At 44.0% G+C, this 72,089-nt stretch overlaps 1 long non-coding RNA gene across 1 annotated transcript; it reads left to right on the top strand.

Moving 5' to 3' along the window:
* Positions 1 to 25,758: 25,758 nt before the first annotated feature.
* Positions 25,759 to 50,792, top strand: LOC119945727. Its single transcript, XR_005456327.1, has 4 exons — positions 25,759 to 25,829; positions 45,615 to 45,691; positions 48,288 to 48,326; positions 50,658 to 50,792. It is a non-coding gene; the product is annotated as an uncharacterized LOC119945727 (long non-coding RNA).
* The last annotated feature ends 21,297 nt before the right edge of the window (positions 50,793 to 72,089 follow it).

The raw sequence follows: 72,089 nt of genomic DNA, 5'->3' as shown, positions 1-72,089 counted from the left end.
AAGTAAACCAAAACAGCCATGGTAATTTGGACTCCGGGATCAAGGAGGGAGAGAAATCAATATTTACTTAATGGAAAAGGACAACGTTGATAGGGAAGGAAGTTTTATTCTCGAGCTTTTAATAGGGTGTTACATGCACTGCAAAGAAGAAAACCTCACTTAAAAAAAAATTTGCGGCCGCGTTCCTCTATTAAAAAATTTAGCCAACTAAAAATAGTCACCCAAAGAAAAGCAGACTGAAACTTATTGGCTTTGGATCCAGTTAGGCTACAGATACTGTGAGCCAAAACTCCACAGAAAAAAAGCTAGTTGTCTTTTATCTTTTCCCCAAAGTACTATCTGACAGGAGGGAATTTTCCCCCATCGTTCCCACACTTTTCTTCCAGCTTTGTCAAAGACATTAAGAACTGAGATGACTTTCTCAGAGTGGAGCTGATCTATTTGATTTTTAAAGCTGAAAGTGGAGTGGGGCAAAGTGACCACACTTCAGGACAATGCAGTTTGGCTAACCAAGGAATAGGTTTGCTTCGTATTTCCCACGTATTCTTTTTCTTCCCCAAACCATGGAGTCCACTGGTGGCTTCTTGACCTTGACTCTGGTCTGACCCTGATATTCAGCGTCTCGTCCTGCCTAATTTCAAAGGACATGTGCAATGTTTTAAAAAATTCCTTTCACTTCAAACCTGAAGCTCAAAAAGAAAAGCAAGAATGGAAGAAATTGCGCAAAAACCTGCAGGACAGAGAGGATGATGTAGATTTGATGAAAAAAATCTCATGTTCAGTTCCCAAAAAATTCTCCCCTCAGAAAGCAGCTTGCAGGCCAGGAACAGGCTTGCCAACTCTGTTATATTGTACTCTTCCAAGCGTTTAGAGCAGTGCTCTGCACACAGTAAGCTCTCAATAAACAGCATTGATTGATTGATAACTCCTAGTGCATGCTACTTGAAAAGGGTGGCAAAGAGGTGCTCATCATGATTGCTAAGTGACTAATTTTCCTAACATACGTGGGACAAAAGTGAGTATCTTTCCCAACACAAATCCCCTGTGGGGAGGGCTTTACTTTCATTTTTAATTTTATTCTCACCTATCATCATCATCATCAATCGTATTTATTGAGCGCTTACTGTGTGCAGAGCACTGTACTAAGCGCTTGGGAAGTACAAGTTGGTAACATATAGAGACAGTCCCTACCCAGCAGTGGGCTCACAGTCTAAAAGGGGGAGGCAGAGAACAAAACCAAACATACTAACAAAATAAAATAAATAGAATAGATATGTGCAAGTAAAATAAATAAATAAATAAATAGAGTAATAAATATGTACAAACATATATACATATATACAGGTATTTGGTATACCTATGGTATTTCATCAATGGTATTTACTGAATGCTTGCTATGTGGAATGCACTGTGCTAATCTTCAACCACTGTAGCAAGTCAGCTTCAACTATGGCAATATTGGAATTGCATATGAATGGAATATGTTGACGACATTGCTGACACCATAAAATGTGATACTTTATGTAGGGTCTCATGTATCTTCTGTATCAATCTAATTTCTAATGTGGTCAAGTAAGTACTAAATGACTGTATATATGTATGTATGTTTGTACATATTTATTACTCTATTTATTCATTTATCTTACTTGTACATATCTATTCTATTTATTTTATTTTGTTAATATGTTTGGTTTTGTTCTCTGTCTCCCCCTTCTAGACTGTGAGCCCACTATTGGGTAGGGACCGTCTCTATATGTTGCCAACTTGTACTTCCCAAGCGCTTATTACAGTGCTCTGCACACAGTAAGCGCTCAATAAATATGATTGATTGACAACATTCATTTTATTTTGTATTATTCACCTAATTGTGTGGCCCTTAATTTTCAGCAGCAATATGTCCCACAAAATATAAAAGGCATCATACTTGCCTGGAAAGTTTAGGCTCTGAATATTTCTTTTTTCTTTTTTCAATGGCATTTATGGCCTTATAATGTGGCAGGCACTATTCTAAGTGCTGGGGTAGATACAAAGTAATCATGCTGGACACAGTCCCTGTCCCACATGGGGCTCACAGTCTTAATCCCCATTTTTACAGGTGAGGTAACTGAGGCACGGAGAAGCGAAGTGACTTGCCCAAGGTCACACAGCAGCAAGTGGTAGACTCAGAATTGGAACCCAGGTCCCCGAATCCCTGAATATGGGGATTTTTCTTAAGTTCCAATTAATCATCTGCAGAAAACAATCCTGCTGAGGCCCACATATTATCCGGGGCCGTTAGGATGTCAGAGGGCCACTGTGGGAGTAAATTATGGAATCTTGCTCTCGTAACAAAGAGCAACGCTTTCTCGCTTCTTAGTGCCTGGGTCAGGGGTTCAGAAATGTCTTACGATCCATGAAAAATGCCTTCCCTGAATCCAAAGAATGAGAAGAATGGGGATATTCTATCGTGACTTTGGGAAAACCTTGGCTCAATTATGACCACGTGGTTTGTCTTCTACTTAGATATATTCGGGAGGGGAATCATCCAATTAAAGGAGCCGCCGCTCCAGCATATGCTGCCGGATGGATGTAGACTTTGTAAAAAAAATCATGACTTTTGTTGGTGAAACATTCATATTTTGCAAGGATTTGGCAGCTGTTTTCCTTTCATTATGTTGGTTTCCCTGGCAGGTGGTGGCCAACGTTTTAATTTCCTTAAACCGACGTAGGTATTATTGTTATTGAACGTGCCCCTAGTACATAAAAGATACTTCTTAGGCTAGACATCCCTGAAAGCAAAAAAAAGAGAAAAAGATGGCCTTAAGTAGTCTCCCAGAGAAGCAGTATGGCTCAGTGGAAAGAGCACGGGCTTTGGAGTCAGAGTTCCTGGGTTCAAATCCTGGCTCCGCCAACTGTCAGCTGTGTGACTTTGGGCAAGTCGCTTCACTTCTCTGTGCCTCAGTTCCCTCACCTGTAAAATGGGGATGAAGACTGTGAGCCCCCCTTGGGACAACTTGATCACCTTGTAACATCCCCAGCACTTAGAACAGTGCTTTGCACATAGTAAGCGCTTAATAAATGCCATTATTATTATTATTATTATTATTGTTATTACCACTTAACAGCATTGACTTGAGTAGGAAAGACCTAGGTTTTGTCATCCAACATGAATCCTCGGTAGCATCCTTGATTAGGACCGCAAAGGGCGACCTTCTAGCCTTCAGTGCTGTGGTTTAGAGCTAATTCAATCAATCAATCAATCAATTGTATTTATTGAGTGCTTACTGTGTGCAGAGCACTGTACTAAGCACTTGGGAAGTACAAGTTGGCAACATATAGAGACAGTGGGCTCACAGTCTAGAAGATTGTGAATTCCTGAATTCCTTAGGGTGTTTTCAGTGAGGCTGGGAGGAAATAGGAAGGGCAGCCTGCACCTCTGAGGAAGACAGCAGTGGGGTCTAATAGATAGACCAAGGGGCTGGGAGTCAGAGGACCTGGGTTCTAATCCTGACTCGGCCACTTGTCAGCAGACAAGTGGCAGAGTGGAGTTCAGAAGGAATTCATGCTGAGGGGGTCCATCAATGTTGCCCAGTCTGCACCACCCTCTTCTTAAACATCTTACGGAGATAAGTAAGCTCGCTGCGGGCAGGCAACGTGTCTATCCAACTCTGTTATATCATACTTTTCCCAGAGCTTAGTACAATGCTCTGTCCATAAAGAATTAGTGTGGCCTAGTGGATAGACCTTGGAGTCAGAAGGAGAAGGGTTCTAATCCCCGCTCTCCCACTTGTCTGCTGTATTCAATCAATCAATCGTATTTATTGAGCGCTTACTGTGTGCAGAGCACTGGACTAAGCGCTTGGGAAGTCCAAGTCGGCAACATATAGAGACGGTCCCTACCCAACAGTGGGCTCACAGTCTAGAAGGGGGAGACGGGGAACAAAACCAAACATATTAACAAAATAAATAGAATAAATGTGTACAAATAAAAGAGTAATAAATGCGTACAAACATATATACATATTCATTCATTCAATCAATCGTATTTATTGAGCGCTTACTGTGTGCAGAGCACTGGACTAAGCGCTTGGGAAGTCCAAGTCGGCAACATATAGAGACGGTCCCTACCCAACAGTGGGCTCACAGTCTAGAAGGGGGAGACAGACAACGAAACAAAACACATCAACCAAATAAAATGAATAGAATAGTAAATATGTACAAGTAAAACAAATAGAGTAATAAATCTGTACAAACATATATCCAGGTGCTGTGGGGAGGGGAAGGAGGTAAGGTGGGGGGGTGGAAGGGGAGGAGGGGGAGAGGAAGGAGGGGGCTCAGTCTACCCATGGAGCGGGCACTTATTCATTCATTCTTTCAGTCGTATTTATTGAGTGCTAACTGTATAACTGTATAACCTTGGGCAAGTCACTTCACTTCTCTGTGCCTCAAATATCTCAACTGTAAAATGGAGTTTAAGACTGTGAGCCCCCCTGAGGGACATGGACTGCCGAATTGTACTTTTCAAGAGCTTAGTACAGTGCTCTGCACACAGTAAGCGCTCAATAAATACGACTGAATGAATTAATGAATGAATACTTTATATCTCCCCCAGCACTTAGAGCAGTGCCTAGCACATAGTAAGAGCTTAACAAATATCATTAAAAAATGCAATTGATTAATTGTTTGAAGCTGAAGGCTAGATAATAATAATAATAATAATAATAATAATGGTATTTGTTAAGCGCTTACTATGTGCAAAGCACTGTTCTAAGCACTGGGGAGGCCACAAGGTGATCAGGTTGTCCCACGGGGGGCTCACAGTCAATCCCCATTTTACAGATGAGGTAACTGAGGCACAGAGAAGTGAAGTGACTTGCCCAAAGTCACACAGCCGACAGTTGGCGGAGCCGGGATTTCCTTACAGGTTCAGGTTGGACATAGAAAAGAAATGGGGAATTTTTCTCGGGGAAACCTTTTCCCCAGATATGCTTTGCTCCGGTTGCTGATACGGAAATGGGAAAGCCATGTAGCGTTCTTTTAAACTACAATTTGTTCATTCCGAGCTTTTAAGGAATATAATCGGGATAGAAAATAAAGTGAAGTAACGCTGTACTGATATAGTCACAGCTTTATCTGTTCGGCATCGCTGCCCTTTATTGACTGCCTGGTAAACTTTTCCATGTTAAAAGCATAAGCCTGCTAGCTTTTCATAGATAAGTCTGCCCTCTTTAGACTACTTCACACTTTATAACGATTCTAGAATCAATGAAGACCGACTCCTTTTCTTTCAGTGACTTCTCATTTTTCTCTCTGGACAACTGCCCCTTTAATAGGAACGGTGACCTCACAGAAAGGGGAATTTTGAGGGTGGCAAATAGTTCTCAGAAGTACATTTTTCTACGGCATTTGTAAAGCACTTACTATACCTCAAACACTGTTCTAAGCACTGGGGTAGGTACAAGTTAATTAGGTTGAACCCAGTCCATGTCCCCCATGGGGCTCACAGTCTCAGTAGAACGGAGAATAGGTATTTAATCCCCATTTTACAATTGTGGAAACTGAGGCCCTGAGAAGTGAAATGACTTGTCCAAGGCCTCACATCAAGCAATTGGCAGAGATTAGGGAAGCAGCGTGGCTCAGTGGAAAGAGCCCGGGCTTTAGAGTCAGAGGTCATGGGTTCAAATCCTGGCTCCGCCAACTGTCAGCTGTGTGACTTTGGGCAAGTCACTTCACTTCTCTGGGCCTCAGTTACCTCATCTGTAAAATGGGGATGAAGACTGTGAGCCCTCCATGGGACAACCTGATCACCTTGTAACCTCCCCAGTGCTTAGAACAGTGCTTGGCACATAGTAAGTGCTTAATAAATGTCATTATTATTATTATTACTATAAAATGGGGATTAAGACTGTGAGCCCCACGTGGGACAACCTGATCACCTTATATCCTTCCCAGTGCTTAGAACAGTGCTTTGCATTTAGTGAGCGCTTAACAAATGCCATTATTATTATTATTATTATTATTAGAACACAGGTCCTTCTGACTCCCAAGCCCAAATGATCTGGGTTATAATTCTGGCTCTGTCAAACATAACCAACTGGGAAATGCATACATAATTTCAGGGCAAAAATATTTCAGGCTCCTAGTCTTTGAAAAGGGTCACCTAAAATGTTGGTTCTTAGGTTCTCAGGAGAAGCGATACGGTAAAGTGACAGAGCACTGGTCTAAAACCTGGAAGACCCGGGTTCGAGTCCTAGATATGCCTCTACCCTGCCATTTGACCAGGGGCAAATCACTTAACTTCTCTGTACCTCAGTTTCATCACCTGCAAAATGGGGATAATAATGCCTGCCTCTCCCCACTACCTCACAGAGTTATTGGGAGGGCCAAAAAAAAACCTAATTAATGTGAGCATGTGCTGGGAATAAAAGCACAATAGAAGATCGAGGTAATTCTAGACTATAAACTTGTTGTGGGCAGGGAATGTGCTTACCAATTCTGTTGTATCATCCTCTTCCAAGTGCTTAGAATAGTGCTATGTGCTCTGCACGTAGTAAGTTTTCAGTAAACGGCATTGACTGATGAGGGGCTCCGATTTGAACTGATAGTCAATTGACACAATCACTCCACCTACCCTGCCTGGATTACTGCATCAGCCTCTTTGCTGACCTCTCAGCCTCCTGTCTCTCCCCACTCCAGTCCATACTTCATTCGGCTGCCCGGATCATTTTTCTACAGAAACATTCAGGGTATGTCACCCAGCTCCTCAAGAAAACTCCAGTGGTTACCCATCCACCTTCGCATCAAACAAAAACTCCTCACCATTGGCTTTAAAGCATTCCACCACTTTGCCCCCCTCCTACCTCACCTCATTACTCTCCTTCTACAACCCAGCCCTCACATTTCGCTCCTCTGGTACTAATCTCACTGTGCCTCGATCTCCCCGCCGACCCCTAGCCCATATTCTGCCTTTAGCCTGCAATGCCCTCCCTTTTCAAATCCGGAGACAATTACTCTCTCCACCTTCAAAGCCTTATTGAAGACACACCTCCTCCAAGAGGCCTTCCCCCATTAACCCCCACTTTCCTCTTCTCCTACTCCCTTCTGCATCACCTTGACTTGCTCCCTTTGTTCTTTTCCCCTCCCAGCCCCACAGCACTTATGCACATATCTGTAATTTCTTTATTTATATTGATGTCTGTCTCCCCACCTAGTCTGCAAGCTCATTGTGGGCAGGGTGTGTGTCTATTTATTGTTGAACTGTACTCTCCCAAGAGTGCTCTGTACACAGGGCCTTGGGAGAGTACAATATAACAATAAACAGACATATTCCCTGCCCATAATTCATTCAATCGTATTTATTGAGCGCTTACTGTGTGCAGAGCACTGTACTAATCATCATCAATCGTATTTATTGAGCGCTTACTGTGTGCAGAGCACTGTACTAATGAGCTCCCATGGTAGCCCAGGCTCACCTGTCACAATCATAATGTTAATGATGTGCATCTAGCTTTATCTCTATTTATTCTGATGACTTCACACCTGTCCACATGTTTTGTTTTGTTGTCTGTCTCCCCCTTCTAGACTGTGAGCCCGTTGTTGGGTAGGGACCGTCTCTATATGTTGCCAACTTGTACTTCCCAAGCGCTTAGTACAGTGCTCTGCACACAGTAAGCGTTCAGTAAACACAACTGAATGAATGAATAATAAGAAGAATTATGGTATTTGTTAAGTGCTTACTGTCTGCCAGGCACCGTACTAAGCACTGAGGTGGATACAAGCAAATTAGGGTTGTTTTTTTTAATGGTATTTGTTAAGCACTTACTCTGTGCCAGGCACCATACTAAGCACTGAGGTGGATACAAGCAAATCAGGTTGGACACAGTCCCTGTCCCATGTGGGGTTCACAGTCTCGACCTCCTCTTGCAGATGAGGTAACTGAGGCACAAAGAAGTGAAGTGACTCGTCCAAGGTCACACAGCAGACGAGTGGTGGAGCCAGGATTAGAACCCATGACCTTCTGTCTCCCAGGCCCATGCTCTAACCACTACGCCATGTTCCAATCAATCAATCAATCAGTGGTATTGATTGAGCGCTTGGGAGCGTACAGTATAACCAAACTGGTTGACTCATTTCTTGCCTACCAGCAACTTACAGAGAAGCAGCGTGGCTCAGTGGAAAGAGTACGGACTTTGGAGTCAGAGGTCATGGGTTCAAATCCCGGCTCTGCCAATTGTCAGCTGTGTGACCTTGGGCAAGTCACTTCACTTCTCTGGGCCTCAGTTCCCTCATCTGTAAAATGGGGATTAAGACTGTGAGCCCTACATGGGACAACCTGATCACCTTGTACCCCCCCCCCCCCCCCCCCCCCCCCCCGGTGCTTAGAACAGTGCTTTGCACATAGTAAGCGCTTAACAAATACCATCATTATTATTATTATTATTACAGGCCACGACTAAAGATTCTGCTTCCCGTTTCCTGACTGGGGAATCATATGGATCCACATTTATCCGCTATGGTTGGATTGTTGAGTCATACTAATAACGATTATCCCTTCCCCAGGAATAGCATTTTCACCCTCTCTTTATTAACTATGGGAAGAGGTTTCAACCCCGTGACCCATCACGTTCCAGGATTATTCATGAAGATGTACAGCAATTGTCCATTACAGTTTATGATTTAGATACCCTCATTTCCCAAGACTCATTTCTCTGAGGCTTAAGGCCTGCAAAGCGGACCCAAATGGTTTCAAAAGGAGATCTGAGGAGCAAAGAGCTCAGGAAGATTATCTGTTGGATGAGATTATCTATTTACCTCTCTGCGCTGGGTTTTTAATGGGATATTCTTTATCATTTCAAGAAAACTTTAGAAAGCGGGACAAAAATTCCAATGATGTCCAAAATCAATTAGAGAGTGCCGTTTCATTGTTGGCATTTCCAAAGGCACACTGCTCAAAATCCAGAGAGAAATATTTCATTCAGGACAAAATTCCGCAAGAGACTCAAGGTCAAAGTCACAGGCGCCGCGACATAAAGGGAAAATGTGCTTACCAAAAACAATTCTCTGACAGCCCATGATAAAGAAAGGCTTTGCAGAATTCTTTCTAGAATCAACACACGAAAATGGAAAAGTCTCTGAACTTCTGTTCCCACGACAATATTAACTACATTTTATCAGATTTAGTGTTTATAAACGCCAGTAACTCTCAACCGGAGTGATAGTGCCCTGACAGCGCAAGTGGTTGAGGGAATGGCAAGCGATCGCCCAACTAGATTTGGGTGCGTAGAGTCGGTTCCATTTGAGGATGAGTGAGGTTGCTTTATAGCTAAACACGGGGCCGTTCGCGAGTTAGGGCCAAACTCGCCCCTTCGTTGCATCAGAAGGTCACTCCGACGCCGGGGGGATATTGAGAAGCCTCGACTCGACTCTTCCCACTTGGAATAAGGAATGTTGTAGAGGAATGTGTGTGGTTGGAGCGAAAATGACTTCTCAACTTTGTGGCAGACGGAAAAGTCTTGCTCTTCCAGGCAGGGGAGCCCTCAATAAAGTGTTCATCCGTCAATCAGTCGATAAATCAATTTATCAACCCTCAATGTGTACATAGCACTCTGTACTAAGCGCTTGGGAGAGTACAATAGAATAGAGTCGGTAGACATGATCCCAGCCCACAGTCTACGGGGGAGATAGATATTAGAATAAATTACAGATAGGGGAAATAGTAAAGTGTAAGGATGTGCCACTCGTCACTCGTCACTCCGCCACTCGTCAGCTGTGTGACTTTGGGCAAGTCACTTCACTTCTCTGAGCCTCAGTTCCCTCATCTGTAAAATGGGGATTGACTGTGAGCCCCACGTGGGACAACCTGATCAGCTTGTATCCCCCCCAGCGCTTAGAACAGTGCTTTGCACATAGTAAGCGCTTAATAAATGCCATTATTCCAGCGCTTAGAACAGTGCTTTGCACATAGTAAGCACTTAATAAATGCCATTATTATTATTATTATGTGATATATGTTTGTACAGATTTATTACTGTATTTTACTTGTACGTATTTACTATTCTATTTATTTTCTTAATAATGTGCTTTTAGCTTTAATTCTATTTGTTCTGACGACTTGACACCTGTCCACATGTTTTGTTTTGTCGTCTGTCTCCCCCTTCTAGACTGTGAGCCCGTTGTTGGGTAGGGGCCGTCTCTATATGTTGCCGACTTGTACTTCCCAAGCACTTAGTACAGTGTTCTGCACACAGTAAGCGCTCAATAAATATGATTGAATGAATGAATGACATTCTTGGAAAACAGCCACAGTCAGCACGCTTGCAGGAAGGCTAGCGTTGCCTTCCCAACACTATCAGAGTAATAATGCCAATAATAATAATGATTAGTCGATTAATTTGAATCTACCCCAGCGCTCAGATAGTGCTTGGCACACAGTAAGTGCTTCAAAAATACCATAGAAATGTATTTATTAAGTGCTTACCGTGTGCCAAGCACTGTGCTTGTCGTGGGCAGGGACTGTATCCGTTTGTCATTGCATTGTACTCTCCCAAGCGCTTAGTACTATGTTCTGGATACAGTAAGGACTCAATAAATAGGACTGAATAAACATGAGGTAATAAATGGGTTCAGAATGGTTCCATTTCTTTACCTCAGTTTAAGGGGGAAGGAGATCATGTATCGTGTTCAAATTCCTTGAGGGCAGAGATTGTATCTATTACACTCTATTGTATTGTATTGTACTGTATTGTAGCAAGTAGAGTGTTTTGTATAAAGTAATCAATAAATGCTATTGATTGATTGATACTGCCATTGGCCATTTGTCATTCAACAGCACCCTTGTGGTCTTAGTAGCCTGTTTTTTGTGTGTGTGTGTTCTTAATGGTGTTTGTTAAGTGCTCACTGTGTACCAAGCAGTGTTCTAAATTCTGGGATAGATACAAGCTAATCAGGTTGGACATCATCATCATCATCAATCGTATTTATTGAGCGCTTACTATGTGCAGAGCACTGTACTAAGCGCTTGGGAAGTACAAATTGGCAACATATAGAGACAGTCCCTACCCAACAGTGGGCTCACAGTCTAAAAGGGGGAGACAGAGAACAAAACCAAACATACTAACAAAATAAAATAAATAGAATAGATATGTACAAATAAATTAAATAAATAAATAGAGTAAAAAAATATGTACAAACATATATACATATATACAGGTGCTGTGGGGAAGGGAGGGAGGTAAGATGGGGGGATGGAGAGGGGGACGAGGGGGAGAGGAAGGAAGGGGCTCAGTCTGGGAAGGCCTCCTGGAGGAGGTGAGCTCTCAGCAGGGCCTTGAAGGGAGGAAGACAGTCCACACCTCACGTGGGGGCTCACAGTCTTACAGATGAGGAAACTGAGGCACAGAGAAATGAAGTGACTTGCCCAAATTATAAAAAAAGCGGTGGTCAGGATTAGAACCCAGTTCCTCCAGACTCTCACGCCTCGCTCTGTCCACTAGATCACACTGCCTCTTAATGAAGAATGTGATAATAATAATTGCGGTATTTGTTAAGCGCAATGACATCTGATGAGCAAATTTGCCCTACTGCCATTTCGGGGGTACAGAGAGGAAGTTTGTCTCTCAGTGATACACACACAGAAGCAATTTCGCCACGTCTTCTTCCAACAGAAAGGAGTGCCATATTTATTTATCCAAGCATAGCTGTCTTTAGTGTTTGAAAATGCTGCCGCTGACAGGGAGATGCAATTCTTGGGAGACTGAAAAGACTGAAGCTCAAATAACACCCCATTCCACATCGTGTGCCTAACTAGGTGTCAACTTTTCATTTTAAGCGCGGAAGGGAAAAGGAGGTGGGGATTTTAAAAGAGATGGGGACATAGAGGGAGATACTTCGGAGGGCTAACGGGTCAGAGACACCCTTATGCTTCTTTCCAACCCTGACTGGAAACAGCGTGGCCTAGCAGACGAGCACAGACTTGGGAAGCTTGGGACCTGGGTTCTAAACCTGGTTACACCAAGTCGCCTCGCTTCTCTTTGCCTCAGTCACCTCATTTGGAAAATGGGGATGATGACTGTGAGCCGCAGATGGGATAATGATAATTGTGGATTTGTTAAGCAGTTATGTTGCCAACTTGTACTTCCCAAGCGCTTAGTACACTGCTCTGCACACAGTAAGTGCTCAATAAATACGATTGATTGATTGATTAAGCATTGGCTATGTGCCAAGCACCGTTTTAAGCGCTAGGGTAAATACAGGGTAAGCACGTTGTCCCTTGGGACAACCTGATGGCCTTGTATCTCCCCTGGTGCTTGGAACAGTGGTTGGCACATAGTAAGCGCTTACCAAATACCATCATCATCATGGATGATGTATATGTATATATGTTTGTACATATTTATTACTTTATTTATTTATTTATCTTGTACATATCTATTCTATTTATTTTATTTTGTTAGTATGTTTGGTTTTGTTCTCTGTCTCCCCCTTCTAGACTGTGAGCCCACTGTTGGGTAGGGACTGTCTCTATGTGTTGCTGACTTGTACTTCCCAAGCGCTTAGTACAGTGCTCTGCACGCAGTAAGTGCTCAATAAATACAATTGATTGATTGATTGCCTGCAGTGTGATCTTGGACAAGACACTTAACATCTTGGTGATTCAGTTTCCTCATCTGTACGGTGGAGATTCAATACCCGTTCTCACCCTCCCTTTGGCCAAGCACCCGAAGTTGGACAGAAATGTGTCCAACTTGATTATCTTGTATCTGCTCCAGAGTACATAGAACTTTTTATGGAATTTTCTAAGGGATTACTATGCGCCAGGCACCGTATGTCTTTATCTGTAATTATTTTAATGGTATTTGTTACACGTTTACTATGTGCCAGGCACTGTTCTAAGTGCTAGGGTAGATACAAGCTAATCAGGTTGGACACAGTCCCTGTTCCACATGAGGCTCACAGTCTTAATCCCCATTTTAAAGGTGAGGGAACTGAGGCAAAGAGAAGTGAAGTGACTTGTTCGTGGTCACCCAGCAGGTGAAAAAAAACCCATGCTTTCAGTGGAGGGATTTGGCATCTCTTGTTAACTATAATAATAATAATAATAATAATTATTATTATTATTATTTTGGTATTTCTTAAGTGCTAACTATGTACCCAGTGCTGCTCTAACAGCTGGGGTGGATACAAGTTAATCAGGTTGGACACAGTCTGTGTCCCACATGAGGCTCACACTCTTAATCCCCATTTTACAGATGAGGGAACTGAGGTGCAGAGAAGTTAAGTGACTTACCCATGGTTACACGGCAGACACATGGCGGAGCAGGGATTAGAACCCAGGTGCTTCCCCGTTTTTCAATTTTCAATTTCCCCAACTATCAGGTCTTGAGTCCAGCCTGATTATTTGAGACTGTGAGCCCCATGTGGGATGGTGACTGTGTCCACACTGATTTGCTTGTTTCCACCCCAGCACTTAGTAGAGTGCGTTGCACATAGTAAATGCTTAACAAATTCCATTCATCATCATCATCATCATCATCATCATCATCATCATCATCCTGACATACAGAAGAACAAAGCTGGGCCTTGTGGTTATTCCTGAAATTGAAAATTTCCAGGTGAAAAGAGGTCATTTCACAAATAATAGTTTAACCCAGCTGAAGAGTGTATTCAAATATTTTGTTTCTAAATTCTGATTGAAAATGAAAGAGCTATAAAATAGTAAGTTTTTGTGTACCGCTAAACAATCGTATTCAGAGAAGATTGAATTCCATAGCATAGGTTTAAAAAAAAAAAAACGAGCTTGGTGCTTTTCTGCCAGAAATACTAAAGAAGCTCCGTAAGTGAATTGTGCCGTTTATGCCATATAGCCTATGCCGGGAGAAGACGGAACAGATGTCTCTGAACTGCTTATCATCATCAATCATATTTACTGAGCGCTTACTGTGTGCAGAGCACTGTACTAAGCGCTTAACTAACTGCTTAGCTAGTGAGGCACACTTAGGATGTGTAGCCAAGATTGCCGCCTTCAAGCATTCACCTTTTTTCATTCCACAGGCTAAAGATGTTCTATTTGAGGTTTTCATTCAAAGATCAAAACACCAAACGATTTCATTACACCAGGCGGATTCCATTTCTGCCTTTGGCACTTCCTTGCTAAGCGATTTCAGCGTATCTCCTCTACTGCCCCAGCCTCAGTTTCCTCATCCGCAAAAAGAGACCAAACACATCTATGCTTTTCCCTTTCTTGTAAACGTGGCGATAAATAGTCCTTTCAAGTACTTGGAGTTTCTGGGAGAGAAGCGCCCGGTGAAATCCTTTTACTTTTCGGACGAATCCGGTTTTTCACATTATAACAATGCAGATTTGGGTCCCTCGGCTGAAGATAATACAACAGCGCTTCCTGTCTGAACCATCCTGATTGGAATGCGATGCTCTCTTGGGTTGGACGAGGAGTTAGAAAGTGTGCGTGCCTATATTTTTGTGGGGCCAACAGCATCCTTTTCAAGCAGGCAGATAGAAGGATAAATATGGGCACATCTAATTGTGATGCATAAACTCATCTCTCCATCTTTCCCCTGGGGTGGACGAGAACGGGCTGTCTTGAGTTTGTCCAAGGATGATAAATACGATTGATGATGATGATGACAATTAAACTTCCCTGAGTGGGGAGAAAATGGAGATATTTTGCATTGTTTCTTGATCCTTTCATTTCTCATGAGCTCCTCCCTCCCCACTTTCACGGGGAAAGGTCCTACTTAAACGGTAAGATACACTGGACAGGGAGCGCATCCGTCAACTGAGATGGGTTCTATTCTTTATTCTATTCTCCCGATCAATCAATCAATCAATCAATCGTATTTATTGAGCGCTTACTGTGTGCAGAGCACTGTACTAAGCACTTGGGAGGTACAGTGCTCTACACATAGTAAGTGCTCAAAAAATACCATTGATGATGACGTTGTATTGTAATAATAATCATTATTATCATTATGGCATTTGTTAAGCAATTACCATGTGCCAAGCATTGTTCTGCGCGCTGGGGGAGATACAAGGTAATCAGGCTGTCCCACGTGGGGCTTCCAGTCATAATCCCCATTCTACAGATGAGGTCACTGAGTCACAGAGAGGTGAAGTCACTGGCCCAAAGTCACACAGCGGGCAAGTGGGATTAGAACCCACGTCCTCCGACTCCACTTCAAGTGCTTTGCATGGGGAAAATGCTCAAAAAATGCCATTGATGGCATCGTACCGTACTTTCCCAAATGCTTAATACGCTGCTCTGCCCAGAGTAAATAAATACCAATGATCGATCGATTGATTAGACAGTCCTCCTATAAGCAGCGTGACATTCAGGTTGATGCTCAGAGTAGAATCTGGTGTGGGGCAGCTGGCCTGTGTGGTCACTGATTCTGCATCGCTCTTTTTGCTGCTGCTTCATTGTTCTGTGCCGTAAACTCCTTTTCCTTCAATCGTATTTATTGAACGCTTACGGGAAGATCCTTGTAGGCAGGGATAGTGTCCACCAAGTCTGGTGGGTTTATTATTATTAGTGGGGAGGAATAGTATGTTTCTGAAGCTGTGTGACCTTGGAAAAGTCATTCACTTCTCTGTGCCTCAGTTACCTGATCTGGAAAATGGGGATTGAGGCTGTGAGCCTCACATGAGGCAGGGACTGTTTGCTTGTATCCACCCCAGTGATGATGACGGTATTTGTTAAGCGCTTACTATGTGCCAGGCATTGTACTAAGCGCTGGGGTGGATACAAGCCCTGTCCCCGTCCCACATAGGGCTCACAGTCTTATTCCCCATTTTACAGATGAGGGAACTGAGGCACACGGAAGCGACGTGACTTTCCTAAGTTCACAGAGCAGACAAATGGAAGAGCTGGAATTAGAAATCATGACTTTCTGACTCCCAGCACCTTTCTCTGTCCACGATGTCATGCAGCTTCCTACAGTGCTTGGCACATAGTAAGCGCTTAACAGCGTGGCTCAATGGAAAGAGCACGGGCTTGGGAGTCAGAGGTCATGGGTTCAAATCCCAGCTCTGCCAATTGTCAGCTGTGTGACTTTGGGCAAGTCACTTAATAATAATAATAATAATTGTGGTATCTGTTAAGCACTTACTATGTGCAAAGCACTGTTCTAAGCTCTGGGGAGGATACAAGGTGATCAGGTTGTCCCAGGTGGGGCTCACAATCTTAATCCCCATTTGACAGATGAGGTAACTGAGGCACAGAGAAGTGAAGTGCCACACAGCTGACAAGCGGCGGAGCCGGGATTTGAACCCATGACCTCTGACTCCCAAGCCTGTACTCTTTCCACTGAGCCACGCTGCTTGACTTCTCTGTGCCTCAGTTACCTCAACTATAAAATGGGGATTAAGACTGTGAGCCCCACGTGGGACAACCTGATCACCTTGTATCATTCCCAGCACTTCGAACAGTGCTTTGCACATAGTAAGTGCTTAACAAATGTCATTATTATTATTATTATTTCCATATAATACCGTTACCATATAATACCATATAATACCATACCATACAAATACCATTCTTATTATCGTGATTACTTATTATCATGATTACATTATCATGATTGTGGCTCAGTGGAAAAGAGCACGGGCTTTGGAGTCAGAGGTTGTGGGTTCAAATCCCTGCTCCGCCACTTGTCAGCTGTGTGACTTTGGGCAAGTCATTTCACTTCTCTGGGCCTCAGTTCCCTCATCTGTAAAATGGGGATGAAGACTGTAAACCCCATGTGGGACAACCTGATTACCTTGTATCTACCCCAGCGCTTAGAACAGTGCTTTGCACATAGTAAGCGCTTAACAAATACCAACATTATTATTATTATTATTATTTCCTAGGCTCTTACCACAGTGTCCCGCACCCCGTAAATGCTCAACAAATAGCAGGTATTGATTAACTGATCTCTTCAAAGGGGCTTCAGGAGTCACACTGGGCAGGAATGGAGCTGGTTCCTAGTTCATTTTGAAGCAGTTGTCCTCCCAACCTGGAGATTGCATCCCCTGCTTTACTTTATTCCCACCTTTATTCCTTACATGAAATTCCATACCGCTCACTAATTAATCAATCCAACAATCATTCACATTTATTGAGTGCTTGCAGAGCACTGTACTAAGAGCTTGGGAGAGCCTAATGGAGCTAGTACAAACTGTCAACGCTGCGGCGTTTCCAGCGACAGTGTATGGATCCGAAAGCCGAAAAAACAGGATAGAAAGAACGTCGCTTCTTTTGAATCGTGGTGTTGGAGAAGGCTTTCGCGAATACCCCGGACGGCCCGAAAAACAAACAAATGGATTCCGGAGCAAATTAAACCAAAGTGGTCCTCGGAAGGCCAAATGACTCGATTTAGATTAGCATATTTTGGACACATAATCAGGAGGACTAATGCTCTGGAGAAGACTCTAATGCTAGGAAAAGTCCAGGGAAAATGTGGAAGAGGCAAACCAGTGGCTAGGTGGATAGAGACCATAACAACGATAACGGAAGAACCGTTAGAAAGGTTGCAGATTACGGCCAAGGACAGGATGTTCTGGAGAAAGTGTATCCATGGGGTCGCTATGAATCAGAAACGACTCGACAGCACTTAATAATAATAATAATAATTATGAGACACAGCCCCCACCCTCAGAAATCTTACATTCTAGAAGGGGAGGCTGTCATTAAAAATTGGGGGATTGGAACAGAGTTTTAGACATGTCCTAAGCACTTAGGTGCTGAAATAGAGGTAGTTGGGGAAATAGGGTGGGGAGATAAGGCATTAATCAGGGAAGGCCTCCTGGAGACCATAACAACGATAACGGAAGAACCGTTAGAAAGGTTGCAGATTACGGCAGAGGACAGGGTGTTCTGGAGAAAGTGTATCCATGGAGTCTCTATGAATCGGACACGACTCGACGGCATTTAATAATAATAATAATGAGACACAGCCCCCACCCTCAGAAATCTTACATTCTAGAAGGGGAGGCTGTCATTAAAAATTGGGGGATTGGAACAGAGTTTTAGACATGTCCTAAGCACTTAGGTGCTGAAGTAGAGGTAGTTGGGGAAATAGGGTGGGGAGATGAGGCATCCATCAGGGAAGGCCTCCTGGAGACCATAACAACGATAACGGAAGAACCGTTAGAAAGGTTGCAGATTACGGCAGAGGACAGCATGTTCTGGAGAAAGTGTATCCATGGAGTCGCTATGTATCGGAAACAAATCGACGGCACTTAATAATGAGACACGGCCCCCACCCTCAGAAATCTTACATTCTAGAAGGGGAGGCTGTCATTAAAAATAGGGGGATTGGAACAGGGTTTATGACATGTTCTAAGCACTTAGGTGTTGAAGAAGAGGTAGCCGGGGAAATAGGGTGGGGAGATGAGGCATTAATCAGGGAAGGCCTCCTGGAGACCATAACAACGATAACGGAAGAACCGTTAGAAAGGTTGCAGATTACGGCAGAGGACAGGGTGTTCTGGAGAAAGTGTATCCACGGAGGTCGCTATGAATTGGAAACGAATCGACAGCACTTAATAATAATAATAATAATAATGAGACACGGCCCCCACCCTCAGAAATCTTACATTCTAGAAGGGGAGGCCGTCATTAAAAATAGGGGGATGGGAACAGGGTTTAAGACATGTTCTAAGCACTTAGGTGCTGAAGAAGAGGTAGCCGGGGAAATAGGGTGGGGAGATGAGGCATTAATCAGGGAAGGCCTCCTGGAGACCATAACAACGATAACGGAAGAACCGTTAGAAAGGGTGCAGATTATGGCCGAGGACAGGGTGTTCTGGAGAAAGTGTATCCATGGAGGTTGCTATGAATTGGAAACGAATCGACAGCACTTAATAATAATAATAATAATAATAATAATGAGACACGGCCCCCACCCTCAGAAATCTTACATTCTAGAAGGGGAGGCCGTCATTAAAAATAGGGGGATGGGAACAGGGTTTAAGACATGTTCTAAGCACTTAGGTGCTGAAGAAGAGGTAGTTGGGGAAATAGGGTGGGGAGATGAGGCATTAATCAGGGAAGGCCTCCTGGAGACCATAACAACGATAACGGAAGAACCGTTAGAAAGGTTGCAGATTACGGCAGAGGACAGGGTGCTCTGGAGAAAGTGTATCCATGGAGTCGCTATGTATTGGAAACAAATCGACGGCACATAATAATAATAATAATAATAATAATAATAATAATAATAATAATAATAATGAGAAACGGCCCCCACCCTCAGAAATCTTACATTCTAGAGGGGTAGGCCATCATTAAAAATAGGGGAATTGGAATAGAGGTTAGACATGTTCTAAGCACTTAGGTGCTGAAGTAGAGGTAGTTGGGGAAATGGGGTGGGGAGATGAGGGAAGGCCTCCTGGAGACGATAACAACAATAATGGAAGAACCATTAGAAAGGTTGCAGGTCATGGCAGAGGACAGGATGTTCTGGAGAAAGTGTATCCATGGAGGTCGCTATGAATCGGAAACGACTCAACGGCACTTAATAATAATAATAATAATAATAATAATGAGACATGGCCCCCACGCTCGGAAATCTTACATTCTAGAAGGGGAGGCCGTCATTAAAAATAGGGGGATTGGAACAGAGTTTTAGACATGTTCTAAGCACTTAGGTGCTGAAGTAGAGGTAGTTGGGGAAATAGGGTGGGGAGATGAAGTATTAATCAGGGAAGGCCTCCTGGAGACCATAACAACAATAACGGAAGAACCGTTAGAAAGGTTGCAGATTACGGCAGAGGACAGGGTGTTCTGGAGAAAGTGTATCCATGGAGTCGCTATGTATCGGAAACGAATCGACGGCACTTAATAATGAGACACGGCCCCCACCCTCAGAAATCTTACATTCTAGAAGGGGAGGCCGTCATTAAAAATAGGGGGATTGGACCAGGGTTTAAGACATGTTCTAAGCACTTAGGTGCTGAAGTAGAGGTAGCCGGGGAAATAGGGTGGGGAGATGAGGCATTAATCAGGGAAGGCCTCCTGGAGACCATAACAATGATAATGGAAGAACCGTTAGAAAGGTTGCAGATTACGGCAGAGGACAGGGTGTTCTGGAGAAAGTGTATCCATGGAGGTCGCTATGAATCGGAAACGACTCGACGGCACTTAATAATAATAATAATAATGAGACATGGCCCCCACTCTCAGAAACCTTACATTCTAGAAGAGGAGGCCGTCATTAAAAATAGGGGGATTGGAACAGAGTTTTAGACATGTTCTAAGCACTTAGGTGCTGAGGTAGAGGTAGTTGGGGAAATAAGGTGGGGAGATGAGGCATTAATCAGGGAAGGCCTCCTGGAGACCATAGACCATAATAACGATAACGGAAGAACCGTTAGAAAGGTTGCAGATTATAGCAGAAGACAGGATGTTCTGGAGAAAGTGTATCCATGGATCCATGCCCCCTTCTAGACTGTGAGCCCACTGTTGGGTAGGGACCGTCTCTATATGTTGCCAACTTGTACTTCCCAAGCACTTAGTACAGTGCTCTGCACACAGTAAGCGCTCCATAAATACGATTAATTGATTGATTGATTGAATTCGAAATGAATCGACGGCACTTAATAATAATAATAATAATGAGACATGGCCCCCACTCTCAGAAATCTTACATTCTAGAAGGGGAAGCCATCATTAAAAATAGGGGGATTGGAACAGAGTTTTAGACATGTTCTAAGCACTTAGGTGCTGAAGTAGAGGTAGTTGGGGAAATAGGGTGGGGAGATGAGGCATCCATCAGGGAAGGCCTCCTGGAGACCATAACAACGATAACGGAAGAACCGTTAGAAAGGTTGCAGATTACGGCAGAGGACAGCGTGTTCTGGAGAAAGTGTATCCATGGAGTCGCTATGTATCGGAAACGAATCGACGGCACTTAATAATGAGACACGGCCCCCACCCTCAGAAATCTTACATTCTAGAAGGGGAGGCCGTCATTAAAAATAGGGGGATTGGAACAGGGTCTAAGACATGTTCTAAGCATTTAGGTGCTGAAGTAGAGGTAGCCGGGGAAATAGGGTGGGGAGATGAGGCATTAATCAGGGAAGGCCTCCTGGAGACCATAACAACGATAACGGAAGAACCGTTAGAAAGGTTGCAGATTATGGCCGAGGACAGGGTGTTCTGGAGAAAGTGTATCCATGGAGGTTGCTATGAATTGGAAACGAATCGACAGCACTTAATAATAATAATAATAATAATAATAATGAGACACGGCCCCCACCCTCAGAAATCTTACATTCTAGAAGGGGAGGCCGTCATTAAAAATAGGGGGATGGGAACAGGGTTTAAGACATGTTCTAAGCACTTAGGTGCTGAAGAAGAGGTAGTTGGGGAAATGGGGTGGGGAGATGAGGGAAGGCCTCCTGGAGACCATAACAACAATAATGGAAGAACCATTAGAATGGTTGCAGGTTATGGCAGAGGACAGGATGTTCTGGAGAAAGTGTATCCATGGAGGTCGCTATGAATTGGAAACGACTCAACGGCACTTAATAATAATAATAATGAGACACGGCCCCCACCCTCAGAAATCTTACATTCTAGAAGGGGAGGCCGTCATTAAAAATACGGGGATTGGAATAGAGTTTTAGACACGTTCTAAGCACTTAGGCGCTGAAGTAGAGGTAGCTGGGGAAATAGGGTGGGGAGATGAGGCATTAATCAGGGAAGGCCTCCTGGAGACAGTGGGATTTCAGAAGGGCTTTGAAGATGGGGAGAGCAGTGGTCTGGAGGACAGAAATTTCTAACTGTCATTCATTCAGTTGTATTTACTGAGCGCTTACTGTGTGCAAAGCACTGTACTAAGCACTTGGGAAAGTACAATATACCAACAAACATACACATTCCTGCCCACAACGAGCTCACACACAAGCTTCTCCCAGTTCTTCCTCAGCCATGGCACACGTACCTTTTCCTGAGCATTCATTGATATCACTGCTCCCTATAATAAAGAAGAGAGAGGCACGGTTATTTTTATGGCGTTTGTTGGTGCTTACTATGTGTCAGGCACTGTACTAAGCGCTGGGGTAGATACAAGCTAATCAGGTTGGACACAGTCTCTGTCCCAGGTGGTCCTAGTACAGTGCTCAGCACACAGTGAGCGCTCCATAAACACAATTGAACGGGTGAAATGACTTGTCCAAGGTCACCCAACAGACCAGTGGCAGAGCCAAATGTAGAGTACAGTGCTCTGCACACAGTGAGCGCTCCATAAACACAATTGAACGAGTGAAATGACTTGTCCAAGGTCACCCAGCAGATCAGTAGCAGAGCCAAGCGCCTAGTACAGTGCTCTGCACACAGTGAGCGCTCCACAAACACAATTGAACGAGTGAAATGACTTGTCCAAGGTCACCCGGCAGATCAGTAGCAGAGCCAAGGGCAGAGTACAGTGCTCTGCACACAATGAGCACTCCATAAATACGACTGAATGAATGCAATGACTTGTCCAAGGTCACCCAGCAGACCAGTGGCAGAGCCAAGTGCAGAGTACAGCGCTCTGCACACAGTGAGCGCTCCATAAATATAATTGAAGTGACTTGCCCAAGAACACCCAGCAGATCAGTGGCAGAGACAAGCGCAGAGTACAGCGCTCTGCACACAGTGAGAACTCCATAAATATGATTGAACGAGTGAAATGACTTGTCCAAGATCACCCAGCAGATCAGTGGCAGAGCCAAGCGCAGAGTACAGCGCTCTGCACACAGTGAGCACTCCATTAATATGATTGAAAGAATGAAATGACTTGCCCAAGGTCACCCAGCAGACCAGTGGCAAAGCGAAGCAGCTAGTACTGAGCCTGCTGTTGGGTAGGGACCATCCCTATATGTTGCCAACTTGCACTTCCTAAGCGCTTCGTACAGTGCTCTGCACACAGTAAGCACTCAATAAATACGATTGAATGAATGAATGAATAGCACAGTGTTCTGAGCACAGTCAGCGCTCAATAAATACGGTTGAATGAATGAATAGTACAGTGCTCTGCGCACAGTCAGCGCTCAGTAAATACAGTTGAATGAATGAATGAATAGTACTGTGCTCTGCTCACAGTAAGCGCCCAATAAATACGGATGGATGAATGAATGAATAGTACAGTGCTCTGTGCGCAGTCAGCTCTTAATAAATACAACTGAATGAATGAATAGTATAGTGCTCTGCGCACAGTCAGCGCTCAATAAATACGGTTGAATGAATGAATGAATAGTACAGTGCTCTGCGCACAGTAAGCTCCCAATAAATACGGTTGAATGAATGAATAGGACAGTGCTCTGCGCAGTCAGCGCTCAATACATACGGTTGAATGGATGAATGAATAGTATAGTGCTCTGCGCACAGTAAGCTCCCAATAAATATGGTTGAATGAATGAATGAATGAATGAATGAATAGGACAGTGCTCTGTGCACTGTAAGCGCTCAATAAATACGGTTGAATGAATGAATGAATAGTGCAGTGCTCTGCGCACAGTCAGCGCTCAATACATACGGTTGAATGAATGAATGAATAGGACAGTGCTCTGCGCACTGTAAGCGCTCAGTACATACGGTTGAATGAATGAATGAATAGGACAGTGCTCAGCGCACAGTCAGGGCTCAGTAAATACGGTTGAATGAATGAATGAGTAGTCCAGTGCTCTGCACACAGTCAGCGCTCAATAAATACGGTTGAATGAATGAATGAATAGTACAGTGCTCTGCGCACAGTCAGCGCTCAATACATACGGTTGAATGGATGAATGAATGAATAGGACAGTGCTCTGCGCACAGTAAGCTCCCAATAAATACGGTTGAATGAATGAATGAATAGGACAGTGCTCAGCGCACTGTTAGCACTCAGTACATACAGTTGAATGAATGAACGAATAGGACAGTGCTCTGTGCACAGTCAGGGCTCAGTAAATACGGTTGAATGAATGAATGAGTAGTCCAGTGCTCTGCACACAGTCAGCGCTCAATAAATACGCTTGAATGAATGAATGAATAGTACAGTGCTCTGCGCACAGTCAGCGCTCAATACATACGGTTGAATGGATGAATGAATGAATAGGACAGCGCTCTGCGCACAGTAAGCTCCCAATAAATACGGTTGAATGAATGAATGAATAGGACAGTGCTCAGCGCACTGTTAGCGCTCAGTACATACGGTTGAATGAATGAATGAATAGGACAGTGCTCTGTGCACAGTCAGGGCTCAGTAAATACGGTTGAATGAATGAATGAGTAGTCCAGTGCTCTGCACACAGTCAGCGCTCAATAAATACGGTTGAATGAATGAATGAATAGTACAGTGCTCTGCGCGCAGTCAGCGCTCAATACATACGGTTGAATGGATGAATGAATGAATAGGACAGCGCTCTGCGCACAGTAAGCTCCCAATAAATACGGTTGAATGAATGAATGAATAGGACAGTGCTCAGCGCACTGTTAGCGCTCAGTACATACGGTTGAATGAATGAATGAATAGGACAGTGCTCTGTGCACAGTCAGGGCTCAGTAAATACGGTTGAATGAATGAATGAATAGTCCAGTGCTCTGCACACAGTCAGCGCTCAATAAACACGGTTGAATGAATGAATGAATAGTACAGTGCTCTGCGCACAGTCAGCGCTCAATACATACGGTTGAATGGATGAATGAATGAATAGGACAGCGCTCTGCGCACAGTAAGCTCCCAATAAATACGGTTGAATGAATGAATGAATAGGACAGTGCTCAGCGCACTGTTAGCGCTCAGTACATACGGTTGAATGAATGAATGAATAGGACAGTGCTTTACGCACAGTCAGCGCCCAATAAATACAGTTGAATGAATGAATAGGACAGTGCTCTGCGCACAGTCAGCGCTCAGTAAATGAGGTTGAATGAATGAATGAATAGTACAGTGCTCTGCGCACAGTAAGCGCCCAATAAATATGGTTGGATGAATTAATGAATAGTACAGTGCTCTGTGCGCAGCAAGCTCTCAATAAATACAACTGAATGAATGAATAGTATAGTGCTCTGCGCAGTCAGCAATCAATAAATACGACTGGATGAATGAATGAATAGTACAGTGCTCTGCACACAGTCAGCGCTCAATAAATACGGTTGAATGAATGAATGAACAGTACAGTGCTCTACGCACAGTAAGCGCCCAATAAATACGGATAAATGAATGAATAGGACAGTGCTCTGCCAAAGTCAGCGCTCAATACATACGGTTGAATGAATGAATGAATAGTACAATGCTCTGCGCAAAGTCAGCGCTCAATACATACGGTTGAATGAATGGATGAATAGTACAGTGCTCCGTGCACAGTAAGCTCCCAATAAATACGGTTGAATGAATGAATGAATGAATGAATAGGACAGTGCTCTGCTCACAGTCAGCGCTCAATAAATACGGTTGAATGAATGAATGAATGAATGAATAGGACAGTGCTCTGCGCACTGTAAGCGCTCAGTAAATACGGTTGAATGAATGAATGAATAGGACAGTGCTCTGCGCACAGTAAGCTCCCAATAAATACGGTTGAATGAATGAATGAATGAATAGGACAGTGCTCTGCGCACAGTCAGCGCTCAATAAATACGGCTGAATGAATGAAAGGGCGTGGGAGCCTGGGCCGAAACTACAATTCCCGGCAGCACCCGCGGCCGCTCCCGGCCCCTGCGCACGCGCGGTGTCACGTGACGGTTCTCGCGAGGCTCACGTAGCGGGAGGTCGCCATTCCCATATCACGCGACCGCAGCGGTCGCGCGTCACGCGACGGGGGTGTCCGCGTTTCCCGGGTCACGTGACGGGGGTCCGGGCTCCACCATGGCGGAAGCGGCGGCGCAGGTGCGTACTGAGCGCTCCCCCGGGGGGCTGGGCACCGTGCGAGGCGCCCCCTGCCGAACGGGCGGGTGGGGGAGGCGGCGGCGGTCCTGGGTTCTAATCCCGCCCGCCTCTGCTTTGGGTCGTCTGTAGTGAGCGCTCCCTGGGTGCGCGGCAGTGTACTGAGCGCTTGGCTCTGCTGCGTGACCCTGGGCGGGTCACTGCATTCATTCATTCAATCAATCGTTTTTACTGAGCGCTCACTGTGTGCAGAGCACTGTGCTAAGCGCTTGGGAAGGCCAAGTTGGCAACATAGAGAGACGGTCAATCAATTAATCGTATTTCTTGAGCGCTTACTGTGTGCAGAGCACTGTACTAAGCGCTTGGGAAGTACAGGTTGGCAACATTTAGAGACGGTCCCTACCCAACATTTATTCATTCATTCAAAAGTATTTATTGAGCAATTACTGTGTGCAGAGCACTGGACTAAGCGCTTGGGAAGGACAAGTTGGCAACATTTAGAGACGGTCAGTCAATCAATCGTATTTATTGAGCGCTTACTGTGTGCAGAGCACTGTACTAAGCGCTTGGGAAGTACAAGTTGGCAACATAGAGAGACGGTCAATCAATCAATCGTATTTATTGAGCGCTTACTGTGTGCAGAGCACTGTGCTAAGCGCTTGGGAAGTACAGGTTGGCAACATTTAGAGACGGTCCCTACCCAACATTTATTCATTCATTCAAAAGTATTTATTGAGCAATTACTGTGTGCAGAGCACTGTACTAAGCGCTTGGGAAGGACAAGTTGGCAACATTTAGAGACAGTCCCTACCCAACATTTATTCATTCATTCAAAAGTATTTATTGAGCAATTACTGTGTGCAGAGCACTGTACTAAGCGCTTGGGAAGGACAAGTTGGCAACATTTAGAGACGGTCAGTCAATCAATCGTATTTATTGAGCGCTTACTGTGTGCAGAGCACTGGACTAAGCGCTTGGGAAGGACAAGTTGGCAACATTTAGAGACAGTCCCTACCCAACAGTCATTCATTCATTCAGTTGTGTTTATTGAGCGCTTACTGTGTGCAGAGCACTGTCCTAAGCGCCTGGGAAGTACAAGTTGGCAACGTTTAGAGACGGTCCCTACCCAACATTTATTCATTCATTCAAAAGTATTTATTGAGCACTTACTGTGTGCAGAGCACTGGACTAAGCGCTTGGGAAGTCCAAGTTGGCAATATCTAGAGACGGTCCCTACCCAACATTCATTCATTCAATCGTAATTCATTCATTCAATCGTATTTATTGAGCACTTACTGTGTGCAGAGCACTGGACTAAGCGCTTGGGAAGTCCAGGTTGGCAACATCTAGAGACGGTCCCTACCCAACAGCGGGCTCACAGTCTAGAAGGGGGAGACAGACAAGAAACAAAACATATTAACAAAATAAAATAAATAGAATAAATACATACAAATAAAATAAATAAATTCATTCATTCAGTCGTATTTATTGAGCGCTTACTATGTGCAGAGCACGGAACGAAGCACTTGGGAAGTCCAAGTTGGCAACATATAGAGTCGGTCTAGAAGGGGGAGACAGACAAAACAAAACATATTAACAAAGTAAAATAAATACAATAAATTTGTACAAATAAAATAAATAAATGCATTCATTCATTGTCATATTTATTGAGCGCTTACTGTGTGCAGAGCACTGTACTAAGCTCTTGGGAAGTCCAAGTTGGCAACATATAGAGACGGTCCCTACCCAACAGTCTCTTCCCCCAGCGCCTAGAACAGTGCTTTGCACACGGTAAGCGCTTAATAAATGCCACTCTTATTATGATTGTTATTAATAAGTGCCACTATTATGATAATTATTGTGGTTTCAAAGGGTTGGGGAGCGAGAGGCGGCGCCGGGGAGTCTCACCTTTCCCACCGGGTAGTTATTGAGCGCTTACTGGGTGCAGAGCACTGTACTAAGCGCTTGGGAAGTACAGGTTGGCAACATTTAGAGACGGTCCCTACCCAACATTTATTCATTCATTCAAAAGTATTTATTGAGCAATTACTGTGTGCAGAGCACTGTACTAAGCGCTTGGGAAGGACAAGTTGGCAACATTTAGAGACGGTCAGTCAATCAATCGTATTTATTGAGCGCTTACTGTGTGCAGAGCACTGTGCTAAGCGCTTGGGAAGGACAAGTTGGCAACATCTAGAGACGGTCCCTACCCAACATTTATTCATTCATTCAAAAGTATTTATTGAGCACTTACTGAGTGCAGAGCACTGGACTAAGCGCTTGGGAAGTACAAGTTGGCAACATTTAGAGACGGTCCCTACCCAACAGTCATTCATTCAATCGTATTTATTGAGCGCTTACTGTGTGCAGAGCACTGTACTAAGCGCTTGGGAAGGACAAGTCGGCAACATTTAGAGACGGTCAGTCAATCAATCGTATTTATTGAGCGCTTACTGTGTGCAGAGCACTGGACTAAGCGCTTGGGAAGGACAAGTTGGCAACATTTAGAGACAGTCCCTACCCAACAGTCATTCATTCATTCAGTTGTGTTTATTGAGCGCTTACTGTGTGCAGAGCACTGTACTAAGCGCTTGGGAAGTACAAGTTGGCAACGTATAGAGACGCTTCCTACCCAACATTCATTCATTCATTCAATCGTATTTATTGAGCGCTTACTGCGTGCAGAGCACTGTACTAAACGCTTGGGAAGTACAAGCTGGCGATATCTAGAGACTGTCCCTACCCAACAGTCATTCATTCATTCAATCGTATTTATTGAGCGCTTGCTGTGTGCAGAGCACTGTACTAAGCACTTGGGAAGTCCAAGTTGGCAACATTTAGAGACGGGCCCTACCCAACATTCATTCATTCAATCAATCGTATTTACTGAGCGCTTACTGCGTGCAGAGCACTGTACTAAGCGCTTGGGAAGTCCAAGTTGGCAACATCTAGAGACGGTCCCTACCCAACAGTCATTCATTAATTCAGTCGTGTTTATTGAGCACTTACTGTGTGCAGAGCACTGTACTAAGCGCTTGGGAAGTCCAAGTTGGCAACATACAGAGACGGTCCCTACCCAACATTCATTCATTCATTCAATCGTATTGAGCGCTTACTGTGTGCAGAGCACTGTACTAAGCGCTTGGGAAGTCCAAGTTGGCAACATCTAGAGATGATCCCTACCCAACAGCGGGCTCACAGTCTAGAAGGGGGAGACAGAGAACAAAACCAAACATATTAACAAAATAAAATAAATAGAATAAATATGTACAAATAAAATAAATAAATGCAGTCATTCATTCAGTCGTATTTAGTGAGCGCTTACTGTGTGCTGAGCACTGGACTGAGCGCTGGGGAAGTCCAAGTTGGCCACATCTAGAGACGGTGCCTACCCAACAGCGGACTCACAGTCTAGAAGGGGAAGACAGACAAGAAACAAAGCGTATTAACAAAACAAAATAAATAGAATAAATACATACAAATAAAATAAATAAATTCATTCATTCAGTCGTATTTATTGAGCGCTTACTGTGTGCAGAGCACTGGACTAAGCGCTTGGGAAGTCCAAGTTGGCAACGTGTAGAGTTGGTCTAGAAGGGGGAGACAGACAAAGCATATTAACAAAGTAAAATAAATAGAATAAATATGTACAAATAAAATAAATAAATGCATTCATTAATTCAATCATATTTATTGAGCGCTTACTGTGTGCAGAGCACTGGACTAAGCGCCTGGGAAGTCCAAGTTAGCAACATCTAGAGACGGTCCCTACCCAACAGTGGGCTCACAGTCTAGAATTATTATTGAGAAATAGTGTGGTTTAGAGGAAAGAGCCCGGGCTTGGGAGTCAGAGGTCATGGGTTCTAATCCCGGCTCTGCCAGTTGTCTGCTGGGTGACTTTGGGCAAGCCACTTCACTTCTCTGGGCCTCAGTTCCCTCATCTGGAAAATGGGGATGAAGACTGTGAGCCCCGCGTGGGACAACCTGATCACCTTGTATCCCCCCCAGCGCTTAGAACAGTGCTTGGCACATAGTAAGCGTAGGCTGTGAGTCCGTTGTTGGGCAGGGACCATCTCTATATTGTAAATAATAATAAATAATAATGATGGCATTTATTAAGCGCTTACTATGTGCAAAGCAAAGGACAGTATGACTGGCGATTCTAGCAAGGTGAGATTATAAATTCCTGGAGAGCAGGGATCGAATCTACCAGAGGTTCAGCGGGGCTCAGTGGAAAGAGCCCGGGCTTGGGAGTCAGAGGTCATGGGTTCGAATCCCGCTCCGCCGCTTGTCGGCTGTGTGACTTTGGACAAGTCACTTGTCCAAATGAGAAGCAGTGTGGTCTAATGGATAGAGCCTGGCCTGGGATTCGGAAGGACCTGGGTTCTAGTCCTGGCTTTGCCAGCGTGGCTCAGTGGAAAGAGCACAGGCTTTGGAGTCAGAGGTCGTGGGTTCGAATCCTGCCTCCCCTACATGTCTGCTGTGTGACTTTGGGCAAGTCACTTCACTTCTCTGGGCCTCAGTTCCCTCATCTGTCAAATGGGGGTTAAATAATAATAATAATAATAATAATGATGGCATTTGTTAAGTGCTTACTATGCGCAAAGCACTGCTCTAAGCGCTGGGGAGGTTACGAGGTGATCAGGTTGTCCCACGGGGGGCTCACAGGTCATGGGAGTCAGAGGTCATGGGTTCTAATCCCGGCTCCGCCCAAAGTCACACAGCGGACAGGTGGCGGAGCCGGGATTCGAACCCATGACCTCTGACTCCCAAGCCCGGGCTCTTTCTACTGAGCCATTCTGAATCTCTGGTAGATTCGATCCCTGCTCTCCAGGAGATAATAATAATAATAATAATGACATTTATTAAGCGCTTACTATGTGCAAAGCACTGTTCTAAGCGCTGGGGAGGTTACAGAGGGATCAGGTTGTCCCTTGGGGGGCTCACAGTCTTAATCCCCATTTTACAGATGAGGGAACTGAGGCACAGAGAAGTTAAGTGACTTCCCCAAAGTCACGCAGCTGACAATTGGCAGAGCCGGGACTTGAACCCATGACCTCTGACTCCAAAGCCAGGGCTCTTTCCACTGTGCCACGCTGATTACAATCAATAATAATGATAGTATTTGGTAAGCGCTTACCATGTGTAAAGCACTGTTCTAAGCGCTGGGGAGGTTACAAGGTGATCAGTTTGTCAATCAGTCAATCGTGTTTATTGAGTGCTTACTGTGTGCAGAGCACTGTACTAAGTGCTTGGGAAGTACAAGTTGGCAACATATAGAGACGGTCCCTACCCAACAGTGGGCTCACAGTCCCACGGGGGGCTCACAGTCTTAATCCCCATTTTCCAGATGAGGGAACTGAGGCACAGAGAAGTGAAGTGACTTGCCCAAAGTCACACAGCGGACAGTTGGCGGAGCCGGGATTTGAACCCATGACCTCTGACTCCAAAGCCCGGGCTCTTTCCTCCTCCAGGAGGCCTTCCCAGACTGAGCCCCCTCCTTCCTCTCCCCCTCGCCCCCCTCTCCATCCCCCCCATTTTACCTCCTTCCCTTCCCCACAGCACCTGTATATTTGTATATATGTTTGTACATATTTATTACTCTATTTATTTTACTTGTACCTATCTATTCTATTTATTTTATTTTGTTAATATGTTTGGTTGTGTTCTCTGTCTCCCCCTTCTAGACTGTGAGCACACTGTTGGGTAGGGACTGTTTATATGTTGCCAGCTTGTACTTCCCAAGCACTCAGTACAGTGCTCTGCACACAGTAAGCCCTCAATAAATACGATTGATTGATTGATTTCCACTGAGCCACGCTGCACAAGGAATTTACGTTTGAGAGGAGGAGTTTATGGAGCTGCTACCATGATGGACGTCCTTTAATGGAAGCAGCCCCTTTACTGTTATACCCCCTTCTCTTGGGTTGCTTTTCTCCCTTATCACTCACCTTAATTTTCCTAGATTAAATTCCTTAAAGTGGCAAAAACAATCCCGGCCAGTAGGACCGAGGCAGGGAATGGGAGTCAACAAACGTTTCTTCCCAAACTAAATCAATTATGCCAACTTTTGAATTTTGGCCTCACAAAAGGAGCACAGGCCTGAAAACCTGGGTTCTGTTCCTGGCTCTGCCACTTGTCTGCTATGTGACCTTGGGCTAAACAGTTAAGTTTGCCGTGCCTCAGTTTCCTCATCTGTAAGATGGGGATTCAATGCCCATTTTCCCTCCGACTTAGACTGTGAGCCCTGAGGTGGAGGAATTGCCTCTGCCTTGATTATCTTGTTTCTGTCCTTGGTGGTGAGGGTGGCACCTGTCACGTAGTAAGCACTCAGTAGGTTCCATTATTTTTATACCCAAAACATATATATGTTGCCATCTTGTACTTCCCAAGCGCTTAGTACAGTGCTCTGCACACAGTAAGCGCTCAATAAATACGATTGATTGATTGATTTCCACTGAGCCACGCTGCACAAGGAATTTACGTTTGAGAGGAGGAGTTTATGGAGCTGCTACTATGATGGACGCCCTTCAATGGAAGCAGCCCGTTTACTTGGGTTGTTTTTCTCCCTTATCATTCACCTTAATTTTCCTAGATTAAATTCCTTAAAGTGGCAAAAACAATCCCGGCCAGTAGGACCAAGGCAGGGAATGGGAGTCAACAAACGTTTCTTCCCAAACTAAATCAACTTATGCCAAATTTTGAATTTTGGCCTCACGAAAGGAGCACAGGCCTGACAACCTGGGTCCTGTTCCTGGCTCTGCCACTTGTCTGCTATGTGACCTTGGGCTAAACAGTTAAGTTCGCCGTGCCTCAGTTTCCTCATCTGTAAGATGGGGATTCAATGCCCATTTTCCCTCCGACGTAGACTGTGAGCCCCGAGGTGGAGGAATTGCCTCTGCCTTGATCATCTTGTTTCTGTCCTTGGTGGTGAGGGTGGCACCTGTCACGTAGTAAGCACTCAGTAGGTTCCATTATTTTTATACCCAAAACATATATATGTTGCCATCTTGTACTTCCCAAGTGCTTAGTACAGTGCTCTGCCCACAGTAAGCGCTCAATAAATATCATTGATTGATTGATTTCCACTGAGCCACGCTGCACAAGGAATTTACGTTTGAGAGGAGGAGTTTATGGAGCTGCTACCATCATCATCATCAATCGTATTTATTGAGCGCTTACTGTGGGCAGAGCACTGTACTAAGCGCTTGGGAAGTACAAGTTGGCAACATATAGAGACGGTCCCTACCCAACAGTGGGCTCACAGTCTAAAAGGCACCTGTCACGTAGTAGGCACTCAGTAGGTTCCATTATTTTTATACCCAAAACATCTATATGTTGCCATCTTGTACTTCCCAAGCGCTTAGTACAGTGCTCTGCACACAGTAAGTGCCCAATAAATATGATTGATTGAAAGAATGTTCCCTAATTCTTCTGTTGCATTGAAAATTAGGTAATGAAAAACCACATTATAGCAAGAATGAGAAGCAGTGTGGTCTAATGGATAGGGCATGGCCTGGGATTCAGAAGGACCTGGGTTCTAATCCTGGCTTTGCCAGCGTGGCTCAGTGGAAAGAGCCCGGGCCTTGGAGTCAGAGGTCGTGGGTTTGAATCCCGCCTCCCCTGCATGTCTGCTGTGTGACCTTGGGCAAGTCATTTAACTTCTCAGGGCCTCAGTTCCCTCATCTGTAAAATGGGGATTAAGACTGTGAGCCCCCCTGTGGGACAACCTGATCACCTTGTAGCCTCCCCAGTGCTTAGAACAGTGCTTTGCACATAGTAAGCGCTTAACAAATACCATTATTATTATTATTATTATGAGTCACTTCACTTAATAATAATGATGGCATTTATTAAGCGCTTACCAAGTGCAGAGCACTGTTCTAAGCGCTGGGGAGGTTACAAGGTGATCAGGTTGTCCCCCGGGGGGCTCACAGTCTTAATCCCCATTTTACAGATGAGGTAACCGAGGCCCAGAGAAGTGAAGTATATATGTATATTTGTTTGTACATATTTATTACTCTATTTATTTTACCTGTACATATCCTATTTATTTTATTTTGTTAGTATGTTTGGTTTTGTTCTCTGTCTCCCCCTTTTAGACTGTGAGCCCACTGTTGGGTAGGGACTGTCTCTATATGTTGCCAACTTGTACTTCCCAAGCGCTTAGTACAGTGCTCTGCACACATTAAGCGCTCAATAAATACGATTGATTGAAGTGACTTGCCCAAAGTCACACAGCTGACAATTGGCGGAGCCGGGATTTGAACCCATGACCTCCGACTCCCAAGCCCGGGCTCTTTCCACTGAGCCACGCTGCTCCACTTCTCTCTGACTCAGTTCCCTCATCTGTAAAGTGGGGATTAAGACTGTGAGCCCCATGTGGGACAGGGACTATGTCCAACCTGATTACTCTGTATCTACCCCAGCCGCTTAATACAGTGTCTGGCACATAGTAAGCATTTAACGGAGAGAGAAGCAGCGTGGCTCAGTGGAAAAGAGCCCGGGCTTTGGAGTCAGAGGTCATGGGTTCGAACCCCGGCTCCACCAATTGTCAGCCGTGTGACTTTGGGCAAATCACTTGACTTCTGTGTGCCTCAGTTACCTCATCTGTAAAATGGGGATTAAGACTGTGAGCCCCACGTGGGATACCTGATCACCTTGTAACCTCCCCAGCGCTTAGAACAGTGCTCTGCACATAGTAAGCGCTTAATAAATGCCCTCATTATTATTATTATTATTATTATTAAATGGCATAAAAAGAAAAAAAAATGACCATTCCTTCTGGGTCATCGTTTCCCTTCCCCTACTATCCATAAAAAATCCAGATAATCCTGAAAACTAAATCAAATTGGGAAACAGAGACGCAGATTTATTCCATCCGAGGCTCTCTGTCTGCCCTGGTGCCTGTCTGTCTCTGACTTCTCAGGCGTTTCTGCAGCTTTTTATTACAGGGCGCAGCGATGCGTTATTTCATCATCATCATCATCAATCGTATTTATTGAGCGCTTACTATGTGCAGAGCACTGTACTAAGCGCTTGGGAAGTACAAATTGGCAACATATAGAGACAGGCCCTACCCAACAGTGGGCTCACAGTCTAAGAGGGGGAGACAGAGAACAAAACCAAACATACTAACAAAATAAAATAGAATAGATATGTCAAGTAAAATAAATAAATAAATACATAGAGTAATAAATATGTACAAACATATATACATATATACAATTTCCATCTGTCCTCACCTTCCGAATAGAAAATAATCTGTGAAGAAATACTCGGGCATCGTTCGATGCCATCCCGGGGTCCATCCGTTCCCTTCCCCTACTACAGGGCGCAGCGATACGTTATTTCATCATCATCATCAACAATCGTATTTATTACAGGGCCCAGCGATGCGTTATTTCATCATCATCATCATCATCATCAACAATTGTATTTATTGAGCACTTACTATGTGCAGAGCACTGTACTAAGCGCTTGGGAAGTACAAATTGGCAACATATAGAGACAGTCCCTACCCAACAGTGGGCTCACAGTCTAAAAGGGGGAGACAGAGAACAAAACCAAACATACTAACGAAATAAAATAAATAGAATAGATATGTACAAGTAAAATAAATAAATAAATAGAGTAATAAATATGTACGAACACATATACATATATACAATTTCCATCTGTCCTCACCTTCCGAATAGAAAATAATCTGTGAAAAAATAGTCGGGCATCGTTCGATGCCATCCCGGGGTCCATCCGTTCCCTTCCCCTACTATCCATAAAAAAATCCAGATAATCCTGAAAACTAAATCAAATTGGGAAACAGAGACGCAGATTTATTCCATCCGAGGCTCTCTGTCTGCCCTGGTGTCTGTCTGTCTCTGACTTCTCAGACGTTTCTGCGGCTTTTTATTACAGGGCGCAGCGATAGGTTATTTCATCATCATCATCATCAATCGTATTTATTGAGCGCTTACTATGTGCAGAGCACTGTACTAAGCGCTTGGGAAGTACAAATTGGCAACACATAGAGACGGTCCCTACCCAACAGTGGGCTCACAGTCTAAGAGGGGGAGACAGAGAACAAAACCAAACATACTAACAAAATAAAATAAATAGAATAGATATGTACAAGTAAAATAAATAAATAAATAAATAGAGTAATAAATATGTACAAACATATATACATATATACAATTTCCATCTGTCCTCACCTTCCGAATAGAAAATAATCTGTGAAAAAATACTCGGGCATCGTTCGATGCCATCCCGGGGTCCATCCGTTCCCTTCCCCTACTACAGGGCGCAGCGATACGTTATTTCATCATCATCATCATCATCAACAATTGTATTTATTACAGGGCGCAGCGATGCGTTATTTCATCATCATCATCAACAACAATCGTATTTATTGAGCGCTTACTATGTGCAGAGCACTGTACTAAGCGCTTGGGAAGTACAAATTGGCAACATACAGAGAAAGGCCCTACCCAACAGTGGGCTCACAGTCTAAGAGGGGGAGACAGAGAACAAAACCAAACATACTAACAAAATAAAATAGAATAGATATGTACAAGTAAAATAAATAAATAAATAGAGTAATAAATATGTACAAACATATATACATATATACAATTTCCATCTGTCCTCACCTTCCGAATAGAAAATAATCTGTGAAGAAATACTCGGGCATCGTTCGATGCCATCCCGGGGTCCATCCATTCCCTTCCCCTACTATCCATAAAAAAATCCAGATAATCCTGAAAACTAAATCAAATTGGGAAACAGAGATGCAGATTTATTCCCTCCGAGGCTCTCTGTCTGCCCTGGTGTCTGTCTGTCTCTGACTTCTCAGGCGTTTCTGCAGCTTTTTATTACAGGGCGCAGCGATGCGTTATTTCATCATCATCATCATCAATCGTATTTATTGAGCGCTTACTATGTGCAGAGCACTGTACTAAGCGCTTGGGAAGTACAAATTGGCAACATATAGAGACAGGCCCTACCCAACAGTGGGCTCACAGTCTAAGAGGGGGAGACAGAGAACAAAACCAAACATACTAACAAAATAAAATAGAATAGATATGTCAAGTAAAATAAATAAATAAATACATAGAGTAATAAATATGTACAAACATATATACATATATACAATTTCCATCTGTCCTCACCTTCCGAATAGAAAATAATCTGTGAAGAAATACTCGGGCATCGTTCGATGCCATCCCGGGGTCCATCCGTTCCCTTCCCCTACTACAGGGCGCAGCGATACGTTATTTCATCATCATCATCAACAATCGTATTTATTACAGGGCCCAGCGATGCGTTATTTCATCATCATCATCATCATCATCAACAATTGTATTTATTGAGCACTTACTATGTGCAGAGCACTGTACTAAGCGCTTGGGAAGTACAAATTGGCAACATATAGAGACAGTCCCTACCCAACAGTGGGCTCACAGTCTAAAAGGGGGAGACAGAGAACAAAACCAAACATACTAACGAAATAAAATAAATAGAATAGATATGTACAAGTAAAATAAATAAATAAATAGAGTAATAAATATGTACGAACACATATACATATATACAATTTCCATCTGTCCTCACCTTCCGAATAGAAAATAATCTGTGAAAAAATAGTCGGGCATCGTTCGATGCCATCCCGGGGTCCATCCGTTCCCTTCCCCTACTATCCATAAAAAAATCCAGATAATCCTGAAAACTAAATCAAATTGGGAAACAGAGACGCAGATTTATTCCATCCGAGGCTCTCTGTCTGCCCTGGTGTCTGTCTGTCTCTGACTTCTCAGACGTTTCTGCGGCTTTTTATTACAGGGCGCAGCGATAGGTTATTTCATCATCATCATCATCAATCGTATTTATTGAGCGCTTACTATGTGCAGAGCACTGTACTAAGCGCTTGGGAAGTACAAATTGGCAACACATAGAGACGGTCCCTACCAAACAGTGGGCTCACAGTCTAAGAGGAGGAGACAGAGAACAAAACCAAACATACTAACGAAATAAAATAGAATAGATATGTACAAGTAAAATAAATAAATAAATAAATAGAGTAATAAATATGTACAAACATATATACATATATACAATTTCCATCTGTCCTCACCTTCCGAATAGAAAATAATCTGTGAAAAAATACTCAGGCATCGTTCGATGCCATCCCGGGGTCCATCCGTTCCCTTCCCCTACTACAGGGCGCAGCGATACGTTATTTCATCATCATCATCATCATCATCAACAATCGTATTTATTACAGGGCGCAGCGATGCGTTATTTCATCATCATCATCATCAACAATTGTATTTATTGAGCACTTACTATGTGCAGAGCACTGTACTAAGCACTTGGGAAGTACAAATTGGCAACACAAAGAGACGGTCCCTACCCAACAGTGGGCTCACAGTCTAAGAGGGGGAGACAGAGAACAAAACCAAACATACTAACAAAATAGAATAGATATGTACAAGTAAAATAAATAGAGTAATAAATATGTACAAACATATATACATATATACAATTTCCATCTGTCCTCACCTTCCGAATAGAAAATAATCTGTGAAAAAATACTCGGGCATCGTTCGATGCCATCCCGGGGTCCATCCCGGGAAGGGCACTGGGATTTTTTTTGGAAGATGGGTTCGAAGGTCTCCATCTTTTATTGCTTTTGTGGTGAATTTTTGAGTTTTTTTTTTTTTACAGAGCACTTAGCCCATTGTCTTGTGCGTCCTCCTGGTGCTGGGCCGCATGGGTCCACGGCAATATGGGCGTCAATCAATCAATCATCAATCATACTTATTGAGCGCTTACTGTGTGCACAGCACTGTACTAAGCGCTTGGGAAGTACAATAATAATAATGGCATTTATTAAGCGCTTACTATGTGCAAAGCACTGTTCTAAGCGCCTCCCCAGCGCTTAGAACAGTGCTTTGCACATAGTAAGCGCTTAATAAATGCCATTATTATTATTACAAGTTGGCAACGTATAGAGGCAGTCCCTACCCACCAGTGGGCTCACAGTCTAAAAGGGGGAGACAGGGAAAACCAAACATACTAACAAAATAAAATAAATAGAATAGATAGGTACAAGTAAAATGAATAAATAAATAGAGTAATAAATATGTACAAACATATATACAGACAGCGTCCTGTCTTCCCCCACACCGCCCCCGAACGCAAAACTCACAACCTCACAACCTCTGGGCTGGCGTGTGTTGGGGCCAAGGCCACACACCTGTGAGGGGGAAAAAAAGTCTCCCACATTAGACCTTAAGCTCTAGATTTTAAGCCTGTTGCGGGCAGGGAATGTGTTTGCTGTTATATTGTAGTCTCCCAAGCGCTTTGTATTGTGTCTGCACACGGTAAGTGCTCAATAAATATGATCGAATGAATGAATAAACTCCTTGAAGCCAGGGATAAATAATAATAATAATAATAATGGTGGCATTTATTAAGCCATTACTATGTGCAAAGCACTGATTATATCTACTAACTCGTGTTGTGCTCTCCCAACTGCTTTGTACGGTGCTCTGCACGCAGTAAGCGCTCAATAAATACGATTGATTGATTGTACTCTCCCAAGTGCTTTGGACAGTGCTCTGCTCACAGTGAGTGCTTAATAAATATAATTGAACGAATGAATAAACTCCTTGAAGCCAGGGATAATAATAATAATAATAATGGTGCCATTTATTAAGCGCTTACTGTGTGCAAAGCGCTGATTATATCTACTAACTCTGTTGTGTTGTACTCTCCCAACTGCTTTGTATAGTGCTCTGCACACAGTAAGCGCTCAATAAATATGATCGATTGATTGATTGATTGTACTCTCCCAAGTGCTTTGGACAGTGCTCTGCTCAGAGTGAGTGCTTAATAAATATGATTGAATGAATGCATAAACTCCTTGAAGCCAGGGATTATAATAATAATAATAATAATGGTGGCATTTATTAAGCGCTTACTATGTGCAAAGCACTGATTACATCTAACGCTGTTGTGTTGTACTCTCCCAACTGCTTTGTATAGTGCTCTGCACGCAGTAAGCGCTCAATAAATATGATTGGTTGATTGATTGTACTCTCCCAAGTGCTTTGGACAGTGCTCTGCTCACACTCATAAATATGATTGAATGAATGAATAAACTCCTTGAAGCCAGAGATAATAATAATAATAGTAATGGCATTTATTAAGTGCTTACTGCTTCAGGGATAATAATAATAATGGTGGCATTTATTAAGTGCTTACTATGTGCAAAACACTGATTATATCTACTAACTCTGTTGTACTCTCCCAAGTGCTTTGTACAGTGCTCTGCACGCAGTAAGTGCTCAATAAGTGTGACTGAATGAATGAATAAACACCTGGAGGCCGGGGATCATATGTACTAAACTCTGTTGTGTTGTACTCTCCCAAGTGCTTTGTACAGTGCTCTGCTCACAGTGAGTGCTTAATAAATATGATTGAATGAATGAATAAACTCCTTGAAGCCAGGGATAATAATAATAATAATAATGGTGGCATTTATTAAGCACTTACTATGTGCAAAGCACTGATTATATCTACTAACTCTGTTGTGTTGTACTCTCCCAACTGCTTTGTATACTGCTCTGCCCACAGTAAGCGCTCAATAAATACGATTGATTGTACTCTCCCAAGTGCTTTGGACAGTGCTCTGCTCACAGTGAGTGCTTAATAAATATGATTGAATGAATGAATAAACTCCTTGAAGCCAGAGATAAATAATAATAATAATAATGGTGGCATTTATTAAGCGCTTACTATGTGCAAAGCACTGATTATATCTACTAACTCTGTTGTGGTGTACTCTCCCAACTGCTTTGTACAGTGCTCTGCACGCAGTAAGCGCTCAATAAATACGATTGATTGATTGATTGTAGTCTCCCAAGTGCTTTGGACAGTGCTCTGCTCACAGTGAGTGCTTAATAAATATGATTGAATGAATGAATAACCTCCTTGAAGCCAGGGATAAATAATAATAATAATAATGGTGGCATTTATTAAGCACTTACTATGTGCAAAGCACTGATTATATCTACTAACTCTGTTGTGTTGTACTCTCCCAAGTGCTTTGTACAGTGCTCTGCACACAGTAAGCGCTCAGTAAATATGATTGATTGATTGATTGTACTCTCCCAAGTGCTTTGGACAGTGCTCTGCTCACAGTGAGTGCTTAATAAGTATGATTGAATGAATGAATAAACTCCTTGAAGCCAGGGATAAATAATAATAATAATAATGGTAGCATTTGTTAAGCGCTTACTGCTTCAGGGATAATAATAGTAATAATAATGGTGGCATTTATTAAGCGCTTAAAGCACTGATTATATCTACTAACTCTGTTATGTTGTACTCTCCCAACTGCTTTGTACAGTGCTCTGCCCACAGTAAGTGCTCAATAAATGTGATTGAATGAATGAACTCCTGGAGGCCGGGGATCATATCTACTAAACTCTGTTGTGTTGTAGTCTCCCAAGTGCTTTGTACAGTGCTCTGCTCACAGTGAGTGCTTAATAAATATGATTGAATGACCGAATAAACTCCTTGAAGCCAGGGATAAATAATAGTAATAATAATGGTGGCATTTATTAAGCACTTACTATGTGCAAAGCACTGATTATATCTACTAACTCTGTTGTGTTGTACTCTCCCAAGTGCTCTGTACAGTGCTCTGCCCACAGTAAGTGCTCAATAAATGTGACTGAATGAATGAATAAACTCCTGCAGGCCAGGGATCATATCTACTAAACTCTGTTGTGTTGTAGTCTCCCAAGTGCTTTGTACAGTGCTCTGCTCACAGTGAGTGCTTAATAAATATGATTGAATGAATGAATAAACTCCTTGAAGCCAGGGATAAATAATAATAATAATAATGGTGGCATTTATTAAGCGCTTTCTATGTGCAAAGCACTGATTATATCTACTAACTCTGTTGCGTTGTACTCTCCCAACTGCTTTGTACAGTGCTCTGCCCACAATAAGTGCTCAATAAATGTGAATGAATGAATAAACTCCTGGAGGCCGGGGATCATATCTACTAAACTCTGTTGTGTTGTAGTCTCCCAAGTGCTTTGTACAGTGCTCTGCTCACAGTGAGTGCTTAATAAATATGATTGAATGAATGAATAAACTCCTTGAAGCCAGGGATAAAAAATAATAATAATAATAACGGTGGCATTTATTAAGCGCTTACTATGTGCAAAGCACTGATTATATCTACTAACTCTGTTGTGGTGTACTCTCCCAACTGCTTTGTACGGTGCTCTGCACGCAGTAAGCGCTCAATAAATACGATTGATTGATTGTACTCTCCCAAGTGCTTTGGACAGTGCTCTGCTCACAGTGAGTGCTTAATAAGTATGATTGAATGAATGAATAAACTCCTTGAAGCCAGGGATAATAATAATAATAATAATGGTGGCATTTATTAAGCGCTTTCTATGCGCAAAGCACTGATTATATCTACTAACTCTGTTGTGTTGTACTCTCCCAAGTGCTTTTGTACAGTGCTCTTCCCACAGTAAGTGCTCAATAAATGTGACTGAATGAATGAACAAACTCCTGGAGGCCAAGGAATCGTATCTACTAAACTCTGTTGTGTTGTAGTCTCCCAAGTGCTTTGTACAGTGTTCTGCTCACAGTGAGTGCTTAATAAATATGATTGAATGAATGAATAAACTCCTTGAAGCCAGGGATAAGAATAATAATAATAATGGTGGCATTTATTAAGCGCTTTCTATGTGCAAAGCACTGATTATATCTACTAACTCTGTTGTGTTGTACTCTCCCAACTGCTTTATACAGTGCTCTTCCCACAGTAAGTGCTCAATAAATGTGACTGATTGAATGAATGAACTCCTGGAGGCCAGGGATCATATCTACTAAACTCTGTTGTGTTGTACTCTCCCAAGTGCTTTGTACAATGTTCTGCTCACAGTGAGTGCTTAATAAATATGATTGAATGAATGAACTCCTTGAAGCCAGGGATAATAATAATAATAATAATAATAATAATAATAATGGTGGCATTTATTAAGCGCTTACTATGTGCAAAGCACTGATTATATCTACTAACTCTGTTGTACTCTCCCAACTGCTTTGTACAGTGCTCTGCACACAGTAAGCGCTCAATAAATACGATTGATTGATTGATTGTACTCTCCCAAGTGCTTTGTACAGTGCTCTGCTCACAGTGAGTGCTTAATAAATATGATTGAATGATTGAATAAACTCCTTGAAGCCAGGGATAATAATAATAATAATGGTGCCGTTTATTAAGCGCTTACTGTGTGCAAAGCACTGATTATATCTACTATGTCTGTTGTGTTGTACTCTCCCAACTGCTTTGTACAGTGCTCTGCCCACAGTAAGCGCTCAATAAATACGATTGATTGATTGAGTGTACTCTCCCAAGTGCTTTGTACAGTGTTCTGCTCACAGTGAGTGCTTAATAAATATGATTGAATGAACGAATAAACTCCTTGAAGCCAGGGATAATAATAATAATAATGGTGGTATTTATTAAGCGCTTACTATGTGCAAAGCACTGATCATATCTACTAACTCTTGTATTGTACTCTCCCAAGTGCTCTGTACAGTGCTCTGCCCACAGTAAGTGCTCAATAAATGTGATTGAATGAATGAACTCCTGGAGGCCAGGGATCATATCTACTAAACTCTGTTGTGTTGTAGTCTCCCAAGTGCTTTGGCAGTGCTCTGCTCACAGTGAGTGCTCAATAAATATGATTGAATGAATGAATAAGCTCTTTGAAGCCAGGGTTAATATCTACTAACTCGATTGTACTGTACTCTTCCAAGCACTTAGTGCAGTACTCTGCACACAGAAAGCGCTCCATAAATTCCACTGATTATTGGAAAGCATTGGAAAGCATCCCGGCTCCGCCACATGTCTGCTGTGTGACCTTGGGCAAGTCACTTCACTTCTCTGGGCCTCAGTTCCCTCATCTGTAAAATGGGGATGAAGACTGTGAGCCCCCCCCCGAGGGACAACCTGATCACCTTGTAACCTTCCCAGCGCTTAGAACAGTGCTTTGCACATAGTAAGTGCTTAATAAATACCATTAAAAAAAAAAAAAGTGTTCCAGCTGGGAACATGCATGTCGACACTTATTCTTTTATTGGGGCCCTATTTCAGTCCAATCAGGCAATTGATCCGTGGTACTTATTGAGCACTTCTCACTTGCCAGGAGAAACCCACCCGGCCAAATCCCGGTCACCTGGATGGACAGCCAGTGATCTGAGCTTGAAGTCAGCATATCGATCAGTCAGTGGTATTTATTGAGCGCTTACTATGTGCAGAGCACTGTACGAAGAGCTTAGGAGCGTACAATACAGGAGTCGGTAGACGTGGTCCCTGCCCATAATGAGCTTTCAGTCCCCTTTTAGACTGTGAGCCCACTGTTGGGTAGGGACTGTCTCTATATGTTGCCAACTTGTACTTCCCAAGCGCTTAGTACAGTGCTCTGCACACAGTAAGCGCTCAATAAATACGATCGGTTGATTGATTGATAGAAGTAGGGTAACAAACATGAATATGAATAAAGAAGGCGTTTATAATATGCAATTAGAAGCTAAGGACGTGTGCTTACGTACCCTTTCCCATTTCTCCGTGTACCCATCATCATCATCAATCGTATTTATTGAGCGCTTACTATGTGCAGAGCACTGTACTAAGCGCTTGGGAAGTACAAATTGGCAACAAATAGAGACAGTCCCGACCCGACAGTGGGCTCACAGTCTAAAAGGGGGAGACAGAGAACAAAACCAAACATACTCACAAAATAAAATAAATAGAGTAGATAGGTACAAATAAAATAAATCAATAAATAAATAGAGTAAAAAATAGGTACAAACATATATACATATACCCAGATGTCCTTGGTTCTTTCACAGAAAGGATGCCTCCTTGAAACGTTTAAAATGCAAACAGAAGGTTTGACGGCTGGAAAGGAAATTCAAACGGAAAAGTCAGCCCGAGGAATTGGGGTAGGGAGGTCGGCCAGGGGGAAGAGCTAATTTCTGGCCCGGGTCTCTCACCTAAACTCTGGAAAACGAAGCAATTAATGCAAAAGTTTCCCATCGAGGAGGAGAGGAAAACTGGGAATTAGGCCAGTGGCAACAGGCAGCTACGTGGCTGTATCCAGCCTGATTAACTCGTGTCTACCCCAGCGCTTAGACCAGTGCTTGACACATAGTAAGCGCTAAACAAATGCCATAAAATAGAGGTAAATAATGTCCCTAAAATAAATAGAGGTAAATAATGTCCCTACTTTTCTGACAATTGCCCTTCCATGAATTTTGGTTACCTCTCTGCTTAGCTTTCAGTATTGCAGTGGAAAGACATGATTTTTTCAGTGATTCAAAGGCCGATTAACCTTCCTTGAAATTATTTCCCCCCCGCATACAGTGTGCGTGTGAGCCTCTCATATAAAATGTGCACACTTATTTATCTCTTGTCAAAATATTACAGTTTCTCCCAGGATGTTAAACGACTACCCTTCTCGCTCGTTCTTTGTTTACATCGCAGCCTTTTGTAAAATGCCTACCTTTCCCGTCAGCGTATTAGTTGTAACCTTTTATTGCTATTGATAACCATAAGTACGTTAAGTAAATCTTCATTTTGCTGACCTCTTGGAGGACGCATGGCATCAGCAGATTCTGTCTTTTAGCGGACAGGTGAAAGATTAGCAGGACTAAACTCTTTTTTTTTTTCTTTTTTTCCCCCCTCAGAGCAGGAAGATTCATTATCTAGCGACCGGAAAAGTGACCCTAAAGGCACAGTTAGCTAAAAGTTGACGTTCAGCAAGGTAGGGAGTCATTTACACCTTATTCCACGTGCACCTTCAGTAAACCTATAATTCAAGACAAAAAAACTCATTTTTGATTCGAGTTTAAGGAGGGAACAGAGGCTCAGCAACCCGAGTTGCCTTGAAGATAACTTAAAACCAACGCTTTTTTCCTTCTGCCAAGATGCTGGAGATTGCTCGGCAAGATTGATTCCATTTTGCCGGAGAGCCATTCCCAATCAATCAATCAATCAATCATATTTATTGAGCGCTTACTATGTGCAGAGCACTGTACTAAGCGCTTGGGAAGTACAAATTGGCAACATATAGAGAGGCCAAGTGTCCAGCCACTACTTCAGTTGATATCCGTTGTTTGAAGTGATGTGGCAGTGGTTATTTTCTTGTCTTCGGGCTGGCAGCAGAAGCATCACAGCTTTGTTGTGTCGTAATCAATTGTATTTATTGAGCGCTAACTGTGTGCAGAGCACTTTCTAAGCGCTTGGGAGAGCACAGTACAACAGAGTTGCTCATCATCATCATCATCAATCGTATTTATTGAGCGCTTACTATGTGCAGAGCACTGTACTAAGCGCTTGGGAAGTACAAATTGGCAACATATAGACACAGTCCCTACCCAACAGTGGGCTCACAGTCTGAAAGGGGGAAGAGAGACATGTTCCCTGCCCACAATGAGCGTAGAGTCTGGAGGGGGACACAGATATTAATATAAATAAGCTACGGATATGGACTAGAGCTCGGGCCTTGAAGTCAGAAAGTCATGGGTTCTAATCCCTGTTCCACCGCTTGCCTGCTGCGTGACCTTGGGCAAGTCAGTTCACTTCCAGGTGCCTCAGTTACCTCACCTGTAAAGTGGGGATTAACGCGAGGAGCCCCAAGTGGGACTAATTTGTACCTACCCCAGTGCTTAATACAGTGCCTGGCATACAGTAAGCGTTTAACAAGTACCACAATTATTATCACTGTTATTAACCAGTGCCTCTGGTGGTGTCGTGGTATTGGGTGCTTACTATGTGCCAGGCAATGTACTAAGTGCTGCAGGAGATGCAAGTTAGGTTGGACACAGCCCCTGTGAGCCCACTGTTGGGTAGGGACCGTCTCTATATGTTGCCAACTTGTACTTCCCAAGTGCTTAGTACAGTGCTCTGCTCACAGTAAGCGCTCAATAAATACGATTGATTGATTGATTAATAATAATGATGATAATTGTTAAGCGCTTACTATGTGCAAAGCACGGTTCTAAGCGCTGGGGAGGTTATGAGGTGATCAGGTTGTCCCGCTGGGGGCTCACAGTATCAATTCCCATTTTACAGATGAGGGAATTGAGGCCCAGAGAGGTGAAGTGACTTGCCCAAGGTCACACAACAGACCAGTGGCGGAGGTAGGATTAGAACCCGGACCTTCTGGTTTCCAGGCTCATGTTCTTTCCATTAGGCCAAGCTGTCAGTGTGGCACCATTCATTCATTCATTCAATCGTATTTATTGAGTGCTTACTGGGTGCAGAGCACTGTACTAAGCGCTTAACCAGCGTAATAATAATAATAATGGTAATAGTGGCATTAAGCTCCTACTTTGTGCCAGGCACCGTACTAAGCGCCGGGATGGATACAAGCAAATCGGGTTGGATACAGTCCCTGTCCCCCATGGGGCTCATAATCAGGCGTGTTAGCCCAGGGAACTTAGGAATATGAATTATCAGCCAGAATCATCCTGACCTCATGTTTGGATTCTGAATCTTTCAAAGCTGAACAGAGCCTAGTAAATCAATCAATCAATCGTATTTATTGAGCACTTGCAGAGCACTGTACTAAGCACTTGGGAAGTACAAGTCAGCAACACATAGAGACAGTCCCTACCCAACAGCGGGCTCACAGTCTAGAAGGGGGAGACAGAGAACAAAACCAAACATATTAACAAAATAAAATAAATAGAATAGACATGTACAAGTAAAATAAATAAATAAATAGAGTAATAAATATGTACCAATATATACACATATATACAGGTAGTAAAAGTGGTGATGCTAAAATGAAAAGGGGAAGAATGGATATGGCCCAGTGGAAAGAACCTAAGCCTGCGAGCCAGAGGACCTGGGTCCTAATCCCTGCCCTGCCATTTGTCTGCTGTGTGACCTTGGGCAAGTCACTTCTCTGTGCCTCAGTTGCCTCCTCAGTCAATCCTATTCATTACACACTTACTGCGACCAGAGCACTGCACTAGGACTCTAGAGAGTACAATATCAGTCAATCAATCAATCGTATTTATTGAGCGCTTACTGTGTGCAGAGCACTGTACTAAGCGCTTGGGAAGTACAAGTTGGCAACATATAGAGACAGTCCCTACCCAACAGTGGGCTCACAGTCTAAAATATAACAGAAGGGGTAGACACGTCCCCCACCCACAGCGATCTTAAAATGGAGATTAAGACCATGAGCCCTTCTTGGGACAGGGCCCGTGTCCAGTCCGATTCGCTCGGCTCTCCCCCGACGCCTAGTACAGTGCCCGGCACGTAGTAAGCACTCAACAAATGCCGTTAAAAATAAACAAGCTTAATGTTCGCGCGCTGCTTGTTCTGATTGTTCTTTCGTCGACTTGCAGGAAGCGGCGTCTACTGAAGAGTCCACAGATGAATCTGAGGTAAGGCGAGAGGGAGAACGACATGTTTCCAGAACACCCTGCTGCACTGGGGAAACCGCAGGAAATGTCAGCCCAGGCGAAAACCTCTCTTTTACTGTCGTCTGACCTTGGCTACTCCTTACTCAAAGCCCAGCTGAACCGGAGGGTGCGCCATGGGTGATTGATTGAGCTGCGGGGAAAGACCACTTCTTTTCTTGCCGAAAACGCTTACCGCGTTAGTCTAAAATCCCAAGGAAAGGAACAAAAAAGACAGCCACTCCACGTGAGCGCAGGGTTTGCAACCGAGGCCTGCTGGCTAAGGGCAAACTCCGTCGAAGTGCTTCAAAGCCAAATGCCGAAGGATTTTGTTTTGTGTTCCTTGGCTTCATCATCAATCGTATTTATTATCGTATTAATACTGGACCTGCTGAACCCTTTGGCTGGCTTCACGTAGTGTTGACTCGGATAGGCAAAGCAGCAGAGCGGCGTGGCCTAATGGGTAGAGCCCGTCAGGACTTGGGTTCTAATCCCAGCTCTGCCTCCTGTGTGTTGTGTGACTGCGGGCAAGTCACTTCACTTTTCTAAGCCCCAGTTCCCTCATCTGTAAAAAGAGGATTAAGGCCAGGAGCCCCATGTGGGACATGGACGGCGACCAAGTCCTCTGTCTTCCCCTTTTAGACTGTGAGCCCACTGTTGGGTAGGGACCGTCTCTATATGTTGCCAACTTGTACCTCCCAAGCACTTAGTACAGAGCTCTGCACACAGTAAGCGCTCAATAAATACGATTGATGATGATGATGGTGATTAATACTTAATAATATTAATCGTATTTAGCTTCAGAAAAAAGGGGTTCATTCTCCCCAGTTGAGCTCATTTCCTTTTTGTGACCATGGGCAGACTTGTTGCATTTTGCAGTGAAAAGTGGTCCGTAGCGATTTAAATTAATCGGGCTATTTATTAAGTGCTTACTTTGGGGCAGGCGTTTGCTAAGCACTCGGGTAGATACAAGTTAAGCTGATCACACACAGTTCCCTGTCCTATTTGGAGCACACAGTCTAAAAGGTAAGGGGCAGCAGGGATCTTGTCCCAATCCACCACCAAATCCACATTTATTGAGCCCCTACTAGGGCAGAGCAGTGTTTTAAGGACTCTGGACAGCGTGACAGATTGAAGGAGTTTTAGAGAAGCAGCGTAGTGTAGTGGTTAGAGCTCAGGACTGTGAGTCAGAAGGTCATTCATTCAATCGTATTGAGCGCTTACTGTGTGCAGAGCACTGTACTAAGCGCTTGGCTAAGGTCATAGGTTCTAATCCCCACTCCGCTACTCACCTGCTGTGTGACCTTGAACAGGTCACTTTACTTCTCTGTGCCTCAATGACCTCATCCGTACAATGAGGATTAAGACTCTGAGTCTCACGTGAGACAGGGACTGTGTCCAATCCGATTTGCGTGTATCTAGTACGGTGCCTCGCGCATAGGAAGTGCTTAACAAAAACTGTAATTATTATTATTGTTGTTATCACAGTCTAGGAGGGAAAAAGTAGCATGTTCTGGGGAAAATGGAATACACTAGACCGTAAGCTCTGTCATATTGTACTCTATGAAGTACAAATGTTCATATGTACAAATGAAGTCTTGGAAAATGATTTACCAGTCAAAGACGCGTGTGTGGGTATGTCTCAGACTGTGGGTAGGGACTGTCTCTATATTTTGCCAACTTGTACTTCCCAAGCGCTTAGTACAGTGCTCTGCACACAGGAAGCGCTCAATGAATATGATTGAATGAATGAATGACTATTTTGGCTTTTAATATGCCTTTTTATCTAATTACTTGAGTCACACTAAGCAGTGGTTGCGTGAAATGCGATATTCCACGGACCCATCATTTTCAAGTATTTCTGCGAATGCTTTCTACAAGAATTATTTAGACTAACATTACCATTGATGATGATAATTTAATCTGCATTAATCCCCTGAAACTAGGGTCTTTAAGTATCCTTTCTTTTCACATGCCCTTGGTACTCTGCTTTTTCTCAATCCCATCTCCTGAATGTTATTTATTCTATCATGATATGATGAGCAACAGTATGTTTAAAATGGTATTCTAATTCTCAGGAGGAAAAAACTAAAACTGGAAAGGAGGTTTTTTTTATATATTTTAGAAGCACTAACCACCTTTTTAAAGAAAAACACATTTCATTTTATATCTTTACAAGAGATATACGAAGTGTATTTGCCACAATTTTCCCCCCCAAAGTCTACTATATTCTGGGATAAAGATGATGTCCATTTCGCTGAAAAGCCCCTTAACCCGTTTAGGTACTTTTGATTGTTTTAATGTTCTCTTCCGCAGGCGGATTGATGGCTTTGACCTGAAGTTAGGAACGCCACCCTCAGGACTAGTAATGGGCTAAAAAAAGACAAAGAGAGCTCCAACTTCGGACTGTTTATATACCGGTGGAAAAAAGTCTAAATAAATTATGGACCGCCTGCAGGAGAAATTCTCCTTTTTCCAACGATTCTTCTCCTCTGGGATTGTGTTTCACAGCAACTGGTGGTTACCTTCCCAGATATTTCTGCCAGTCAGAGCCAAAGAGATGGGTTTAGTGGTTGGGCTCCGTTAGTACAATGGCTAAATAACAAATACGTCGTTGAAGAGATGGCATGTTTGGGTTGTGTTTGGTCGTACTTAGGTGGTCTGATACCCCATTCTTCCCCCACCCCCCGGTTTCTTCTCTCCCTCTAGAACATAAGCTCATTATGGGCTGGGAAAGTGCTTAATTCCATTGTATTGTACTCTCCCAAGCGCTTAGTACAGTGCTCTGCACATAATAAGCTCTCAATAAATGCCGTTGATCGATTGATTGCCCTCATGGGTTAGGAAGTGATGATGGTGAAAGAGAATGGGAAGGGAAAGACAGAGAAGCAGCATGGCCTAGTAGATAGATGACAGGCTCGGAAGTCAGAAAGACCTGGATACTTATCCCGCTTTCGCCCTTGTTTACTGTGTGACTTTGGAAGTCTCTTAACGTCTCTCTCTCCCTTTTTATTTATAAATGGTACTCGTTAAATTGCCTTCTCACGGTCGCACCTGGAGAGTTTCCAATAGTCTGCCGTTCTCAGGGGGAGAATTAAGCAGAGGCCCATCCATTCCATTCCTAGCTTGGGCAGTGGCTAGCGAGTGGAAGGCAAAATGCTAAAAGCCAAAACTCACCCGTGCTGGGGAGCAGCGTCGTGGGAGAGAGTCGAGGGCGGAGACTCGAGTTGACTGCGCGGAAGGCGGCAGTGGTAATCCACTTCTGTATTTTGACCAAGAAAACTCTATGGATCCACCAATCAATCAATCAATCAATCAATCGTATTTATTGAGCGCTTACTATGTGCAGAGCACTGTACTAAGCGCTTGGGAAGTACAAATTGGCATCACATAGAGACAGTCCCTACCCAACAGTGGGCTCACAGTCTAAAAGGGGGAGACAGAGAACAGAACCAAACATACCAACAAAATAAAATAAGTAGGATAGAAATGTACAAGAAAAATAAATAAATAAATAAATAAATAGAGTAATAAATATGTACAACCATATATACATATATACAGGTGCTGTGGGGAAGGGAAGGAGGTAAGACAGGGGGATGGAGAGGGGGACGAGGGGGAGAGGAAAGAAGGGGCTCAGTCTGGGAAGGCCTCCTGGAGGAGGTGAGCTCTCAGCAGGGCCTTGAAGGGAGGAAGAGAGCTAGCTTGGCGGATGGGCAGAGGGAGGGCATTCCAGGCCCGGGGGATGACGTGGGCCGGGGGTCGATGGCGGGACAGGCGAGAGCGAGGTACAGTGAGGAGATTAGTGGTGGAGGAGCGGAGGGTCCGGGCTGGGCAGTAGAAGGAGAGAAGGGAAGTGAGGTAGGAGGGGGCGAGGTGATGGACAGCCTTGAAGCCCAGGGTGAGGAGTTTCTGCCTGATGCGCAGATTGATCGGTAGCCATTGGAGGTTTTTGAGGAGGGGAGTAATATGTCCAGAGCGTTTCTGGACAAAGATAATCCGGGCAGCAGCATGAAGTATGGATTGAAGTGGAGAGAGACACGAGGATGGGAGATCAGAGAGAAGGCTGATGCAGTAGTCCAGACGGGATAGGATGAGAGCTTGAATGAGCAGGGTAGCAGTTTGGATGGAGAGGAAAGGGCGGATCTTGGCAATGTTGCGGAGCTGAGACCGGCAGGTTTTGGTGACGGCTTGGATGTGAGGGGTGAATGAGAGAGCAGAGTCGAGGATGACACCAAGGTTGCGGGCTTGTGAGACGGGAAGGATGGTAGTGCCGTCAACAGAGATGGGAAAGTCAGGGAGAGGCAGGTGGAGCGCGGCGCGTTCTGGGAGAGATGTGTCTGTGGTGTCGCTATGGGTCAGCAACGACTCGACGGCAAAAGACAAGACTTGTTAAATGCTTACTATATTCCAGGCAGTGTACTAAGCACTGAGGTAGATAGGAGAGTTCCTGTCCCTCCTGAGGGTCACAGTCAATACCTCAAGTCTGTCTTCTGCAAAATGGGGATCGAATACCTGCTCTCCCTCCTGCTTACACTGGGAGCCCCATGTGGGACCTGATTAGCTTATATCTATCCCAGCACTTAGCATAGTGCTTGGCGCATAGTAAATACCACTATTATGATCAGTAGTATTGTCAGTAGTAGTATCCGCCAAGCTAGCTGTCTTCCTTCAAGGCCCTACTGAGAACTCAGCTCCTCCAGGAGGCCTTCCCAGACTGAGCCCTCTTTTTCCTCCCCCACCCTACCTCCTTTCCCTCCCCACAGCACCTGTATATATGTTTGTACAGATTTATTACTCTATTTATGTTACTTGTGAATATTTACTACCCTATTTGTTTTGTTAAAGATGTGCATCTAGCTTTATTTCTATTTATTCTGATAACTTGACATCTGTCCACGTGTTTTGTTGTCTGTGTCCCCCTTCTAGACTGTGAGGCTGTTGTTGGGTAGGGACCGTCTCTATATGTTGCCAACTTGTACTTCCCAAGCGCTTAGTACAGTGCTCTGCACGCAGTAAACAATAAATACGATTGAATGAATGAATGAATAGTATTAGTAATATGACCATGGAAAAGACTCATTCATTCAATTGTATTTATTGAGCAGTTAGTGTGTGTAAAGCACTGTACTACGCTCTTGGGAGATACAACAATAAACAGACACAGTCCCTGCCCACAGCGAGCTTACGGTCTAGAGGGGGAGACAGGCATTAATATAAAATAAATTACAGATATGTACCTAAGTGCTGGGGAGCTGGGATGGGGGGGTCGGGATTTTCCTTAATCCAGTTGTCTCAATCCATCAGTGGTATTTAATAACAATAACCATGGTATTTGCTAAGCGCTTACTCTGTGCCAGGCACTGTACTAAGTGCTGGGGTGAATACAAGCTAATCAGGTTGGACACAGTCCCTGTCCCACCTGGGCCTCACCCTCTTCATCCCCATTTTACAGATGAGGGAACTGAGGCACAGGCAAGTGAAGTGACAGCAGAAAGGTGGCAGAGCCAGGATTAGAACCCAAGTCCTTCTGATTCCCAGGCCTGTGCTGTATCTGTAGGCCTGAGTGCTTGTTTTGTGCAGAGCAGTGTACTAAGCACTTGGGAGAGTTCAGTACAACAGAGTTGGTAGGTATTCGATGCCCACAACGAGCTTACAGTCTAGAGGGGGAGATAGACATTAAAATACAGCTCTGTAAGTGCGTGCCAAGAGGTTGTGGGTGGGCTGAATGCCAGGTACCCAAAGGGTACAGATTCAAGTGCGTGGATGATAAAGAAGGAAGAGGGAGTCAGGGAAAAGAGGACTTAATCAAGAAAGTTCTCTTGGAGGAGATCTGACCTTAATAAGGCTATATATATACTTATAATAGATAATAATAATCGCAATTATGGTATTTGTTAAGTGCTTACTATGTTCCAAGCACTGTTCTAAGCACTGGGGTAGATACAGAGGGTACAGATTCAAGTGCGTGGATGATAAAAAAGGAAGAGGGAGTCAGGGTAAAGAGGACTTAATCAAGGAAGGCCTCTTGGAGGAGATCTGACCTTAATAAGGCTATATAAGTTTATAATAGATAATTATAATCGCAATTATGGTATTTGTTAAGCGCTTACTATGTTCCAAGCACCATTCTAAGCGCTGGGGTAGATACAGAGGGTACAGATTCAAGTGCGTGGATGATAAAAAAGGAAGAGGGAGTCAGGATAAAGAGGACTTAATCAAGGAAGGCCTCTTGGAGGAGATCTGACCTTAATAAGGCTATATATATTTATAATAGATAATAATAATAATAGCAATTATGGTATTTGTTAAGCACTTACTATGTTCCAAGGACTGTTCTAAGTGCTGGGGTAGATACAGAGGGTACAGATTCAAGTGTGTGGATGATAAAAAAGGAAGAGGGAGTCAGGGTAAAGAGGACTTAATCAAGGAAGGCCTCTTGGAGGAGATCTGACCTTAATAAGGCTATATATATTTATAATAATAATAATAGCAATTATGGTATTTGTTAAGCGCTTACTATGTTCCAAGCACTGTTCTAAGCGCTGGGGTAGATACAGAGGGTACAGATTCAAGTGCGTGGATGATAAAAAAGGAAGAGGGAGTCAGGGTGAAGAGGACTTAATCAAGGAAGGCCTCTTGGAGGAGATCTGACCTTAATAAGGCTATATATATTTATACTAGATAATAATAATAATAGCAATTATGGTATTTGTTAAGCACTTACTATGTTCCAAGCACTGTTCTAAGTGCTGGGGTAGATACAGAGGGTACAGATTCAAGTGCGTGGATGATAAAAAAGGAAGAGGGAGTCAGGGTAAAGAGGACTTAATCAAGGAAGGCCTCTTGGAGGAGATCTGACCTTAATAAGGCTATATATATTTATAATAATAATAATAGCAATTATGGTATTTGTTAAGCGCTTACTATTTTCCAAGCACTGTTCTAAGCGCTGGGGTAGATACAGAGGGTACAGATTCAAGTGCGTGGATGATAAAAAAGGAAGAGGGAGTCAGGGTGAAGAGGACTTAATCAAGGAAGGCCTCTTGGAGGAGATCTGACCTTAATAAGGCTATATATATTTATACTAGATAATAATAATAATAGCAATTATGGTATTTGTTAAGCACTTACTATGTTCCAAGCACTGTTCTAAGTGCTGGGGTAGATACAGAGGGTACAGATTCAAGTGCGTGGATGATAAAAAAGGAAGAGGGAGTCAGGGGAAAGAAGACTTAATCAAGGAAGGCCTCTTGGAGGAGATCTGACCTTAATAAGGCTATATGTATACTTATAATAGATAATAGTAATCGCAATTATGGTATTTGTAAAGCGCTTACTATGTTCCAAGCACTGTTCTAAGTGCTGGGGTAGATACAGGGGGTACAGATTCATAGTGCATGGATGATAAAAAAAGAAGAGGGAGTCAGGGAAAAGAAGACGAAGGCCTCTTGGAGGAGATCTGACCTTAATAAGGCTATATATGTTTATAATAATAATAATCGCAATTATGGTATTTGTTAAGCACTTACTGTGTTCCAAGCACTGTTCTAAGCGCGGGGGTAGATACAGAGGGTACAGATTCAAGTGTGTGGATGATACAAAAAGGAAGAGGGAGTCAGGGAAAAGAAGACTTAATCAAGGAAGGCCTCTTGCAGGAGATCTGACCTTATTAAGGCTGTATATATTTATAATAATAATAATAGCAGTTATGGTATTTGTTAAGCGCTTACTGTGTTCCAAGCACCGTTCTAAGTGCTGGGGTAGATACAAGGTGATCAGGTTGTCCCATATGGGGGCTCTCAGTCTCAGTCCCCATTATACAGGTAACTGAGGCCCAGAGAAGTGAAGTGACTTGCCCAAGGTCACACAGCAGACAAGTAGTGGAGGCGGGATTAGAGCCCACGACCTCTGACTCCCAAACCCATGCTCTCACCGTTAGGCCATGCTGTTTCTCTAAGACCATGCTATCTCAGTAAGGCCGTCTATTTGCGTCTAATAGCAAGTAGCACTTCCGATGCTGATTGGGAAGCTGTCTCTCAGTGGAAATTGCTTTTATTTTAGTTGGGAATGGTATTTGTCCGTGGTGACTTCTCTGCTTGTTTGCAGTAGATTATTGACATTGAGAGTTTATGGGGTTTTTGTTTGTGATTTTACCCGATTGTGGTTGGCTGGACTGATGATTCCCCCAGTTCTTTAGTAGCCATCAGGGAAGCCACTGTCAGGTCCTCTTGAAAGCGCGGATGGCCACGGATTTGGGATTAAACTTCCCAGTGCTTCAACTGCAGCTGCTGTTGGACTATTGTAAGTTTCCTGGTAGGTTGTAAGCTCCCTGTGGGCAGGGTTTGTGGGGACTCACTCTCCAAAATCCCGAGGGTCAATCAGCTTGTTTGAGGCTGGGAGAGTGTCTGCCAACTCTCTTGTACCGTACTCTCCCAACCGCTCCGTACAGTCCTCTGCACACAGTAGGCGATCAATAAATGCGATGGGTTGGTATTTAGTGAGCACTTGCTGAGTGCAGAGGACTGTTTGAAGCAGCTGGTAGAGAACAGTACAGCAGAGTTGGTGAGCACGTTTCTTGCCCATAATGAGCTCACGGTCTAAAGCTCCATAATATCATGCTCTGCACACAGTAAGTACACAGCAAATACCATCGCCTGGTTGATTGACTGCATACGCCTTGGCAACAAAGCCCAGCCCTTGTACAATACAAGGTCTTCTCCCTGGTGAACTCCGTAATCCGTGGGTTTGTCGGGTGGATTGGTTTTATTCAGTCTGAAGAGATTGACAAAAATGCCCTACCTATTTAAAATACATTTCCATGCAATCGGTGTTGAAATTTGAGAGTTTATGGGGTTTTCTGTTCGTGATTTTACCCGATTGTGGTTGGCTGGACTGATGATTCCCCCAGTTCTTTAGTAGCCATCAGGGAAGCCACTCTCAGGGCCTCTTGAAAGCGTGGATGGCCACGGATTTGGGGCTAAACTTCCCAGTGCTTCAACTGCAGCGGCTGTTGGACTATTGTAAGTTTCCTGGTAGGTTGTAAGCTCCCTGTGGGCAGGGTTTGTGGGGACTTACTCTCCAAAATCCCGAGTGTCAGTCAGCTCCTTTGAAGCTGGGAGAGTGTCTAGAAACTCTGTTGTACCGGACTCTCCCAACCGCTTCGTACAGTCCTCTGCACACAGTAGGCGATCAATAAATACGATGGGTTGGTATTTAGTGAGCACTTGCTGAGGGCAGAGGACTCTTTGAAGCAGTTGGTAGAGAACAGTACAGCAGAGTTGGTGAGCACGTTTCTTGCCCATAATGAGCTCACGGTCTAAAGCTCCATAATATCATGCTCTGCACACAGTAAGTACACAGCAAATACCATCGCTTGGTTGATTGACTGTATACGCCTTGGCAACAAAGCCCAGCCCTTGTACAATACAGGGTCTTCTCCCTGGCAAACTCCGTAATCCGTGGGTTTGCCGGATGGATTGGTTTTATTCAGTCTGAAGAGATTGACAAAAATGCCCTACCTATTTAAAATACATTTCCACGCAATCAGTGTTGAAATTTGAGAGTTTCTGGGGTTTTCTGTTCGTGATTTTACCCGATTGTGGTTGGCTGGACTCATGATTCCCCCAGTTCTTTAGTAGCCATCAGGGAAGCCACTCTCAGGTCCTCTTGAAAGCGCGGATGGCCACGGATTTGGGGTTAAACTTCCCAGTGCTTCAACTGCAGCAGCCGTTGGACTATTGTAAGTTTCCTGGTAGGTTGTAAGCTCCCTGTGGGCAGGGTTTGTGGGGACTCACTCTCCAAAATCCCGAGTGTCAATCAGCTCGTTTGAGGCTGGGAGAGTGTCTAGAAACTCTGTTGTACCGGACTCTCCCAACCGCTTCGTACAGTCCTCTGCACACAGTAGGCGATCAATAAATGCGATGGGTTGGTATTTAGTGAGCACTTGCTGAGTGCAGAGGACTGTTTGAAGCAGCTGGTAGAGAACAGTACAGCAGAGTTGGAGAGCACGTTTCTTGCCCATAATGAGCTCACGGTCTAAAGCTCCATAATATCATGCTCTGCACACAGTAAGTACACAGCAAGTACCATCGCTTGGTTGATTGTATATGCCATGACAACAAAGCCCAGCCCTTGTACAATACAGGGTCTTCTCCCTGGCGAACTCCGTAATCCGTGGGTTTGTCGGATGGATTGGTTTTATTCAGTCTGAAGAGATTGACAAAAATGCCCTACCTATTTAAAATACATCTCCACGCAGTCGGTGTTGAAATTTGAGAGTTTATGGGGTTTTCTGTTCGTGATTTTACCCGATTGTGGTTGGCTGGACTCATGATTCCCCCAGTTCTTTAGTAGCCATCAGGGAAGCCACCCTCAGGTCCTCTTGAAAGCGCGGATGGCCACGGATTTGGGGTTAAACGTCCCAGTGCTTCAACTGCAGCGGCCGTTGGACTATTGTAAGTTTCCTGGTAGGTTGTAAGCTCCCTGTGGGCAGGGTTTGTGGGGACTTACTCTCCAAAATCCCGAGTGTCAATCAGCTCGTTTGAGGCTGGGAGAGTGTCTAGAAACTCTGTTGTACCGTATTCTCCCAACCGCTTCGTACAGTCCTCTGCACACAGTAGGCGATCAATAAATGCGATGGGTTGGTATTTAGTGAGCACTTGCTGAGTGCAGAGGACTGTTTGAAGCAGCTGGTAGAGAACAGTACAGCAGAGTTGGTGAGCACGTTTCTTGCCCATAATGAGCTCACGGTCTAAAGCTCCATAATATCATGCTCTGCACACAGTAAGTACGCAGCAAATACCATCGCTTGGTTGATTGACTGTATACGCCTTGGCAACAAAGCCCAGCCCTTGTACAATACAGGGTCTTCTCCCTGGCAAACTCCGTAATCCGTGGGTTTGCCGGATGGATTGGTTTTATTCAGTCTGAAGAGATTGACAAAAATGCCCTACCTATTTAAAATACATTTCCACGCAATCGGTGTTGAAATTTGAAGCGATTTTCTAGTATACTCTTGCTTCCCACATTCCAGCCAGAAGAAGAATATGTCCCCTGTTTAGCTTAAAATGAAAACTAGTCATTATAGTGGGGGCAGTAAAAATTCCCGTGAGTCGGAAAATGCATCACGCAACATCATTTATCAATCTGAAGCAGTAGGAAGAGGACTGTGAATCATTTATTGAAGCTTAAATGGGTTCTTTCCGTGCATTAATTTTAAAAAACAAGTTTGCGGTGACTAGTAACTGAAATGATAATGTGCTCAGTTGTAGGATTGAATGCCAAGAATAATGTGGAATCCAAGGCTGTGCTGCTGTTTCCTTCTAATAGCAGAGTCCTTGGATTAAAAACTGGGTCTCTCCCTTAATAAGCTATTAATATTAACATGTGGTGCATGTTATCCTACACGTCACAAAATTACTTTTTATTTGCAGACACTCTCTTTTGCTAAAAGGCACACATTATACCAATGATATGCAATTGAAAGCCTATTAGCCACATAGGTAGAAATATACTTTCCAAAGCAGTTTCACAGTACTCCTTCCATCTGTTGCTGAATTAGTTTCCACCACTGGCGAGAAGCAAGCCATTTTTGCCGGGAGAGATCGGCAGGATCTCAGACTGCAGTGAGAACCTCCCCAAAGCGCAGAGCCAAAATGACCCTAGTAACTGTGGAAAAACAATCGTAAAAGCCACGAGAGTAGGGTGAAGCAACCCACACAGAAGAAAGAAATGTCAGTGAAAGTGGGGGATTCCTTTGGGTGAGTTTGTGGCTCTTCGAGGAACGGGTTTGTCTTGGATTTCCCATTATAGCCCGCTATCTTGTGTTCCAGCTCATTCAATCAATCAATCAATCAATCGTATTTATTGAGCACTTACTGTGTGCAGGGCACTGTACTAAGCGCTTGGGAAGTACAAGTTGGCAACATACAGAGACAGTCCCTACCCAACAGTGGGCTTGCAGTCTAGAAGGGGGAGACAGAGAACAAAACCAAACGTATTAACAAAATAAAATAAATACAATAGATAAGTAGAAGTAAAATAAATAAATAAATAGAGTAATAAATCTGTACAAACATATATACATATATACAGGTGCTGTGGGGAAGGGAAGGTGGTAAGATGGGGGGATGGAGAGGGGGATGAGGGGGAGAGGAAGGAGGGGGCTCAGTCTGGGAAGGCCTCCTTCAGAGGTGTTAAGTGGGTAGAGTACAGGTTCGGGAGTCAGAAGGACCTGGGTTCTAATTCCAGCTCCGCCACTTGTCCACTGAGTGACCTTGGGCAAGTCACTTAGCTTCCCTGTGCTTCAGTCGCCTCATCTGTGAAATGGGGATCAAGACTGTGAGCCCCACATGGGACAACCTGATCACCTTGTATCCTTTTCAGTGCTTAGAACATAGTAAGCACTTAACAAATGCCCATCCTGATTATCTTGTATCTATCCCAGGGCTTAGAACAGTGCTTGACTCACAGTCGAGAAGCAGCGTGGCTCAATGGAAAGAGCCCGGGCTTTGGAGTCAGAGGTCGTGGGTTCAAATCCCGGCTCTGCCACTTGTTAGCTGTGTGACTTTGGGCAAGTCACTTCTCTGTAGAGAAGCAGCGTGGCTCAATGGATAGAGCCCGGGCTTTGGAGTCAGAGGTCATGGGTTCAAATCCCAGCTCTGCCACTTGTCAGCTGTGTGACTTTGGGCAAGTCACTTCTCAGTTACATCATCTGTAAAATGGGGATGAAGACTGGGAGCCCCACATGGGACAGCTGATCACCTTGTATCCTCCCCAGCGCTTAGAACGGTGCTTTGCACATAGTAAGCGCTTAACAAATGCCATTATTTTTATTATCATTATTATCGTTATTAAGTGCCATCCTCATCGTAATTACAGCAGTTAAGGTCGTTGTTAGATTGGCTGCATGGTAGAGTTGGTCCAAAGAGTTCCTGGTGGTTCTCTGTAACAAAGTAAATGCAAGCTAGGAAAAAAAAAAATCAATCAATGGTATTTATTGAGCGCTTACTGTGTGCAGAGCACTCTACTAAGAACTTGGGAGAGTACAAGCGCTTAGTACAGTGCTCTGCACAAAGTAAGCACTCAATAAATACAATTGATTGATCGATTGATTACAATACAATAGAGTTGGTAGAACCATCCCCTGCCCACAAGTAGCTTACAATCTAGAGGAAATGTGAAATGAACTGTCGGGCAGACACTGTGTCTGCCCAGTGACTATCTTCTACCTCGGCGCTTAGTACAGTGCTTGACACATAGTAAGCGCTCGACAGTTGTTATTGAGGTGCTAGCTGAAGGGAAATGGGAGAATTTTTTCAACTGATGTGGGTTCATGCCATCCGGATGTTTCTTCAATTATTTAACTTGGGCTGAATCTCCCACCGCCTGACACGTTCTCTGATTCCCCTCCGGGCAATCTCCAGAAAGCCCCTGCAAAATAAAAATAATAATAATCGGTACAGCTGAGATTTCCCTTCATCTGAGGGCAATTTCAGTTTCTGACACAACAGCTTCCGATATAGATATTCACAGGTGGCGGTGTCATCCTAATTCCTTCCTTTAGAATATGCCCGAGTATTTCCCAAAGACCCAGTGGATTAAGTAAATCCCCACAGAAAGGCTTCAGAAGGGGAGGGGGAAAAAAACCCCACCCTTCAAGCAATCTTAAGTCTTTAATCTATCGTTGACATTTCCATGACCGTCCATCGGGTCGTTCCGGGGTATTTGGCTTATGGAAGATATTACTTTGTCTCCCGACTGTTTCATTTTCTTACTTGGAGCAGACAGGAGCTGATGACTAAATACTAGGAGGGGAAGGGCTTGAGGGAGAGCGTGTATTTGTGCGTGTGTGTGTAGGTACACTTGGATAGCCGGCCTTCATTTCCAGCCGTGTTGTGGTTGGTGAGATCCTGTCTACACACATGAGTGCGACTGAAGGGGGCCAAAGTAGCACCACCAGTTCCACACTGTGCTCATAAACATAATAATTGTGGTATTTAAGTGCTTACTCTGTGCCAGGCACTGTTCTAACCACTGGGGTACATACACGGTTGGACACAGTTCCCGTCCTACGTCTCAATCCCCATTTTACAGGTGAGGAAACAGGCTCAGTGAAGTGATTTGCCCAAGGTCACACAGCAGACAAGTGGCAGAGACGGGATTAGAACCCATGACCTCGAGCTGATGATTTTGCCCGTCTTTTATCCGGGCTCCATCCCTTCGTCCTGATCTTTTCAAAACGTCCCCTTGAAGAGAACAGCTCCTGTCCCGATCATTGTCCACTGCACAGGTCCCGAGGCCGCAGTGATAGCCTCATGATGATGATGATGATGATGGCATTTATTAAGCGCTTACTATGTGCAAAACACTGTTCTAAGCGCTGGGGAGGTTACAAGGTGATCCGGTTGTCCCATGTGGGGCTCAGAGTCTTAATCCCCATTTATAGATGAGAGAACCGAGGCACAGAGAAGATGTGACTTGCCCAAAGTCACACAGCTGACAAGTGGTGGCGTGGGATTTGAACCCATGACCTCGGACTCCAAAGCTCGTGCTCTTTCCACTGAGCCACACTGCTTCTCTCTACATCACATCTTTGGAGATGGGGCTTCATTATGTGGCCATCCCATGCACGGTTACAGCCGTCGCTGGTTAGAGCCTGAACCACGAGAAACCTGAAACTCTATTCTGCTAGCCGCCGGACCTTATAGATTTTACTTTGCATTTACTTATCCCTGCCTTCACCTATGTTGATTTTGTGTTTTTTGCCATTTTGTTTTTTCCTTAAGTGTCTGTCACCACTTCCTCCCCCCTTATTCAAGCCCCCTGAGGGCCTGGGACTCTAATTCCCACCTGTGAATTCAATCAATCAATCAATCAATCATATTTATTGAGCGCTTACTGCGTGCAGAGCACTGCACTGAGCGCTTGGGAAGTACAAGTTGGCAACATATAAAGACGGTCCCTACCCAACAGTGGGCTCAATTTCTTCCCAGCACTTGGTACCACGCTTTACATTTGGTTGGAGCAGGTCCGGTTGGGAAGGAGGCCAAGGGATAACCTGGTGGGGTGGGGATGATGCGGGAGAACTTTCCGTTACTGGCTGGGCGGACCAGTGGTTTGGGCGGTAGCGGACCTGGCGTCAGTTTATTATGGACCGGGAATGCGTCTATCTGTTGTATTGGACAATCCCAAGTGTTTGTACAGTGCTCCGCGCACAGTAAGGGCTCAATAAATGTGGTTTGTGTCCAAGTTTAAAATCCTTAGGGTGGTGGCGGGAAGAAGATCCTTGAATCTGTTCAGGTTTCGATTCCATTCTCTATTGTAGGCCTCATTGAGGGCTGGGTCCACTGACTCATATCCTCCTCTCCCAAGGGTACTGATTTGATACTGTACTGATACTGTACTGATTACGGGAATGGTAGTCACTGAAAAAATTGGGGTACTCCAATACCTCCTAGCCAAGGGGTGGTCAAAGCAAACGATTAAAAAAAACACCCACGGAACAATTTGGAGAGAACCTCAAGAGTTGGACCAATTGGACCCAAACTGGAGCAGGGGGAAAATAATAATAATAATAATAATAATAATGTTGGCATTTGTTAAGCGCTTACTATGTGCAAGGCACTGTTCTAAGCGCTGGGGGGGGATACAAAGTGATTAGGTTGTCCCATGTGGGGTTCACAGTCTTAATCCCCATTTTACAGAGGAGGTAACTGAGGCTCAGAGAAGTTAAATGACTTGCCCAAGGTCACACAGCAGACATGTGGCAGAGCCGGGATTCGAACCCATGACCTCTGATTCCAAAGCCCGTGCTCCTTCCTCTGAGCCACGCTGCTTCTCTATGCTGGGAAATGAATTCTTACTCCACAGGAAATTTATTTTCACTTGGGGGAATAGGATGTACAGCAGCGTGGCTCAGTGGAAAGAGCACGGGCTATGGAGTCAGAGGTCATGGGTTCAAATCCCGGCTCTGCCAACTGACAGCTGTGTGACTTTGGGCAAGTCACTTAACTTCTCTGTGCCTCAGTTACCTCATCTGTAAAATGGGGATTAAGACTGTGAGCCCCCCGTGAGACAACCTGATCACCTTGTAACCTCCCCAGCACTTAGAGAAGTGCGTTGCACATAGTAAGCGCTTAACAAATGCCATTATTATTATTATTATTATTACAAGGAGCTACAGAGGCTATGGATGCATTTCTAGTGGCTAGATTAGAACCCATGACTTTCTTACTCCCAGGCCTGTACTCTGTCCACTATGCCATGCTGCTTCCCTACTGATACTGTGATATATCTTTGTAACAGCAGGGCCTAGTGGATAGTGGACACTCTTTTGTTAAAAGGCACACATTATACCAGTGATATGCAGTTGAAAGCCTGTTAGCCACATATGTAGAAATACATTTTCCAAAACAGTTTCACAGTACTCTGGGAGTCAGAAGGAACTGGGTTCTAATCCCGGCTCCGCCGCTTGTCTGCTGGGTGATCTCGGGCAAGTCACTTCACTTCTCTGGGCCTCAGTTACCTCAGCTGTAATATAGGGATTAAAACTGTGAGCCCCATGTGGGTCCAACCCGATTAGCTTGTATCTTCCCCACAACAGTGTTTGACACATAGTCAACAAATGCCATCATCATCATCTTGTTTTATAGAGCCTCTGCAGATTGCTGTATTCATTCATTCATTCAGTCGTATTTATTGAGCGCTTACTGTGTGCAGAGCACTGTACTGAGCACTTGGGAAGTACAAGTCGGCAACATATAGAGACGGTCCCTACCCAACAAAGGGCTCACAGTCTAGAAGGCGGAGGCAGACAACAAAACAAAACATGTAGACAGGTGTCAAAACCGTCAGAATAAATAGAATTATTGCCATATGCACATCATTAACACAAAGAAATAGAGTAGTAAATATGTACAAGTAGAAACAAATAGAGTAATAAATCTGTATAAATATATGCAAGTGCCGTGGGGAGGGGAAGGAGGTAGAGCGGGGGATGAGGGGTGGGGAGGAGGAGAGGAAAAAGGGGGCTCAGTCTAGGAAGGCCTTATTTCACAGTCCCTTGATGGTTTGGATGTCTTCATTTGTTACATCAGTTGTATCAGTATCTCGAGCTCGGTTGAAGGTCATCTCAACACTCAGCATACACTGTGGCCCTACGGATTTCGCATCCTTTAGACAGACGATCGTGGCATCCCTAAGAAGCCATTATTTAGACCTTGGGCGAATCCATGACGAAGTTCTCTGATTTAAGCGGTAGAACAGAAGCAGCTTGGCCTAAGGGGAAGACCACCTGGGAGTCAGAGGACTTGGGTTCTAACCAAGGCTCCGCCTCTTGCCTGCTGCGTAATCTTGGGCAAAATCCTTTCACTTCTTCGTGCCTCAGTTTCCTCCTCTGCAGAATGGGAATTCAAAGTCTATTGCTCCTTCTACACAACTGAGAGCCCCATGTGGGCCCTGATTATCCTGAGTGTACTCCAGTGCTTAGTACAGTGCTTGGCATATAGTAAGCGCTAAATAAATACCACAGTTATTATTATGTCAGTGATAACAAGCTGCTGTTTGGCTCATTCACTGAGTTCCAGGCAGGCCTTTGCTGTTTGGTTTGTCCCCATCCCATAGCTCTCTTCCTCCCTTCAAGGCCCTACTGAGAGCTCACCTCCTCCAGGAGGCCTTCCCAGACTGAGCCCCTTCCTTCCTCTCCCCCTTGTCCCCCTCTCCATCCCCCCCATCTTACCTCCTTCACTTCCCCACAGCACCTGTATTTATGTATATATGTTTGTACATATTTATTACTCTATTTTACTTGTACATATCTATTCTATTATTTTATTTTGTTAGTATGTTTGGTTTTGTTCTCTTTCTCCCCCTTTTAGACTGTGAGCCCGCTGTTGGGTAGGGACTGTCTCTATATGTTGCCAACTTGGACTTCCCAAGCGCTTAGTACAGTGCTCTGCACGCAGTAAGCGCTCAATAAATACAATTGATGATGATGATGAGAGCTGATGACTTATTTCCAGGTTTTGGCACAGCTTTCCACCCAGGCATGTGGTGGCCAGGACTGTCAGGTCTCTGAGTCACTACAATGAGCCCGTCTGGAGCGGTATTCAATTTTCCTTTCTCTCCGTGGCTGTTTGTCATTGCTGAGGGGCACAGACCCTGATGATAGTAGAGAAGCAGCGTGGCTCAGTGGGAAAGAGCCCGGGCTTTGGAGTCAGAGGTCATGGGTTCAAATCCCGGCTCCGCCAATTGTCAGCTGTGTGACTTCGGGCAAGTCACTTCACTTCTCTGGGCATCAGTGACCTCATCTGGAAAATGGGGATTAAGGCTGTGAGCCCCCCATGGGACAACGTGATCACCTTGTCACCTCCCCAGCGCTTAGAACAGTGCTTTGCACATAGTAAGCGCTTAATAAATGCCATCATCATTATTATCCAAGCGTTTTGCTTGTGATGCATTAGGAGGTTTTAGTAGGTCACTTTTGCCTCCAGGCGGATTGGAGAGGCCAGCCAATAAGTGCTTAATAATTGAACACCTGAGGGATGTTGCTCTGAAAAAAGGGAAGGCTCTCTGGTTTGTGGTCATTCTGCGGCATAGTTTTACCTTTAAATATGATATGCCATGCCTTCTTACCTTTAAGAACATTTAGGGAGTCATTCAGTTGTAATTCAATCATATTTATTGAGCGCTTACTGTGTGCAGAGCACTGTACTAAGAGTCGTGCCAAGAGCGTGGCTTAGTGGACAGAACAGGGGTCTAGCCATCAGAATGACCTGGGTTCTAATCCTGACTCTGCCACCTGTCTGCTGCTTGACCTTGGGCAAGCCACTTCACTTCTCTGTGCCTCAGTTACCTCATCTGTAAACTGGAGGTAAGAGTGTGAACCCCATGTGGGAAAGGGACCGTGTCCAACCTGATTAACTTGCATTTACCCCAGCGTTTAGAACTAGTGCTCGGCACAGAATAAGTGCTTAGCAAGTGTCACTGTTATTGTTGTTATCGACTTCATAATCTCTAAAAGGCTTCTTTCTGCCATTTTAAAAAAAATGGAATTTGAGCGCTCACTGTGAGCTCCCTCTAGACTGTAAGCTTGTTGTGGGCAGGAAATATGTCTGTTATATTGTTGTGTTGTGCTCCCCTAAGCGTTTAGTACAGTGTGTTGCACAGAGTAAGTGCTCAGTAAATAACAATAATAATAATGATGGCATTTATTAAGTGCTTACTATGTGCAAAGCACTGTTCTAAGCACTGGGGAGGTTGCAAGGAGATCAGGTTGCCCCACGGGGGGCTCACAGTCTTAATCCCCATTTTACAGATGAGGGAACTGAGGCACAGAGAAGTTAAGTGAGTTGCCCAAAGTCACACAGCTGGCAGTTGGCAGAGCCGGGATTCGAACCCATGACCCCTGACTCCAAAGCCCAGGCTCTTTCCACTGAGCCACGCTGCTCCTTTCCCCCTCGTCCCCCTCTCCATCCCCCCCATCTTACCTCCTTCCCTTCCCCACAGCACCTGTATATATGTATATATGTTTGTACATATTTGTTACTCTATTGATTGATTGATTGATTGATTTTACTTGTACATATCTATTCTGTTTATTTTATTTTGTTAGTATGTTTGGTTTTGTTCTCTGTCTCCCCCTTTTAGACTGTGAGCCCACTGTTGGGTAGGGACTGTCTCTATATGTTGCCAACTTGTACTTCCCAAGCACTTAGTACAGTGCTCTGCACACAGTAAGCGCTCAATAAATACGATTGATTGATTGATTGATTCTCTAAATGCAATTGATTGATTGCCAGGCACTGTACTGAGTGCTGGGGTAGATCCAAGATTATCTGGTTGGGCACAGTTCAACGGTCTTCATTCCCACTTTACAGATGAAGTGAAGGAACCAGAAAGTGAAGTGACTTATCCAGGGTCACACAGCAGACAAGTGCCAGAGCCGGGTTTAGAACCCAGGTCCTCAGACTCCCATGTCCATGTTTTGTGACTTTTGTGGGACTGATGCTACCAAGAAGCCATCTCACATAAATCATTTGAAGGTGATTAAACACTGGCATGGAGGTTCAGGAAGAGAATTTGAAAGGAGAGGCAGGTGGCATAAAAGTAAAAGCTTGGAATTGTAGATTAGGTTGTTGGGTTGCTTGAGGGAGGAGAGTAAGAAGGTGAAATTCAGAGCAGAGTGCTTGGCATACAATAACCATTTAATAAAGACCATAATTCTACCACAGTGCTTCGTACAGTGCCTTGCACAAAGTTAACGCTTAACAAATGCCATAATTATTATTATTGTTAATAATAATAAGTTTGGTTGTGTCGTACTCTCACAAGCACGGCGTTCGGTACATAGTGAGCACTCAGTAAATACCATTGATTGATTAATTAGTGGAGCTTAGTGGTGGAGAGGAGATTTGAGGACTTGGTTCAACTGTGAGCCCTGTGTGGGACAGGGACTGTTTTTGTCCCGATTACCTTGTGTCTACCCCAGTGCTTAGAACAGTGCTTGACACACAGTAAGCGCTTAACAGATACCATTAAAAAGAAAAAAGGAGGGCCTTGTTTTGATTAGAGGAGGAAATTGTCCATCTGAATGGCATGTCTTGAAGTGTGGTGAGGCTATGCCATGCTCCTAGAAGGAAATGAAAAGCTTATTTGCTTTCCCGAATTTTTTTTTTCTTCTGGTTATATTCTCATCACCTTCCCTATAAAAATAAATGCAGGAAGTTGATCCTGTTTATGGCATGTGGCTCAGGGCATGGGACCTCCAGTGGGTTTTTTTTTTTCTTGAATGGAACATGAAATTCTGATACTACAGGGCAAAGGAGAGATCAGGGTTTATGAAGACGGCAGGTCTTGTGAATCTTAAGTAGAGCTCTTCAATTATTTATGGCTCAAGTTCTCCACCACTTTCCTGGCCAAAGTTGTTGTAGTGAGGGAAGCCACTTTCCGAGAGAAGAATCGGCGTTCCCTGGGATGTTCAGAAGTAGAGTTTTTTTTATATTGAAACCAATCTCCAGAAAGCAATAATGTTGCCCAAATATTTTAGTTTCTTTTATTTTCTTTGGAAACAGTCAATCGGTGGTGAGCTCATCTTGTGCAAATGATAGCAAAGCGTGGCAAAAAAAAATGGATTCTCCTCCGTCCAAAAGGCAGAAGAAACCTATTTGAGGAACCTCTAACAGCTCATAGTTCAGCATTATTCTGTTCCCATTTCCTGTGGCATCAAGAATTCCAGTCAAAAGCTTAACAAGAGAGAAGCAGCATGGCCTAGTGGGAAGAGCCTTGGGACTTGGGTTCTAATCCCAGCTCTGCTGACTGCTTGCTGTGTGACCTTGGATAAGTCAATTAACTTTTGTGACTCAGTTTCCTATCTTGTAAAATGGGGATGGAATCCTTCTCAGTCCTATTCAGACTGTGAGCCCCATGTGGGGCAGGACATTATTATTATTACAAGGTAATCAGTAATAGTAATAACTGTGGTATTAGCTGAGTGCTTCCTATGTGTCAGGCACTGTACTAAGCACTGGCTTGGATATAAGCAAATGACATTGGGCGTAGCCCATTGTCCCACATAGGGCTCACAGTCTTAATCCCCATTTTACAGTTGAGATAACTGAGGCACAGAGAAGTGAAGTGACCTGCCCAAGGTCACACAGCAGACAAGTAGCAGAGCTGGGATTAAAACCCATGACCTTCCAGTTTCCATGCCCGTGCTTTATCCACTATGCCATGCTGCTTCCCAGTGCTTAGAACAGTGCTTGGCACATAGCGCTTAACAAATACCATTAAAAAAAAGATCATTTGTCAAAAGTGAACAGGCCACCCGATCAGTGTTTTCCGGTGAATCTCATATACAGCCACCCAAGGAGGTGTTCGTTCACCTACCAGATGCTTTTTTTGAGATTTGTGTGGGCAGTGTGTCATGTTGCTAATGAAAATAAGAGATTTTTCAGAGTACCCATATAGTTTTCATTCTTTCACCTGAGGTTCAGCCCTACGGTTTGACCCCATTAGAATAAAGCAGTTTTCCCACCAGAGAGAGGCATATTCCTTTCCATTTAAGCTGAAGGATTCTTCCGTTGTAGGACAATTCTGTGCAACTGAAGTAGCATTTGGTAAAAGGATTAAGAGTCTGTCCATTTGAAGACAGAATGGTTTTTTTCTCGAGGAAATTCAGGGCCAAGTGGTGTCAGTCCTCTCTGGTTATAAAATGGCTTCGGGTTTATTTAGACTCGGTACTCTTGAGGTTCTCATCGTTGACAAGCGACGTGCATTAGAGGTCCGCCGGCCTTGTTTAGCCTAAGTGTGCTAGCGTGTAAGTTCTCTTCTTCTCTATAAAAGGAGGCATTCTTGGGCTTATCAGATTTGGGCCGGTGAGATTGGCACCGTTGTTCCAGCTATTGACCAGCAAAGCATAAGTGGATCGATTATTACCACTAGGCCTTCTGAGTCGTGAAGTTTTCACAAAAGGTCGTTAACCAGAGGAGGGTCTCAGGAATCCCATACTTTACTGGCGAAAGAACAATAAAGCACTCCCAACCTTGGCTGCAAAGTGAAACTACTGCATTTACTTGCATGATTTTCCCGGGCACACATTTCTTCCCTTCCCCGGTTTCCGTTACCCTGTGTGCCCGCCCCAAGTTACTGTATCCCTTTCTGCCCAAATAATTACTGAGCGCTTCAAAGTCACCTGCCTTGCCCCCAGTGTGATTTGTTACGTGGCGTTTCTGTTCTCTTCCTCGGGAAATGGGAGGATGGGACCATGAAAAGTGACTCTAATATTAATAATAGTTGCGGTATTCATTGAGCACTTACTCTGTGCCGGGCACTGTTCTAAGTGCCGGGGTAGTTAGAAGATAATCCGGTTGGACACAGCCCCTGTCCCACATGGGGCTCCCAGTCTTAATCCCCATTTTACAGATGAGGGAACTGAGCCACAGAGAAGGGAAGTGACTTGCCCAAGGCCACCCAGCAGACAAGTGGCCAAGCCAGGATTAGAACCTAGGCCCCTGCTCGATCCACTAGGCCATCCTGCTTTTCTGATGCTATTTATTTTGTCAGTGATGTGCATCACTGTGAGCCCACTATTGGGTAGGGACTTTCTCTATATGTTGCCAACTTGTACTTCCCAAGCGCTTAGTACAGTGCTCTGCACACAGTAAGCGCTCAGTAAATATGATTGATGATGATCTAGCTTTACTTCTATTTATTCTGATGACTTATACCTGTCCACATGATTTGTTTTGTTGTCTGTCTCCCCCTTCTAGACTGTGAGTCCGTTGTTGGGTAGGGACCGTCTCTATATGTTGCCAACTTGTACTTCCCAAGCACCTAGTACAGTGCTCTGCACACAGTAAGTGCTCAATAAATACGATTGAATGAATGACTGAATGGAATGATGCCATTTGAGCCCATTAATCTGGATGGCAAGTCTTCACTGATTTTTTTTGTCTCATTTTTGAACTGGAATATTAACAATTGTGGCATATGTTAAGCACTTACTATGCACCAAGCACTGTACTAAGTTCTGGGGTAGATATAGTATAAGCAGATTGGACGCCGTCCCTTCTCTCACTTAGGGCTCGCAGTCTAAAGGAGAAAGGCAATCAGGTATTGAATCCTCATTTTACAGAGGAGGAAACCGAGGCATTGAGAAGCTGCGGGACTTGCCCAGGATCACATAGAAGGCGTTAGAACCCAGGGCCTCTGACACGCTGGCTTGTGTCACTTCCATTAGGCCATAGT

The sequence above is a fragment of the Tachyglossus aculeatus genome, chromosome 2 (assembly GCF_015852505.1).
Source record: "Tachyglossus aculeatus isolate mTacAcu1 chromosome 2, mTacAcu1.pri, whole genome shotgun sequence".
In the NCBI taxonomy this organism is placed as follows: Eukaryota; Metazoa; Chordata; class Mammalia; order Monotremata; family Tachyglossidae; genus Tachyglossus; species Tachyglossus aculeatus.
This window is presented reverse-complemented; position numbering and strand designations above follow the sequence as displayed.